Here is a 72,089-nt window from a genome sequence, read left to right on the forward strand (position 1 = left end):
TCATTCGAGTCGATATTTGAAGGTCTCGTCATGAACTCGACCATGTGCTATGTGGCAATTATCGGGTGGTATGGTCGAGTGCCTCCTTTTTCCATTTTGATGCTTCTGTGTAAACCCTATAAATGTAACCAGTTCCTTCCTTGTGATAGCTGCAACTTGTTAACCCTTCTTTTTGCTCTTTTTAGGCTCTAAAGTACATGTTTTCATCCAAAATGCACAAATGCAAGAATGCAACACCCTAAATGGCCTAAATGTGGATTCTTACAGTAAATGACCTAATAATGCTAAGGTTATGGTAAAAACAATGCAAAATAAGGACAAAAAGGGATGCTTAAAACATGTAAATTAGAGAGTTATCAGACCCCCAAACTTAAATCTTGCTAGTCCTCTAGCAAGGAAGTAGGAGGGTGCAGTTCTAAAATGAGACTCACAACCTTTTGAGCTAAGAGAAGGATACAAGCTATATTCCTTAAAGATAGTTTAACGGTGATAGGATCTATCAACATACTTAGAAATATTTTTCCTTGCTCATTGTCATGCATCGATCTAGTTCATCCTCCAGCTATCAGTAAAGACTTTCATGAACATCTCTTTCACATTCATTAAAGTGTTAGGCGAATTCTTGCGAATGGAAAGTGAATCAAGCTCAATCGGTTTCAAGAGTAAGGCTTTTTGGTAGGTAGGTTTCAAACAATATCTTTGGGTGGCTTACTCTCAAAAGAAGGAATGCTAGACAGTTGTGAAAACTATCTAAGATTGAGAACAGTTAGGATATACAAAGCTTAACTCTTGATAATCTACCCTTATGTCATTCACTCTCTCTTTTTTTTTTTTTTTTAATCAACCACCCTATAGTAAAATTGCCGACAACCTTGATTTAAACTCTCCCCTTTTTAAAAAAAAAATAATCCCTAAGGTTTTAACTTTAAATATCTAACTCTTTTTAAAATTTATTATTATTTTTTTTCCTTACTTTGCTAAACTCCCATTTTTTGTTTTCTCTTTTTTGTTTTTTTTTTCTAGGAGACTATAGCAAGATCTTTCTCTTTTTTTTCATAATAATTAGAGACTTAGAGATAATTAAACTCAATCTTAGGGACTCTCTTCTTTAGTTTCTATTTTATTCCTCAACCAACCCAAATAAACATGCTAACCACCTATCTTTCAAAACCGATTCTATTAGCTCGTCCAAATGATTCTAAACTTAGCTAAAACAAGAGCCAATTCTTTGTCGTTCTCAATACTCTCAAGGTTTCACAACCTATAGCACCATGAAAAGGCCTCACTCAACAATTCACAATAAGGCTTGAAAGAAAGGTTATGGTTCAAGGGTAGGGAAAACAATTCGGGTTAAATGAAAAGATTGGCAAAATTCGAGTGTTAACCCGAGTTTAGAGTTACCATGAGCAAGCATTCAAATTCCATAAGCAAGATAATTTAAGTTCAGGTTAAGTCCAATAATATAGAGATGATGCAATTGTCAAGCAAGTTTCACACAAGTGGAGGAAGCTTTCAAAAGACACAAGGTTTTAAAACAAAGATTTTTCATTATTTTTTTAAAGATATATCTAGCAACATTGAATTGTGATTAAGGGCTATAACTTCAATCCTAAGGTTGAACTTTAAAAAAGGTGGTTTTAATCATTGTCCCCTAAAATACATATGTAACAATCCTATATGAAGCAATCTAGACTCAATCCTAATATGTAAATGCAACTACACGAACAATCTTTTTTTTTATAAAAGTTTTCAAATTTTTTTGGGGTTTTTATGCAAATAGATGCAGTCTCAAATGAATAAAACTATTATGCAAAATTTTAAAATAAGAAAATAAGAAAATAAAACACAATGTTAAATACATTCTAGGGCCCTCCCCCAAACTTAAATTACACAGTCCCTGTGTAAATAAAAGTTTGAAAAAGAATCCAAGAATCACAAAATGGAACAAACTTTAATGTAATGTTATTTACAAAGGTTGGATGAATGTGGTACCTCTGGGTTGGTGAAGAAAGACGTCACAACAGCTTCCATGCTTCCCAATGTACAATCAAGCTTGTTCTCAGCTCCAGTGGTTGCTGGATTTGGCTCATCAGTGAGCTCGTTGATGTGTGTGGACATGTTGCTCGGACCAGCATCTGAGTCATGCATTGGGTTTAGCATCGGATAAGCTCTAGCTTATTCAAATATCCCCTTAACACTTAATGTCTTTTATTCCTAGAATTCAAAGACACTAAAGAAAATAAATCAAAACAACAAAAAACTTAAGCAATATTCAGAAGGATACCTTTGGGACTTCCTCCCAAGTGAGCTTGTTTAAAGTTACTAAGCTTGACTTTTCACCCTTCTCATGATTTGGAAGATTTATAGAGAGGAGATGAAGTCCTCTCTATTCCCTGAGATTTCATTTTTCTTCTTTTCCATGATCAATGCTAAAAGTGTTATTCCTCATCGTTATATGCAGCCCTTGCTTTGCTTTCTTTAAGGAAGAACCACTGACTTTCCCTTGAAGTTTCGTGATTTTCCCACTGATCTTCTTCACTGTAGTTGTCAACTCCCTCACAGAATCCTTGAGAATGTTAGTAGTTTGAAGTGCTGCCAACCCATCAGATGTGGGATTTCTTGACTCTAGCTGTTGGGGAAGCTTGGAGATCGAATATGGGCATTTTGGACGAGTTGGAGTATGACTCGACCATGGACCCGAACATGAACCCGACCATGGGGTCGAGTTATGGGGTCGTGCTCTCCTTGGAGCTTCCTCACATACTGCAAAAATCTCTGCTTTTGGCCTATTTACACCTTCAAAGATTTCATACTCAGTTTCATTACCTTTCTCCTTAATCCGGAAAGTCTTCCCATGAATAGTTGGCTTCTTCTGCTCAAGCTCTTTAACTTGTAGCTTATCCTTTATTTCATCATGTTCTAACAAAGGTTCATGACTAAAGACCATCAATGTATGCTTATTAATATAAGCCTTGTTCTTTTTCAGAATTTGCTCTTGAAACCGTCTTAGAAATGGCAAAGGTGGCTGATAAGGAGGAGGAATGAACCGAACTGGATTTTCAGTATCTTGAGCAATGATTCGATCAAGCACTCGAACATGTGTATGGTTGAGTGGTATCTCAAGCTCAGTATTCTTCTCATTCTGCACTTCTGTGTGGAGAAGATCCTCCCTATCTTGGTTGCCACTGTCCACGGTGAACTTCGAAGGTAGTTCTTTGAGAGATATAGCTTGGGCAGTGGCAAACTCTTTGAGATTGTTAATTGCAGTCCCATTGAATAGTCCAGAAGAATGAGATGCACTCTTGCTCTCTAGGTGAAGCATTCTGCAGGTTAAAGCTTCAATCTTGATATTAAGGGCACCATATGTGCAGTCTATCTTGTTATTCATCTATGTGAGCTTTTTACTTGTTTCCATAGCTCCATTAGCTTAACCTTGTAGGATTTGCTGAAGCATACTCTTCATCTCCTGATCTTGAGCAGGAGCCTGCTTGGGTTGTTGTGGAGGATATTTTGGGACCATAAACTGCTCATCTACACAAACAACATGTACTTTCTTCTGTTGGGTTAGAAGGATTTTATCTAGCTTCTAAAGCTTCTCATTTAAGGCTTTTAGTTCCTTTCTATGCCCTTCCTCATAATCAACACCGCCCCTAAAGCGGGAATCATATTCCTCACAATAATTTCCATTGCAAGGAGCAAGATTCTCTACTAATTCCCAACCTTCAGCGACATATCTATTCATGAAACTTCCATTGGAGGCTGTGTCTAGAAGTATTCTGATACTGGGAATAACACCTCTATACAAAGTACTCAACAAAGATGCATTGTTGAATCCATGATGTGGGCATTGTCTTTGGTAGCCTTTAAATCGCTCCCATGCTTCACTGAAAGACTCGCCACTCTGTTGGAGAAATCCTAAAATTTCGTTCCTCAAACGTGCAGTCCTTGAACTAGAGAAGAACTTTGCAAGGAAGACCTTCTTACAATCAATCCAAGAGGTGATTTTTCCAGGAGGTAGAGTCTTCTCCCACTAATGGGCTTTATCTCCTAGAGAAAAAGGAAACAATCTCAGCTTCAATGCATCCTCACTAACTCCATTTATATTGGTGAGGCTACAGAGCCTGTCAAACTCATCAAGATGTGCAAGGGGGTCTTCAGTGTACAGTCCATGAAATCTATTGCTCCGAAACATTGAGATCAGACTAGTCTTGATCGTGAAGGTTGTGTTGTGGACAGCAGGAGGCACTATCCCATATCTCTGAGTATGAGTAGTGGGAGCATCGCTATCACCAATCTTCCATCTCCTTTGAAGTTCAGTTTGATCATGTGGGTTTTCCATTCCACTTCTTCTTGTTCTACTCGGACACCATCCTTTGATGTCTTGGTTCTCTTGGCAAAGGATTGGTGTATACAAGTACCCGATCAAGAATCTGAAAAGTCACACAAGCCGATGCTCGGGTAGACAGGTTCGGTTAGGGGTTCAGGTGGGGGATCGGGTAAGGGTTCGGGTGGTGGATCGGGTAGGTGGTCGCGTAGGTTCACTAAAGATCCATAACACACAAGTAAATAATCAGTACCAAGAACAAATAATAATAAAAAGAACTTGATCTAGCAAGTGCTGAAATCCTAAATGTAACAAGAAACAACCAAATGACAACGACGCCAAATTGATAATATGATTTTCACCCAGGGTATCAATTCCCTATGCAGTTGTAGTACAAAGGGTTATCAATCCAAATGGTTGTTATGCTAGCAGATAGGATGTAATCAGAAACAAGCAAGTCAAGCCAAATAATAATGGGGGTTTTATCTATTAACCTAAGGTGAACAAAAATAAGAAAACAGAAAGAGCAAAAATCAAGAACAACTCGAAGTACCACACGATGCAGGTGATCGAGTACCAGATCGGGTTGGTGGTCGAGTTAATATAAAAACAGTAAACAATCAAGATGCGAAAGCTCCTAAGGATGGCGTAATTGGTTCATAAGTATTCCTAATCAACCTAGAATGTTTTACAAGCCTCAAGCAATCTATTCCCTAGACAATGAATCTCTAAACCTTGCTAAAACACTCTCTTAATAGAAACAATCAACCTTAGTCACTCCCCTACCCAACTCTCGTTGGAGAAACATGACTAAGCAGGCATTAAAATCCGATTCATTATTATCAATAAACTCCTTACACATCTAATCTCTTAGGCTAAGTGAGTAAATTTCTAGCATTAGCTAATTCAGGCATTTCATCGAACACCTCTCGGGCAGAAATGCCTAGAATCTAATATCAACCTCTCGTAATGTTGATAGCACTAAGAACACTAATCCAAAAGATAATTTTCATAATAACAATCAATCTAAAACATCCTAATCGATTAAGAACACTCACTAGCCTATCCCATCCCTAGAAACCTTGATTCAATACTCAGATCTCATGGCAAAGAACATAAACCCATAAATAAATAAAGATTGCATAAACACAAAGATGAAAAGGAGATAAATGTTTTATTAAAAAGAAGCAATAGCAAAATGTAAACATAATTCAAGTTGAAAGAATAACAAAAACTGGAAAAGAAATCCTAAGAAAAGTGTAGAAACGGCTCTCGCCTCTTGTCTATCAAAAATAGGGTTAAGAAGGGGTATTTATAATGAAGCAGGTTAACCTAGCCACGTCAGCAGGTATACGACCATGTTGCATGAGGTGTAACTCGAGCTCCACTTCGGGTGCATGACCGGATAGGTGATCGGGTGGTTCCATTCTTCGATCTGGATGTATATACGCTCACTAAAACAGAAATAATTCTTGAACCGCACATCCGATTGGTTTCAAATCACCGCCTATGGAAAGAGAACTCGATATCCTATAACTTTTATGAAGAAAATAGAAGCTGAATCCCAACGTAAAATCTTCATTTGAGTCGATATTTGAAGGTCTCGTCATGAGCTCGACCATGTGCTATGTGGCAATTATCGGGTGGTATGGTCGAGTGCCTCCTTTTTCCTTCTTGATGCTTCTGTGTAAACCCTATAAATGTAACTAGTTCCTTCCTTGTGATAGCTGCAACTTGTTAACCCTTTTTTTTGCTCTTTTTAGGCTCTAAAGTACATGTTTTCATCCAAAATGCACAAATGCAAGAATGCAACACCCTAAATGGCCTAAATGTGGATTCTTACAGTAAATGACGTAAAAAATGCTAAGGTTAGGGTAAAAACAATGCAAAATAAGGACAAAAATGGATGCTTAAAACATGTAAATTAGAGAGTTATAATTCCTTGATATGGATAAGGAACCATATGATCCACTGATCCTAGGAAGACTATTCTTGGCATTAATAGGAGCAGTGATTGATGTGAAGCATGGAAAGATCAGAATTGAGTAAGGAGAGCACTTCAAAATGGAATATGGCATCAATAGGTTGATTGTTTCTATCACGAGAGTGTTTAACAAGATTTTAGAGATTCATTGTCTAGGGAATATCTGCTTGAGGCATGTAGGACATCCGTACTGGTTAGGAACACTTAGGAGTCGAGTACCCCATCCTTAGGAGCTTTTGTATTTAGATTGTTTGCATTTTTATTCATAACTCGATCCCTTACACGAACAGGTACACTATCACCTGCTTCGAGTATACCTTCAAGCTGTTCATACTCATCTTGCTTACTCGATCAACCCACCCGATCTTGTACTTGAATGCTTGCATCGAGTGCTTAGATCGTGTGGTTCTTATTTATTCGCTTTCTTTTATTTATTTTAGGATTGTTAGATCAAACCCACTTATTGCTTGACTTGACTTGCATAGTTCTGATCATATCTCATCTGCTAGCATATCAACCATTTGGATTGATAACCCTTTGTACTACAACTGCATAGGGAATTGATACCCTGGGTGAAAATCCTATTATCACCTACTCATGATTTGGAGATGGTAGCAGTGATATTTGCTCTGAAGATTTGGAGGTCTTATCTGTATGACGGGAAGGTACAGGTATTTCTAGATCACAAGAGTTGGAAGTATATTTTTACTCAGCCAGAGCTGAATTTGAGGCAGAGGCGTTGGATGGAGTTAGTAGCGGATTATGATCTGGACATAGCTTACCATCCTAGCAAGGCTAAACTGGTTGCAGATGCCTTGAGTCGGAAGCGGGCGGCTTCGGCTCAGGAGCTGCATATGGAGGCGTTGGTAGGTGAGTGATGAGGGGCTGGTGAATGCCTCTAAGGCTGCTGGTTCGGAGTATCAGTTCTCTGCTAATGGTACTATCCTTGTGCATGGTCGGGTCTGTGTGCCCAAGGGTGAGGATTTGAGGAAGGAGATACTGAGAGAGGCTCATTCGAGAAAGTTCTCTATTCATCCAGGAGCGACAAGGGTGTACCGTGACCTCAAGCGGTATTATCACTAGGTCGGGATGAAGAAGGACGTAGCCGATTGGGTTGCGAAGTGTGACACTTGCCAGCTAGTGAAGGCGGAGCCTCAGGTTCCTGGTGGATTATTGCATAGTTTGCCCATTATAGAGTGGAAGTGGGATATGATCACGATGGACTTCGTGGTGGGATTGCCTGTGTCGAGGACGTTTAATGCAATTTGGGTCATTGTGGACCGTTTGACTAAGTCTGCGCACTTTCTAGCCATCAAGAAAACTGATGGAGCAGCGGCTTTGGCCAGAAAGTACGTGAAGGAGATAGTCAAATTGCTTGGTGTGCCTGCTAGTATTGTTTTTGATAGAGATTCCAAGTTCCCCTCGCTGTTATGGAAGATATTTCAGGCAGAGATGGTCACGAAAGTGCATATGAGTACAGACTACCATCCTCTGACGAACGGTCAGTCGGAGAGGACGATCCAGATTTTGGAGGATTTACTGAGGATGTGTGTGTTGGATTGGGGTGGTCATTGGGAAGATCATTTGAGCTTGGTAGAGTTTGCTTACAACAACAGCTACCAGGCGAGTATTGGATGGCTCCTTATGAGGCATTGTATGGGAGGTCATGTCGTACACTGTTATGCTGGACTCAGGTGGGGGAGAGGAGCATTTATGTTGCGGATTTTGTTCAGGAGACCTAGGAGAAGATTTGGGTTCTGAGGCTGAACATGAAGGAGGCTCAGGATCGGAAGAAGAGCTATGCTAATAAGAGGAGGAAGGATCTTGAGTTTCAGGTTGGTGACAGAGTGTACCTCAAGATGGCCATGTTGCAGGGTCTGAACAGGTCATTGACAAAGACTAAATTAAGTCTGAGGTACATGGGACCGTTCAGAGTGGTTGAGCCGGTGGGACCAACGGTGCGTTCCACAAGGTATTTCATGAGGTTATGTGTGCGTTCCACAAGGTATTTCATGTGTCGATGTTGAGGAAGTGTCTTCACGAGGGTGATCGGTTGTTGGCTAAGATTCCTGAGGATCTTCTGCCCAACATGACCTTGGAGGCGAGACCATTGAGGGTGCTCGAGAGGAGACTCAAGGAACTTCAGAAGAAGAAGATTCCTTTGATGAGAGTCCTTTGATGAGAGTCCTGTGGAACTGTGATGGAGTAGAGGAGCAGACTTGGGAGCCCGAGGCGAGGTGGAAGGCAAGGTTTAAGAAGTGGTTTGAGAAGCAGGCTGCGACTTGAGCTTGTCTAGTCGGGTCCAAGTTGTAGTCCGTGTCTGGAGCGGGTACGGAGTATTCCAGCCCATCTCTCTTGATACTTGGTCGCTTAGGGGTGATTGGTTGTGCGACTAAGTACCAAGATGAGGTGGTGCTCGGGATGCGGGTTGTGGATTGGATTGTGATATCTTATCTTTCGTATGTATTTTCGTTGAGGTTGTAACAATTATGACATTTTTGAGATTAATAAGATGAGTATTTTTCTTTATGTTTGACTCTTGTTGTCATGGGAAAAAGAGAAATAGCTCGGGTTTCTATTTTGGGAAGTTTCCATAAATAGAAAGTTTCCACAAAAAGGAGGTTTCCAGAGTTAGAAAGTTTCTATAAAGGGAAGTTTTTGTGGAAACTGTTGAGGTAGATCTACTCGGGCGATACTCGATGACATCAGACTTGTTTGCTCAAGGCCGTGAGGGCCCAACTCATGTGATACCGATAGCTCGATGAACTTTGTGGCCAGAGAGTGGGAGTGGTATATATGTTGCTTCGGATGACGATCCGAGAGGGCGCTTTAGGGTGACGACCCAAGAGCGGGATATTTGAAACTCCCAAGATACCGTAGTTGTGAGCCGCGGCTCAGCAGTGAGCCGGTATGTCTTGAGGGTTGCGACCCGAGATTGGGGGGGAGTGTGTGTGAGTGACTTCCAGGATGTCATAGCTTAAGGCGGTTGGCCTGATAGCGAGCTGGCACGATTCGTTGGTTGCGACCACTGACTGGGGAAGCACTGAGTTGTGAGCAAATAGTGTTTTGGATGTGAGTATATTGGCTAGAGGGAGACCTTGGGGTTCAGTCGGAGGTGTGCGGGCTGTTGCGACAGTCGCACGGGAAACCTTGGCTGTCGGTGTTCAGTCCGGTCGGAGGATGTGCGGGCCGTGTTGATGGTGGCACGGAGATCCTTGACGGATGGACGGTGCTGTGGGATTTGAAGATGAATCCTTGTTGGTGGGGGGAGAATTGTAACATCCGCGAACAATTTTTTTGTATTTTTAGAGTGAGTGTCGACCGACACCAGGGTGTGTCGATCGACACCACTAATTCTGAGTTCATCGGGTTTGGTTTTAATTCGCGATTTTTGGTTGGCTTGGTTTGGTTGGGTTATCTAAACCGTGTATTTAAAGGAAAGGACGACCCAGGTTGAGGGGTTTTGTTTGTTTTGTCGCCGTTGAGTGTGAGAAACGGAGAAAAAAGAGAGAAAGGGTTGGAGAGTGTTTCTGTAAGATTTTGGGTATGTTCTTGTTGTTTTTGGAGAGATCTGTGGCTGTAAAAGGGAGAGCTGCTTTGGGCTGTGGACCCCACTAGCCCCTACTAGCTGCCCCAACGAACCGTCCATGGACCCCGCTAGCCCACCGCTAGCTGTCCAAACGGACCCCAAGTTGGCCCTGCAGGGCATCGATCCTAACCCCTCACTGTGGACAAAAACTATTCATCCAAATTCACTAGTAGGTTATTGGTGCGCCAAGCGTTCCTCGAACCCTGGTCCCCTCCCTTTAACAACCTTCCCACATGACAAGCTGTCATCGGTTAAGATTGGTGTCGATCGACGCTAGCACAACATGGTGTCGACTGAGCCCACACTGGTGTCGATCGACACTGCTTCTGCAGACGCGAACTGCACAAACTAAAACAACCTGACCCGTTATTTTTTAAAATAATAATAATAATAATAATAATAATAAATATTCTAAAGCTAATGGTCTCATGCCCACTAGCCACCAATCCACAACACACAACAACGGATAACATAAACCATAATAATAATCCAATAAACATCCAATAATTAATTAACCAATAATCAAAGTGTAACAATTCCAATAACCAAACAACAGGAAACATAGAACCAGCAATCCTAACAACGTTCAAATGACCCAAATCTAGCAACCTAGCAGTATATGACAGCAATCAATCGAGTCCCTAGAACATCCTCCTCTTCATTGCCTTGATTCCCCGATCACACTTTACCTTTACCTGCACCACAAACACAAATTGAGATGCATGAGTATTTGATAAACACTCAGTGAGGCGATCCTCCCATTTACTGGGCTATACACACAAGCAACTGTGATACCAATGTTCCAAACAACCAACAAACAAAACATACAAACCAGGAAAGCAAACATCATCTCGCTGGAAGGGAGGTGTCTACCGACACCATCCAACTGTCGACCAACACTAGCTCTTGGTGTCGATCGACACTACCCCATAGTGTCAATCGATACCGCTTCACTGGTGTCGATCGACACTACCTCTGCAACTGTGATCCGCACAAAGCCGAGAGTCAAATCTGGCTCTCAAACTCCACCAAATCGCCCAATACTCAAAACCTAAGCCATAAACGTCCGTAGGAACCTATAGCATCCAATCCCGGCAAGAAAAACACACACAACAACAACAAACAAGCAAGAACAAGGAATCACAAGGTTAGATCAGCCATGGTCATGCACTCACCTTAAGAAGTGATTGACGAAAATAACAATAACCAAAAAAAAGGCTCGCAAATATCCAAGAACAACCAAACTCGCTCCTACAACCAATCACAACATCAAACAAACAATGAAAACAAACTGCTAGAAAGATAACAGAAAAGGACAACCTCACAACTTAAACCACGAAATCAAAACTAACCGTTAACTTTCTAATCGTTCCGGTAAAATGCAAGGTCTACACGCCTGAAGCTTCCCACAAAATTTCAGAACGATCAGAGCTCAGATGAAACCGTAATCGATCCCGAAACACCCCCTGATCTCAATCCATGACTGAGACGAGACGCCCCACTAAACTGCCAATATCTTCTAGAATATTAACCCAAATTAACTTCTGTAAAAAGGAGAGTGTACGAAAATCTTTTAGCTACAACTCTACCAAAAATAAGTACCTTTCGAAAGGATTTTATCCATCGGATACACTTTCTCCCAAACCCTGACAGTTCTGTTTCTCTCTTTACTCAAAGGAAAAGTTTGATCTCCTTCTCCTTCTCCTTTACACCAAATAACCAAGAGTTATCTCACAATCTCTCCCTCACTCTGATGACAATGTCGACAAAAACTCAAAAGAAGAGAGAGGAGGTGTAACACCCAGACCCGCTACACGGTTCGGTTAACGTGTTAACTTCTTGGTTTGGCTCAAAACCGCAATCTCTAAAATTCAAATAACGAACACAACTATCCTGAGAAAAAATAAATAGAAAGTAGGGGTGAGTAATTAATTACTCAGTGAGGGGGTCAACACTGCCCACTGAAATACAATGACAACAATCTACTCACATTCCACAATAATTGTATAACATAGAATCAGACTCCACATTCTTGATATACCTCTAGCAAGCATAACGGTTTCACATAATCTCAATCTAGTACATATCAATAATATTTAAACCATATTTCTCAAATCAATCATTTACGTGCATTCATCGACAAACAACGCTAAACCGAAATCTCATCAGCTTAGCATGGCACAAAACCAATCTCAGGCTCGTCCAATCACACGGCACAAAACAAATCTCATGTTCGTCCAATCACCAGGCACAAAACCAATCTCAGGTTTGCACATCTCGAGACACGAAACAAATTTCATGTTCGTGTCCCAACACACAATCTTATATCATCAATCATCATACATCAATATCATTTTATATATATCATTTCATTCTTTCATGCATCATATCATTGTACCATGTCATCACACTTTTTTATCATGGATCTAATCATCACATCATAACACACATTATCAAATAATAGACATACAAATCACATAGTTTCTAAGCCTATACAAGCAATTCATGAAAGTATGCTTACAAAGTAACAAGTGTATATCCGCAAATCCCGCCCTCACCTTTGCCTTAAATTGATTGAGAACTGTGACAAGCAAACTGCAATTGCGACTGCACTCCAGAAACTTAGCAGAAGAAACACATTAAAAATCCAGGTTAGGGTTTCTGTTTTGGACAGACAGTCATTTCTTGTGCAACAAGCAATCGTCGTGGTCATTAGGGTTTACCTTTTCGGGCGGCTTTGTCGGTTCAGGCGGCTTCCCTCACACCTCCCCTGTTAATAACCGTCGTAAATATTGTCTAAAATGCTTACATATGACCGTAAATCTTCACAATAAACCCCAACATGAATCTGGAATTTATCTGAAATAACAGTAATTTTTCTGAAACAAATCCAGTGACTTTTCATCAACTTGCGGGACACATAGCGAATGGAATATACCTTTCTATAGACTTCTTGCAGTAAGATATATCTAGGGAAGTTGAGATCTCTATCTATATCTTTCTGAGGTGCCGGGAAATTAATTCAGAAGACCCTTACTTGTAACAGTTTTCCTCCTCTCCTTAACAACCAGAAATATCAGAGTTAGACACTGATCCACAACAGAAACATACACTTGCAGAAGAAGAAGGCAGGATATCACTAGGTTCTCCTTACCCAACAAACCAGTGATGATGGAAGTCCAGCTCTGGTGAGCGACGGTGACTAACGGGGTAGCTACGGTGGTGGTAGATGCCTTTGCTTCGCACCAATTCTTCGTCTTCCTCTCTCTCTCTTTCTCTCTCTCTTTCTCTCTCTCTATTGGCGGCTTAGACTAGGTTTTACTCTTTTCTCAACGATGAGGGAGATGATTACGCTTATACATATATATGACCTCACTCCAACGACCAAACCTTGTCGCTTTAATGTTTTAAAAAAAAAAAAATTGGGCCGTTAATGGACCGCAATTCAAGTGGTCCACACATATAAAATTAGAGGATGTTACGGAGGTCAGGTATAGCTATAGACGATAGACTCACGTTTCATGCATTATTTGCTTTCGACTTTTGGACTTTCCTTTACTTACAGGCCTAAACCTTGAGTTTTTATTGGCTAGTCATCAGGCCAAAGCCTACATGCTATAATATTGGCTCCTCATCAGGCCGAAGTCTGCATGCCATAATATTGGCTCCTCATCATGCCGAAACATGCATGCCATAATATTGGCTCCTCATTGGGCCTAAGCCCGCATGCCGTAATGTAAGGAAGTCCAATACTCGTCTCTCGAGTTGCCACTCTACAGTGCGCTCCCGGATCGTCATCCGAAGTCGATATACCAACTATACGCTCAAGCCACAAAGTCTTAGAATATAACAGTACTAGGAGAACCGAAGTCCCCCAAGAGTCATGAGCAAACAATTCTGAACACGTCTAAGTCCTATCCCTAACCATGTTTTCTTCCCGTGGCTCACGTAGAACAACACAATGCCCTACCAACCACATATTCCCTCACCAAAATACCTCATGACCACACAAGAATCATCTCAATGCCACGAGGGCCGCCACGAAGGCCAACACTCTAGCTAAACAGCCCGCCACAAAGGCCACACAACGGTTAAACAGCCCGCCACAAAGGCCACACAATGGCTAAACAGCCCGCCACAAAGGCCACACACGGCTAAACAGCCCGCCACAAAGGTCACACACGGCTAAACAGCCTGCCACAAAGGCCACAAACGTATCTTAAGACCGCCGCACACGACACACAATGAACCCATGGTATGCCACTAAGGCCAAACTAGCCTCTCCAAGGCTCACAACCACTAAAAATGGACAAATCTAACTCACATAAAACTTTCCATTTTTAGAACTTTCCACTTCTAGAAATTTTCCTCTTTTAGCAACTACTAATCAGGAAACATTTCCCCTTTAAACAACAGGCTCGCGGACCTTCGTATCCCAAACCCGTCCCAACGGTGGGTTTGTGAAATGAACGATTAGTTTGTGTTTTAATCAAGTGTTTGTATTGTGGTCTGGTATAGACGGTTTTGTGGTAAAGTTGGGGTGTCTAGCGACACCAAGGTGGTGTTTGTCGACACCAGCATGTTGTTATTTGTTTGGCCCTTTGGAAGATAGTTGAAGTTAGATTAGGATGATAAGAGATTGACGGAAGTGATGTCATGGGTTTCAGGGGTACTAGAGGAGTTTAGTGAATTGGAGTATTTGTGGGGAAGTGTTGTCTGTGGCTGGACGGAATCAAATATTCCAGCCCACCTCTCTTGTTACTCGGTCGCTAGGGATGGTTGGTTGTGCGACTGAGTAACTAGATGAGGTGGTGTTTGGTGTATTGTGGAAGTTTTTGTAAGGAGCGATACTCAATTGGTGACAGCTTGTCTTGTGGGAAGGTTGTTAAAGGGTGGGGACCAGGGATCGAGGAACGCCTGGCGCACCAATAACCTACTGGTGGATTTGGATGAATAGTTCATGTCCACAGTGAGGGGTTAGGATCGATGCCCTGCAGGACCAGCTTGGGGTCCGTTTGGGCGGCTAGTGGTGGGCTAGTGGGTCCGTAGGACGGGTTGTCACACTTAACCTTTGTGGTAAGTTGAATCGTTCTTTCTTAGAGATTTTGAATTCAAATGAAGCCAATTTCTATGTGTACTACAATCGAATTGGATTAGGCTTAGCCATTGATGATTATGTTGTCTCCTTGTATTTTTTTCAGTGATGTTATCAAGGGAACAAAACTATCTAAGACGAGTTGGGTATGTTCTAGGATTATATGAAAGAGGTTCAATGTTAGGGTGAAGAGTTCGATCTTGATCGACCTACTAATAGATTTGTGTATTTCTCAAGCTATTGAGGATATTCGACAGGGCAAGGTTTGTAATATATAGTAGTGATGGTGTTAGCTTTTGTTGTCTTTGAAGGAGAGTATCTTATTTTTTTTTTGTTTGCAGATGGTAACTGTTGTAGATGATGAGGACAGAAAAACGATTGAGATTTGATAATGGTGGCATCGTTGGTAACACCTGAAGCTATGGGCTTTTGTGGTTAAGCACAAGAGTGAAATCGTGTGTGTGAGCATGAAAATTGGAGCTAAGATTTCAAAAGCGTAAATCAAGCTCAGATTCACAATGAAGGATGTGGTATGTTAAGGTTTCAATCGGCACAAATGGCTTAAAAGATGGAATACAAGGCAATCGAGACTTGAGAGTGTGCTTCAAGCCATTAATTATGTAGTTTTTCATCTACTCTTTTTTTTAAGAGTATGATGAATTCTTATTTTTAATTATGTTTCTAATTTTATTTTGTAATACAGTTTTTTTTTCTAAATCATGATTTTATAATAATAAATATACTATTATTAGTATCAATTTACTCCAAAGAAATATTATTCATAATTTAAATATATTTAAAATTATTAATAAAATATAATTATTATTATTAAAATACTATATATAATTTGTATAAATGATGTATAAATACATAAATCCTATAAAAATACGATTATAGTTGTTAAATAGTCGTCAATTAGTCACTAAAGTTGACAACTACATTACAACTACTCGTAAAATACTTCTGTTAACATTTTATTAATCGTAACATTGTCATTAAATAGTCGTAAATATTTACGATTAGGTTACGAATACGTTTACGACTACATGTTATAGTCGTAATATAGTCGCTATTTACCGACTATGCTACGACTGAATTTCCTTACTGAAAATCGATTTACGACAACAGTTATTAGTTGTAACTTAGTCCTTATTTATGAATTAGCGAATATTTAGTGACTATTTGTGCAGTCCTAAATCTCTTGTTTTCTTGTAGTGCAAACTCCTCCACAATTTGAATACCGCTAACCATAGACTTCCCTACTGACTCTGGCATAGATATAGTCACCAAATAAGCCTCACGACCCTTCTCGATCATCCTCCCAGCTTGCATTGCCGAGATCACGAGACTCTCCGAATTCGCTCTATAACTCCCTCAAAAACCAACTTCCCTCCTGGACGCTCAAACTCCACTCTACCTCGATGATAATCAAAATTTGCCTTATGCCGATGCAACCAATCCATCCTCAAGATGACGACATACAACTCCACAAGACTGATAAGCAAATCCGCTGGCCACGACTCTCCTGCGGTCTGAATATCAATACCCCTCGCCCGTCCAATAACTCTCAGAAATTTGACTCCAGCAACTCTGACCACTCCCGCACGCTCCCCGAGATCTCCTCTGATATCTGCATTCTCTGCACACTTCAGAGTAATGAAGCTATGAGTAGCTCCAGAATCAAACATGACATGGGACTTAAACCTGCCCACCAACAAGGCCCCTACACAAACCTCATGTGTTGAGAACCTAACACTTTATCATAGGCAAACATAATATCTGAACTTACTAAGAATTCACAAAGACAGAGTACGAGAAGTTATACCTATGATCGCCCCACACTGGTTCTACCAGTCTCTGCAGTCGTGTAAACTCGTGGCGCCTGCTCGATCTGTGCCACCTGTTGTCCTCCCAGCTGCACTTGCTGCAAAGCTGCCACTGCAATCGGCTGCAACTTGGGGCACTTGGGCCTGATGTGTCTTGGCTCCCTGCAATGATAGCATACATGAGCCGCTGCTGTCGGAGTACTCCTCTGGGAAGAGCTAGCAACCTTGTGATCCATGCTCCCATAACCGAAGCTAGCAACCTTGTGATCCATGCACAAATCGGCTTCTGCATTGCCTCCCACCTCCTCTTGGTTCCCTGCACAGGCTTGTCGCCCTTTCTAGAACCTCCATGATGTTGAGCCTTCCTAGGCTGAGCTGCTGGACTAACCACCACTGACTGTTCCTGGATGTTCTCCTTGATATCTACCACAGTCTTAACCAGCTATGCACGCGTAGCATAACTCCGCCCTCTACATTGAACCCTCAAATCATCACTTAGGGCCCTCATAAACCTCCTGATCTAAGCCTCCTCAGATTTCATATCCCGACCCCCATACCTCAGAAGACGACTGAACTCCAAGTTATGCTCCCGCACTGACCCAATCCCCTAAGCTAGCTGAAGGAACTGTACCTCCAACTTATCTAGTGCCTCTCTAGGAAAATATTTGCGGTTGAACTCCAAGACGAAATCAGCCCAAGAAATCTCCCTCTGCACCCTCCTAGCAGCCACATAACTCCACCACAACTGAGCATCCCTAGTAAGGTTGTGGACCGCTATATCAACCCAAAACTCCTCAGGACATCAGAGATTGGAAGTGACGTTCCACTCTCATCCTCCACGCATCAGCAATAGTATGATCAGTACCTCTCGAAAACCGCTCGGTACCAATGTAGTTCATCTCTCTCAGCATACTGACATAAAGAGAATGAATCCCTGCATCCGCAGCCACTGGCTGCTACACCCCCGCCGCAACTGTCAGCACTACCGGTGCCTGAGCCAGTACCACTCTTGGTAACCGCTCGAACAACTGTGCTAGCAAGACCGCAAAATCAACACCAGGGACTCTACCCGCTGGGACTCCCACACCCGGAACCCTAGCATCACCAGCCACTGGAGCATCAACACCGCCCCCTCCAGCCACACTCATGGAATCCCCCTAGGCACCCTACGAATCGCAAACATCCTCAGCTGTCACACTCTGGTCTGCAATCTCGCTAACCGCTGCGACTCTGCCCCTACCGCGACCACGTCCGCGTCCACGACCACGACCATTAACAGCATCCTCTCTAACTATCTGCACTACCATGAACAGAAGGCTAAGCACACAATTAAAATTAACACCAAAACATAAACCACTATGTAATCACACTGTAGGCTCGAAGAGGATGTTCTAGGACTCCATGCCACACACGATTGACTAACTCACATAGTCAATCAAGACATGTAATCCCCAAACATCTACAGCACAAAGCCTAGTGAACCGTAAGGGCTCTGATACAACTTGTAACGCCCCGTCCGCCACCTCCGGGAAATGGCTGTCGGAACTGTGCGAGTGAGGACAAAACACAGGGAAAGATCATGTGGTGATTTGTAGGGACGGTAACAAGTCTTTAAAAGCCTCTCGGATGTAGCAAACCGGTCGTCGGATATTGATGGGCTCACGGGCCTAGTGAAAGGACCTGAGGCCCATTAAGGAAGGTGAGCCCACAGACTGGGATTGGACATGGGGCCCACTAAGAGGTGGTGGTCGGGGCAATACAAGTGGTATCAGAGCCAAACCCAGACGAGTGTAGAGTCGAGTGGGCTCACACCGTCAGGGGGTGACGACCTTAGTGCGCAACGAGGACGTTGCGATCTGTTAGTGAGGGTGAATTGTGACCCCCTAGTTTCAGAGTCTTGTAGAGAGGTTTAAAAGAATTGATTTGGCCACCTATGTCACCAAAGTGAACTTATCTTTTCGGTCAAGGGTCCTGAGAGAACTCCAAAGTTAAGCGTGCATGAGCTGGAATAGTCCCTGGATGGGTGACCTTCTGGGAAGTGACTGTCGGAACTGTATGAGTGAGGACAAAAAATAGGGAAAGTTCATGTGGTGATTTTTAGGGAAGGTAACAAGTCTTTAAAGCCTCCGAGACGTAGCAAACCGACCGTCGGATATAGGTTGGCTCATGGGCCTAGTGAGAGGACGTGAGGCCCATTAAGGAAGGTGGGCCCATTGACTGGGATTAGACATGGGGCCCACTGAGAGGTGGCGGTCGAGGCGTTACTGTAACTCATCAGATTATGACACGTGTCAATTTTAACGATAAAAATCACAGTTTTCAAGCTTGGTAAAATGATGCATAAGATAATTGTAATCTTATTATATTAAAAAAAAAAACTTTGTTAATCCTAAAAAGAAAAGGATTGTAAATACACCCCTCTATATAAGGAAATAGATGATGACATATTTTTCACCTAACAAAATAATTTCGACTATCTTTGTTTTATTGGTAAAATTTTCTTCTTTGTTTTTTATTAACCTTTGTTTGACACATCATTATTTTTGAAGAAGTCTCGAAGGTAATTTCTTTGTTTTCTAGTCGAAGCAACTATATAAAAAGATTCCTAGATATAAACACATGTTTTTGTCGTCGTTTCTGTGAATTTTGTTTTGTTTCTCAATTTCATAATGCATACTACGCAGTCTTTGACTTTGAAGTGTTAATAAAGTTTCTTATGCATAATAACTAAGGTTTTTGGGATTAACAAATTTCTCATGGTGTTATTATTATTTCTATTAATACACAAATGCAAGATAACAACAAGGATTATATAACACTAGATCAACTAAACAGAAAGTGTTCTTATCGTCTAACGATAGTATTTCTTACAAGAAAGTGGGAAGCAAATTTTTTTTTTTAAAAACAATGAGCTCATTGGAATAAATTTTCTCATAAAATAGGAAAAGGATTAAGGAAAATATACATAAAATTATTAATTCTAGAAAATGCAAATGCTCACTTCTATTATAGCATAGATCGTCTCATATTATTCATCTAACAAAATAATTTAGTCAAAAATATTGCTTTCAACTTTGTTCTATTGGACAAATTTTCCTTATTTTTAAAAATCAAAACAAACTCCTACTTTCTACTTTTACAGTTTGGAATAGGTAATATTAATATGTTGACCCAAAAAAAAAATGAAAGATTAATATATGCATTTTCTTTTTCTAATACCGTATTTTAAATTTTATTGTAGCAGTTCTAGATTGTTTTATTTAATTTACATTTTTATCTTTGAATTATTTGAGATTCATATATTACCGAGCTTATAATTTTCAATTATTTCATTAATTATGTCAAATTAGTTTTCTTCTAATTTTTCAACCTTGATTGGTTGGTCATAGTCCTTTTTTTTAGGAGTAAACATAATTGTTATCATTCAATCAATCTCAGAAGGAGAAAAAGAGGAAAAGGTCATCAACCTAATGGTTAGATAAAATAGGCTAATCAAACACAAGCCTACAGATAGATTGGAAAAACATAAATCGTTGTTGATAGATCCATAGGAGCTTAAAGACAGAGAATACATCATGGTGTGTCAAAAAAACTTCCATAAATACATTGAGTAATTTAATTTTAGTTACTATCAAAAGATTTTGTGACGTTGGAAAAAGGTCTTTAGTTTCATTGGTTCCTGGAGGAAGCCATTGTGAGATAGCTAAAAGACGTGAACATGTTCTTTCCACATTGGAGGAGGGCAAAGCTTAGGTTCTCTCTATTGTTGAGGCACTTGGACGCAAGGTTATCTCCCCAAGGGAAGAAGGTGGGGGAGGTTGGACGCAAGTTTCTCTCCATAAGGCAGGAAGTCGGAGCGATGGTTCACTCCATGGTGGAGGAAATTGGACGCAAGTTTCTCTCCATAAGGGAGGAGGGCAGAACCGAGGTTCTCTTCATGGTTAGTCATACACTATTGTGATTAATTTATTTTTTATTCAAATGTTTTTTGAGCCAATAATTTTAGTGATTTAAGAAACTATGCAAAAGCGAAAGTAAAGAGACATATAATAGTTGGCTTAATGTGTTCATATAAAAATTTTCTAGGTGGTGGTAAATAATATATTTGTAACATACAGTATACCTAGGTATAAATAATACACTTTTAATGGTAACATACATAAAAAATTTGCATATGGATATACATAAATCAGTGCATTATAGCAAATGTTTTTTATAAATAATATACAATAAATTTTATTAAATTTTTATTAAATTTAATTTTATTTACAAAACTTTAAACTCGCACATCGTGCGGATCCTTATCTAGTTTATTATATTCTTTACCAAGATCAAATTAAACTAATTTAAGATATTTTAATAGTCTAATTTATTATATAATACAAAATATTATAAGAAACTGAATATAAATATTCAAAGAACACCTGCTACTCAATTGGAATTTTGTTTCATTTAAATATTTTATTCGTCTAAAAATTGAAACTATAGCATATGCGGGAAAATATATTTTTATTATTATATGGATGATATGATGATTTTCTTTTTCACAAAAATATAATCATATAAATATATTTATTATTAGGTGAAATATAATTAATGACAAATTGCTATGTTAAGTTAGATATCTAATCTATATATTTCTTTTGATTGGATATATATATATATATATATATATATATATATATATTTGTGTTTGTGTGTGTGTGTTTCGAAATTAAGAGTCAACTCAATCAGGCTCGACGACCGGAAGATGCAAAATGAAATTCGGGTTGGCCGAAATAATGTATTTTTTTTTTCTAAAATAATTAAATTAAATAAATTAATATTTGATATTTTGACCCTTAAAGACTATCGTTAATTTGTTTTTTAAAACTTATATTTGTAGTGGCATTATGATGTAATTATTTACATTTTTTTAAGGTTAAGTTTAAAAACTTAGTTTAATAAAAAAGAAATTCAATAGGCATAACTTTCATTTGATTGTAGAGGAGAGAGAGCCTACAATATATGTAAAGATCAATCCGGACATGATGTAACATAGATATAATGGTAAAAAGAGATGAAAATACCATTTATAACCATTAATCCAGAAAACACATACTCTCACAATGTATATAATATTTATGTTCTATTAACATAAAATTATAACAATAGAAATTTTATTTACCTCATAAAAGTTCAAGCAGTAAAAGTTATCATGCAGATAACATGTTATAAACTAGAAGGTAACAAACTAAATTATGAGAAAAGTAAGGAAGAAGAGATAAAAATTCTAGAAAGACTTATTTTTCTTATATTTTCATTCTTCTACAAAATTCTTATAATTATAGTGGCAAGGAAAATATGATAACTCATACTTAGAGAGACAAAGACAGGTGTAGAAGAGCTAATGATAAGTGGTGAACAATTATTACATCAAAAGAAAAAGATAAGTGTAGAGGAAAAATGACAAGTGTAAACCATAAGAATAGGACCAGTCCGAAACGGTGAGCTGTTTCAAGCAAAAGGAAAATTTGCTCTCCTTAAATATTAAAAGTATCACAAAGTTACAACATGGGGGGATTCGAACAAGAAACTTGAGTAACATATCATGGAAGCTTAACCGTTGGAGCACAAAAGAGAATTAATAATTTGATTCCATCAAAAATACTTATTTATTGTGATTTCTAAAACTCTTGTTTGTTGGGCTTTAGCTCTTGGGCCATGCATGCTTGTATGTAGGGTGTATATGTCAATGAGGTGGAAGACACTTGTTATCATAGATAATCATACCTATTTTGTAACAATCATAAAATTCAAAATTTTCTTCAAAATCTATCATTTCTCTTCATTTCATTTTGAAAAGACCGCACCCGAGACGATCTCACCGGAACCCCATAATTCCGACGAGACAACCGGCGTAAAAATCGCTCCATACAAAAACTTCCACAATACACAAAGTTACTAAGTCGCACAACCAACCACCCATAGCGACCAAGTAACAAGAGAGGTGGGCTGGAATATTTGATTTTGTCCAGCCACGGACAACACTTCCCCACAACTACTCTAATTCACTAAAAACTCCTCTAGTACCCCCGAAACGGATGACATCACTTCAGCCAATCTCTTATCATCCAAACCTAACTCCAGCTATCTTCCTATGACCCAAACACACAACAACATGTTGCCGACCGACACCACCTTGGTGTCGCTTGACAGCCCAACTTTACCACAAAATCGTCTATACCAGACCACAATACACACACTTGACTAAAACAAAAACCAACTGTTCATTTTACAATCCCACCGTTAGATATGAAGATTACAGCACCACGAAGCTACCTACCAAAATTCTACAAAATCGGACTCCGTTTCATCCTCCAAACATTGCCCCAAAGTAGCCCTCTCGAACTAGTTCGGTGTTGGTGTCGACCATCGATTCTCTAATCGATCAAAGCCATTCTTCAAGCTTCTTCTTGCCGCAAATCCCTAATCCACTATAACCATTGATTCTCTAATCGATCTAACACTAAAACAATAACACTTACCTGGATTATAGCCATGAGAAAGCTTCCTTGTGTCTCCCAATCCACCACCAATCTCCCATCCATCCCCTCACACATGAAGAAGACGGATCTCCCTTCTTCTCCTTAGTTCCCAGCACAGCTCTCCCTTCCACAGCCACAGATCTCACCAAAAACATCAAGAACAATCCTAAAAACTCTCAAGAACACTCTCAAACGCTTTCTCTCCTTTTCCTCTCTTTCTCTCACTAAAGGGCGACCAAAAGCACATAATCCCTCGACCTGGGTCGCTTCTCCACTTATATACTTGGTTTGGACAAACCAATTAATCCAAACCGGCCCAAAATCGCAAATTAAAACAATATGGTCGAACCATAAAAAGTTGGTGTTGATCGACACACCCCTGGTTTCGATCGACACACCCTTGGTGTCGATCGACACCCATCCTCAAATCACACTATTTGGTTCACGGATGTTACAATTCTCTCCCACCAACAAGGATTCGTCCTCCAATCCCGCAGAACCATCCATCCGCCAAGGACCTCCGTACAACTGTCAACACGGCCCGCACATCCTCCGACCGGACTGAACACCGTCAGCCAAGGTTTCCCCTGCAACTGTCGCTACAGCCCGCACCTCGGAGTTCAGTCGGAAGGTGTGGGCTGTTGCGACAGTTGCAGGGGAAATGAACTCCGAGGTCTCCCTCTAGCCAATATAGTCACATCATATACGTTATTTTCTCAACTCATCACTTCCCCCGCCCACGGGTCGCTACCCACGAGACATGCTGGCTCGCTTTCAGGCTCACTTCCTTCAGCTACGGCATCCAGGAAGTCACACACACTCCCCCCGCTCTCAGCTCGCAACCTTCGAGTCATACCGGCTCACTGCCAGGCCACAGCCTACAGCTAGGGTATCCAGGGAGTCTCACACACTCCCATCCCCCCAGTCTCAGGTTGCAACCTTCGAGTCATATCGACTCACTGCCAGGCCACAACCTACAGCTATGGTATCCAGGGAGTTGCTCACACCCACTCCCTCCGCTCTTGGATCGCAACCCTCGAGACATAACAGCTCACTGTCGAGTCGTGGGCCACAGCTACGATATCCAGGGAGTCTCAAAGTCCCGCACTTGGGTCCTCACCCTAAAGCATGTCGTGGCCCCAAATTTACCACAAAACTGTCTATACCAGACCATAATACAAACATTTGACTAAAACACAAACCAACCATTTATTTCACAATCCCACCGTTGGATATGAAGCTTACAGCACGACGAAGCTACCTACCAAAATTCAGACAAATCAGAGTCCGTTTAATACTCCAAAAATTGCCCCGAAGTAGCCTTCTCGAACGAGTTCGCGCTGTTTATCTGCAGGTGTTGGTGTCGACCGACACCATTGTGGTGTCGGACGACACACCCCTGGTATAGATTGACACCTATTTAGTTCACGGATATTACACATTTTCCTTTTTCCTTACACTTAGATTTAGATTGAAGATACAATCTTAACCACTCCCCATAGTGCATTATCCCTTTTGTGTGGAATGGTTAGTTAAAACTTAAAACCCTTGTATATATACCTAACAACATAATATATCTTTGAAGAGTAAGAGTATATAATAATACCTGTGATGGCCATATATATCTCAACGGCCCATATGTGCTAAGGAGCCAAATTCCCGTCTAAATAATTAAGTCGGTTAGTTTTTTGGTTTTCGTTTAGAATAGGTTATTTTAATTTTTTTGATTCATGTATATCTTCTATATTCTAGGATCTCGATCTCGAGCTCGACCCTTGACATGTATAAATACTTATAATCTTATGATGAAAGGTATGGAGAAACTTATATAAAGTTGAGTTTCTTAATAAACTCTTGAATGGGACCTTATCGATTTGGTATAAGAATCATCTTGCTTTTGATTCGGACCACTTCGTGGTATCAAGAACAATCTTCGATCCACCATCTATCTCTGTTTTGATTTGGACCACTTTTTGGTATCAAAACTTATTTTGATCATATTTTTCGGCCTTAACCCGGACCACCTTTGTGGTTGTAACATTCGTGAACCAGAATCTCGGTTTGGGAGTTGCATCGATCGATGCGATGCACTGTGTGCATCAGTTGTTGCAAGGTCGGTTTTCGCGGACGAGTTTAAGTTAAACGTAAAGTTTTGGGTTAGCGAAAATCCTGGAATCGTGTATAAAAGGAGGAACTTGTGGGTTTACCCGAGTTTGGCCGTTTTTTGAGAAAAATAAAAGAGAGGAAGAGGTTCTTAAGTGTTCTTGAGAGTTCTTGGCGATTTGTGGCTGGTCTTGTGGAGATCTGTAGTTGGGATCGTTATAGGAGCTTGCTAGGAGTGTAAATCTGTTGTTTTAGAGCCAGAATCTTATTTGGCAAAGGTGAGTGCATGACCATGGCTTATCTAAGCTTGAGATTCTCTGATTTTGCTTGGTTATGTGTTATATGGTTGATTCCTTGGCCTGCTATAAAGTTGTTGAGTCACAAGAGGCTCTGGGAGGCTTCTTTGTGGCATTAGTTTGTGTTTTGGTGGTTTAGGAATGGAGATCCGGCGAGGAACTTTGGGGAAGAAGATACTCGGCATGTGCGTCGATCGATGCACTTTGTGTTTGGTCGATGCAATGCGAGGATGATGCAATTTGACCTAGGAGCATCGGTCGATGTAGTGTTGGTGTTGGTCGATGCAGGTGAATCTTGCATCGGTCGATGGAAGTTGCATTGGTCGATGCAACCCCAGTTGGTGTCGGTCGATGCATGGGTTGGTGTCGGTTGATGCAGATGTCCTGGTTTGTTGTTTGTTTTGTTGATTGTTTTTTGATGGTTAGAGATATCTCAATTGCTTGTGTGTATAGTCCAGTAGATGGGAGGATTGCCTCACGCATCTCATATGTGTTGTTGTGCAGGTAAAGGCAAAGTGTGATCGTGGAATTGATAACTCTCTAATTTACATGTTTTAGACACCCATTTTTGTCTACATTTTGCATTATATATACCCTAACCTTAGCATTTTTAGGTCCTTTACTGTAGGAATTTGCATTTAGGCCACTTAGGGTGATGCATTGTTGCATTTGTGCATTTTGGATGAAAACATGTGCTTTAGAGCCTAAAATGGGGAAAAACAGGGTCAAACCCGAGCATGTACCCGAAGGAGCAATTGTGCAAGAAGAACATTCCGAACCTTAACCCGATCAAAGAGGATCTAAGAGCAGGAAGAACAACCCTTACACCTATCTGAGGACCTACCCGACTTGAACCTCGTGCACCGCCTCGAGCAGACCCTCGGGCAGGACTGAGTAGCTAGGTTAAAGGGCTTTCCATATATAAACCACCCTCTTCTTCCTCTTGCCCTAGCACGCCGCAGACAGTCAAACCAGAGAGCGAGAGCTTCTGAGAGATATCTTGAGCGACTCAAACACTTTTTCCACTTTGTTAGGATTCGATTTTATATCTTTGGCTATTCTTTTTAGTTTTGATTATGTACTCTTCTACTTTTACTCTATTATCAATACAATGCAATTTTCGTTTATTTGTGTTTGTATGCTTTCTACCATGAGATCTGAGTTATGAAATAAAGTTTCTAGGGATGGGATAGACAAATAAGTGTTCTTGATCGGATAGGATATCTTAGCTTGAATATTTATTTTATATAAATTTTCTTCTAGATTGATGTTCTTAATGCTATTTTTAGGAGCTTTCGCATCTTGATTGTTTACGTTTTTATTCATAACTCGACCCCATACCCAAACTGGTACTCGATCACCAGCTTCGTGTACACCTTCAAGCTGTTCATACTCGTCTTCTTTATTTGATCACTCCACCCGATCCTTTACTCGAATGCTTGCATCGAGTACTTAGGTCGTGTGGTTCTTGTTCTTTTATTTACCTTTGCTTATTTTAGGATTGTTAGATAAAACCCAATTATTGCTTGGCTTCACTTGCTTGTTTCTGATCATATCTTATGTGCTAGCATAACAACCATTTGGATTGATAACCCTTTGTACTACAACTGCATAGGGAATTGATACCCTGGGTGAAAATCCTCTTATCAATTTGGCGTTGTTGCCATTTGGTTGAATTTTATTTGCTACGTTTAAGATTTCAGCACTTGCTAGATCAAGTTCGTTTCTAAACTTTGGTTCGGAACTAACTTGTTTACTTTCGTGTTTGTTTGTTCGTCACCTTGATCAATCAGACCTTAGTGTACTCACTCGGTTAATTGATTGTGCATGCAAACGCAATCTAAGGGTAGCCAACACTTGAGCCCTTTCATCGACAACATCGACAGACCAAGGTTACTCCGTCAACAACAAGTACCACAACTGCAACCAACAACAATTGAGGAGATCATGAATAATCAGAATGGTCCACCAGCTCCTCAAGACATGGCATTGTGCCACCTGCTGTTCAAACCAATAACTTTGAGATCAAGAGTAGTCTCATCCAGATGATTCAAAGCAACAAGTTTCATAGACTACCAATGGAGGCCCCATTGGATCATCTAGATTAGTTTGATAGGCTCTGTAGCCTAACCAAGATCAATTGAGTCAGTGAATATCGATTCAAACTCCGGCTTTTCCCATTTTCTTTGGGTGACAAAGCACACATTTGGGAGAAATCACTCCCCAAGGAGTCCATCACCACTTGGGAGGCATGCAAAAAAGTGTTCCTTGCCAAATTCTTCTCCAACTCCAGAACTGTAAGGCTGCGAAATGACATCTCCAGCTTTGTTTAGAAAAGCAATGAGACGCTCGGGAAAGCTTGGGAACGTTTCAAGGGATACACAAGAAGATGTCCTCATCATGGCTTCAACAATGCTTCATTGCTAAGTACACACTACCGAGGTGTGGTCCCTAAGATACAGATGTTGCTGGACACTGCTAGTAATGGTAACTTCCTCAACAAGGGTGTTGATGAAAGTTGGGATCTAGTGGAGAACTTAGCTCAATCTGATGGGCATTACAATTAGGAGTATGATCGCACTATACGCTTTTCTGGAGAGGATGATGCCAAGTAAAAGAGAGATATGAAAGCACTCAACGAAAAATTGGACAAGCTCCTCAACCAGCAGCAGCATGTCCATGCCATCTCAGAGGGAGACCAGTTTCAGCAACAAGATGGGGAGAGTGCTCAAGTAGAGGATGTGAACTACATCAACAATCAAGGAGGTCACAACAACGGACGCAGCAACTACATCCTCAATCACCAGGCTCTCCATCCAACCACTTCATACGGAATTAACCAGGCTCCCCTTGACATGCTATCCATGATGCAACAAGTCCTGTCTACTTAGAAATCAGATGTCGTACACATAAATAAGCGATTCGATGATCTCGCCAGTCGCTTATCCACCAACTACCACAATCTGCATCTCAAGTTTGATGCATTGATTTCTCGAATTCAAACGCTTACAGATAAGTCGGCTTCAACTTCAAAAAGCCATGAGTCTGCGCTCGCCATAGCCCTACGGAGTGGACGACACCTACCGCCTAGAGAGGCACCACTGACCATTACTGCGGACAGCAATGACCTAGATGGGGAGGATCTCCGTGAGCCGCCAGCTTCTGCTCAACCACCAAACCATTCTCTCTTGAAATAAATGAGGATCATGAACCCACGTCTATATTAGAGTGCACTCAAGGAAAAGATTGGTTAAATTGGAAAGAAGCCATTGACGTGGAGTTAAATTCATTAAAGAAAATGAATGTGTTTGGTCCGATCTTAAGGACACCATTTGATATAAAGCCAGAGGGACACAAATGGGTCTTTGCAAGGAAGAGAAATGAGAATAATGAAATCGTAAGATATAAGGCACGGCTTGTAGCACAAGGATTTTCTCAAAGACCAGGAATAGATTATGAGGAGACATACTCCCCTGTGATGGATGCAACGACTTTTAGTTTTTTAATAAGTCTGGCTATAAGAGAAAAACTTGATTTGCGACTAATGGATGTAGTGACCGCATATTTATATGGTCCACTGGATAATGAGATTTATATGAGATTATCAGAGGGTATTGAGCTCAAAGATAAGAGTGGTTCTCGAGAACAATACTGCATAAGGCTAAACAAATCCCTTTATGGACTCAAACAAAGTGGGCGTATGTGGTACAATACACTAAGTGAGTACCTATCTAAAGAAGGCTATACGAATGATCCATTAGTCCATGTATTTTTATAAAGAAGTTTGCAAACAAAGGGTTTGTAATCATAGCAGTATATGTGGATGATTTAAATATCCTAGGAACCTCTGGGGAAATCCCCCAAACAGTTGAATATCTCAAGAAAGAATTTGAAATGAAAGACCTAGGTAAAACTAAGTTCTGTTTGGGATTGCAGCTTGAGTACATAAATGATGGAATCCTTGTGCATCGAATATCATATACTGAAAAGGTACTCAAGAGATTTAATATGGACCATGCTCACCCATTTCCTAGCCCAATGGTTGTGAGAAGATTAAATTTGGATAATGATCCATTTGGTCCAAGGAAGGATGATGAAGAGATTGTCCGTCCGGAAGTGTCATACCTAAGTGCTATAGGAGCTTTAATGTTTTTGGCTAACCACACTAGACCAGACATTTTTTTTGCCGTAAACCTCCTAGCAAAATTTAGTTCTTGTCCAACCCAAAGGCACTAGAACGGTATCAAACATGTGTTGCGTTACCTACAAGGAACGCTTGATTTGGGTTTATTTTATACTAACCATAACAAAGAAGGTTTAGTTGGTTTTGCTGATGCAGGTTATTTATCGGATCCACATAATGCTAGATCTCAAACCGGCTATGTGTTTACACACGGTGGTACAGCAATTTCATGGCGTTCAATGAAGCAGAACATTGCGGCCACTTCATCTATTCATGCAGAAATTTTGGCTATGCATGAGGCCAGCCGTGAGTGTGTGTGGTTGAGATAAATAACTCAACACATCATGACAGATTGTGGCATGTCCGAATACAAGGAACCAACCATCATATATGAGGAAAATACTGTTTGCATCGCACAGCTTAAGGAAAGTTACATCAAGGAAGATCGGACGAAGCACATTTTACCTAAGTTCTTCTTCACACATTAACTACAAAAGGCCGGAGAAGTTCAAGTGGTGCAAGTTCTATTTTGTGACAATTAAGTCGATCTCTTCACCAAATCATTACCGACATCGACATTCAAGAAGCTCACGCACCAGATTGGGATGCGGAGACTCAAGGACTTTTAGTGATGCTTAGAACAGGAGGAGTAATACGTGTTGTACTCTTTTTTCTTCACCATGGTTTTGTCCCAATGGGTTTCATGGTAAGGTTTTAATGAGGCAGTACAATGGGATTCTTAAACTTGTCCTCTCTCAGCTCCTCTTAGAAGCCGTCGCCGAAGTCACCAGTCTCCTTCTACTCTTTCTAGTTCTTTCAAACTTTCATTGCTTTTGGGATCAAGTTACTTTTGTGACATATAGAGACGTTTCCTTTGAACCCCTTTTGATTTTTGATTCGTTTTTGATGCTATACTTTATAATATCAATGTCGTTTCTTTGCACCATGAGCGAGTAGTTTTATTTGTTGGATTTTATGGGGTGATTTAAGGGGAATTCATGGTTCACTTCAATTAGGTTGTTAGATCTTATTTTCGGTTTATATTAGAGTTCTCTTGGGACATCTTTATCTTAATGCATGTGCTTGGATTGATCACCGAGTGCTGATCTAGAGAATGGGAGCATTAACCGCATTATCCCACTTCTCCTAACTAGTATTATACTGAAACCTCACGTCGTAACCTGCGTAAGTTGAGTTGCGGAGTTTGGTGAATGTATCGAACTGGTTTTACTAGCTGGTTAACATGCGTCGTTGCCTGCGAAATTTAAGTAACGGAGTATGAAGACTTTAGTCTTTCATTCTATGATAATACCTTGTTAGTTCATTAGTGTTTCGTAATTGAGAACCTAGATCGAAATTAGTATTTACTTGTTAGATCTTACACTTCATAATGTTTAGAACCATGAAAACCCTGAGATGACTCCCAAAACGTCCAACGCCTTAGTCTTGTATTTTTAAATCGCTTTTATTTACTTGAAATAGATATTAGGAAAACCAAAACCCCAATCTCTTATTTAGTCTTACCCATAGTTCCTTCTCTTTTAATTCAATTTTTGTTAGCTATTACTCTATGTGGGATCGATCCTAAAATACTATATTGATTAACTGTGCACTTTCAATCGTCGTGTGGTCTTTTCAGGTAAAAGATTTGGAGTGAAATTCCACACACATCACCGAACATTTACAACCATCGAAATTTTTTATGTATGTTGAATAGTTAAGCTAAAAGAATCAATATTAAGATAATGTATACAATCATCAATGGCCCTGTTCGTTTGGTGAACTAGACATAATATATGGATAAAGTATCAAGATGCAGTATGTGGACGCAATATCTAGATGACGTTTATTTGTGTTATTACTTGATGTGTCCATAAATTGTATCTGGATGCAATTACGTTTGTTTGGTAATTTAATATTTGTATCTAGATACAATTTATGTAAAAGACCAAAAAAACCTTTATTTTATGTTGAATATGTTTTAGTGGTTTTAATTTATTCATGTTTTTACTTCATTTTCATATTAAATATAAATAAACATTTAAAAATGAGATTTTGCTGGTCAAGTAATATTGACAACCAGATATTATGTTGACTATCAATTTTCTGGTCAAGTATTATGTTTCAATACTGGTCAAGTAATAATATTTAGAGATCTTTTTTAATACTGGTCAAATAATATTGACAACCATAGCATATTTAGTTAAACAATATTTCAAAACCTTAACTAAATATGCTAAAAAATATATATTTCATTATGTACAAAGTAATTAATATCACTTGACCAGTATTGAAACATAATAAGCTAATAAAATAATTTTTAATACATCTATAGGGAAATAAATCAAAATATTATACTATTTTGAATCTTTGACCAGGAAAAAAAAACATTAAACATATTTAGTGTTGTTATATATTTTATATATAATCAGTTTAGGTGAAGAACAACTCATTAGAAAAAGTTGACTGAATATCACTAAAATAATAGTTATCACTATGAAAACTTTAGTGGCATTTTGTTTTACGATCATCTTCATTATATCTTTTGTTCATTGTCTTCATACAACTGCTGAAAGTCCTGGTAATTTTTTATTGTTATTCATACTTTCATTTTGTAAATATCATTATGATGATTTCACTCTTTGTTAATGGCTATTGATTATTGTTAATACTGTATATAGGTTATCAACCTAGCCGATTTTTGCGACCAGCACTCAAATGCTACAACTATCACTTGTGTGACCGTGAATTCTGCAATGCATTTTGTATTGAGAAAAAGGGATATGATCATGGTTTCTGTCCTAATAGAGCAAAATGTTGTTGTGTTGAATTTTGATACTATAACTAACTAGTACATAATCACATGTATTGGTATCTTCTTAAAAAATAAATCTATAATTTTCACATGTTTTTGAATTTACAAAGAAGATCTAGAGAGGAGTACATAAACTTTACCAAATAAAAGTTAGATTCATTTTCAAGCCACATATTTTATGAAAGTTTAGTAAAAGCTAATATAAGTTAATAAGTGAAAATTGAAATGTAGAAAATTAAAAAATAAAGTATGTGTTGCATATATTGACTCTATTATTGTAACGCCAAGACCTCCATCTCATAGTGGGCCTTATGTCCACTCCCAGTCCATAGGTCCACTTTACTTAATGGGCCTCATGTCCTCTCACTAGGCCTGTGAGCCCATCCTCCCATCAGAAACACAATTAATGGGCCTCACATCCTCTCACGTCTTCCCTGAAGCTCCTCGCCAGATCTCCGTTCAATGGAAGAGGTTGTGGAATGGTTTGGTGGTTGAGCATAAGCTGGCGGATGACCAAGAATCTCTTCATCGTCCTTCCTTGGACCAAATATATCATTATCCAAATTTAATCTTCTCACAACCATTGGGCTAGGCAATGGGTGAGCTTGGTCCATATTAAATCTCTTGAGTACCTTTTCAGTATATGCCATTCGATGCACAAGGATTCCATCATTTATGTACTCAAGCTGCAATCCCAAACAGAATTTAGTTTTACCTAGGTCTTTCATTTCAAATTCTTTCTTGAGATATTCAATTGTTTGGGCGATTTCCCCAGAGGCTCCTAGGATATTTAAATCATCCATATATACTGCTATGATTACAAACCCTTTTTTTGCAAACTTCTTTATAGAAATACATAGACTAATGGGATCATTCTTATAGCCTTCTTTAGCTAGGTACTCACTTAGTCTATTGTACCACATACGCCGACTTTATTTCAGTCCATAAAGGGATTTGTTTAGCCTTTTCTTTGAGCTCAATACCCTCTGATAATCTCATATAAATCTCATTATCCAGTAGACCATATAAATATGCGGTCACTACATCCATTAGCCACAAATCAAGTTTTTCTCTTATACCCAAACTTATTAAAAAACTAAAAGTCGTTGCATCCATAACAGGGGAATATGTCTCCTCATAATCTATTCCTGGTCTTTGAGAGAATCCTTGTGATACAAGTCGTGCCTTATATCTCACGATTTCATTATTCTCATTTCTCTTCGTTACAAATACCCATTTGTTTCCCACTGGCTTTATATCGAATGGTGTCCTTAAGATCGAACCAAACACATTCCTTTTCTTTAATGAATTTAACTCCACGTCAATGGCTTCTTTTCATTTTAACCAATCTTTTCCTTGAGTGCACTCTAATATAGATGTGGGTTCATGATCCTCATTAATTTCAAGGTTGCCGAGAGGAGTTTTAGAAGACTTGCCAGTCAAGGTAGGATCAGTAGATGTATCAATCGACTTTGTGGTCTTGGAAATGGATGTAGAACCAAGGGACCCGCTAATCCTAGGACGACCAATGACAGATGTGAGGAACGAGAAGATCGATCTGATGCTCGGGGAAGACCTTACTATGCAGTTTGATATTCGAGAAACTATGAAAAAACCCACAATCGCAGGGCAAATCTTGTGGATAGAGGAGTAGAGAAATTGCGCGAGGAGGCATTTGAGGAGGTAACAATCGGAGATTACCTACTGACGGCACTAACAAAGGATGGTGAGGAGGGATTCGTATACCAGGAAACAAAAATCTTTAAGGAACAGCATGACACCTATAGAGCAGTCATTGAGCCAGAATTAAGTGAGGATCTAAAGGAGGCTGAGAATGATAGGATGATGCTCGACGAACAAAGCTTGAAAAAATCAGCTGTCACCTCCTGCGTTATGTCATGCAGCTGTTCAACACCAGCCCACTCGGCCACCAGCCCGATCACCAGCACGACCACTTTGTCGGATAGTATGATCGCGCACCACTCCGAGCCGCAAATCCAAACCACCAATGATTGGTCAGATTCAAGGGCACCTAAAGTAGAACTCAAACCTCTTCCATCCAGGCTAAGGTATGCTTTCTTGGGATCTAATACAACCTATCCAGTTATCGTCAATTCAAGTTTGCCAGAAAAATAGCTTAAATTGCTTTGCACTGAATTAAGAAATTATAGAAGAGCAATAGGTTACACTCCAGACGACATCAAGGGTATATCTCTTGATCTTTGTACCCATAGGATAAACCTAGAGGATGAATCGTACTCTAGTGTAGAACCTCAGCGTAGGCTAAATCCAAACCTGAAAGAAGTGCTGAAAAAGGAAATTTTGAATTTGCTCGATGTTGGAGTTATCTACCCTATCTCTGATAGTACTTGGGTGTCTCCGGTGCACTGCGTTCCGAAGAAAGGTGGAATCACCGTTGTCAAGAACGAGAAAGATGAGCTAATTCCCACAAGGACAATAACAGGTCATCGAATGTGTATTGACTATAGGAAGCTTAATGCGGCCTCTAGGAAGGATCACTTTTCTCTGCCTTTCATCGACCAGATGCTAGAGAGGCTGGCTAACCACCCCTATTATTATTTCCTTGACGGGTATAGTGGGTTTTTCTAAATCCCTATTCACCCTGCCGACCAGGAGAAAACAACATTTACCTGACCATATGGTACGTTTGCCTATAAGAGGATGTCCTTCGGTCTGTGCAACGCTCCTGCAACTTTCCAAAGATGCATGACGTCCATCTTCTCAGATTTGATAAAAGAGATGGTGGAGGTTTTCATGGACGACTTTTCAGTATATGGAGCTTCTTTCTCTTCCTGTCTTTCAAACCTCTACAAGGTGCTCAAAAGATGTGAAAAGACAAACCTAGTGTTAAATTGGGAGAAGTGCCACTTTATGGTTCAGGAGGGGATAGTCCTAGGCCACAAGATCTCAGAAAAGGGAATAGAGGTCGACAAAGCTAAGATTGAAGTGATGGTTCAACTGCAACCTCCCAAATCTGTTAAAGACGTCTGAAGCTTCCTAGGTCATGCATGATTCTGCAGACGAATTATTAAAGAATTCTCCATGATTGCGCGACCATTAGCGTGGCTCCTTTGCAAAGAAGCAGAATTTATTGTCGCAAAGGATTGTTTAGACGCTTTCAACAAGATAAAGGAGGCTTTGGTGAGGGCATTGATAGTTTAGGCACCTAACTGGGATCATCCTTTTAAGATTATGTGCAATGCATCGGATTACGCTGTAGGGGCAGTGTTAGGCCAGAGGATAGACAAAAAGCTCCATGTGATCTACTACGCCAGCAGAACCATGGACGATGCCCAGACGAGGTATGCGACGACCGAAAAGGAGCTCCTTGTTGTGGTTTTTTCATTTGAGAAATTCCAGAGTTACTTGGTCGGATCGAAAGTAATTATTTACACGGATCATATCGTCCTAAGGTACATTTACTCAAAAAAGGACACAAAACCCAGGCTTCTCAAATGGATCCTTCTTCTGCAAGAATTCGACATAGAAATTCTGGATAAGAAAGGAATTGAAAACAGGGTAGCCGACCATTTGTCTAGAATGAGAATTGAGGATCCACTTCCAATAGATGACTCAATGGCCGAAGAGAGACTAATGCATATCTATTTCCTGGAGGAAATGAGCCACACGATCGGACGCAAGATAGCTCACTCGACCACTGAGTCAACTGGGGCGAACGAGTTCATGGCGGTCGAGTCAGTTAAGCTACCTTGGTACTCAGATTTCGTGAACTACATGGTGTGCAGAGAAATTCCTAAGGAATATGATGCCCACAAGAAGAAGAAGTTCTTCTAGGACGTTAATAGCTATTATTGGGATGAACCCTATTTATACAAAAAAATGGACAGATGGTTTATTCAGACAATGCATAGCAGAGGAAGAAGTCCAAGGAGTACTCGAGCATTGTCATGGGTCTGCATATGGAGGACATTTTGCTACTTTCAAAACCGTCCAAAAGATCCTTCAAGCTGGTCTTTGGTGGCCAACAATGTTCAAAGACGCACAGCTCTTCATAACAAAGTGTGACCCATGCCAGAAAATGGGTAACATCGGTAGGAGAAATGAAATGCCCCAACAGCCCATTTAGAAGTTAAAGTTTTCGATGTTTGGGGAATAGATTTCATGGGACCTTTCAACCCACCCTCGAATGGGAACCTGTACATCCGTGTGGCCGCCGACTATGTCTCAGAATGGGTCGAGGCAATAGCCAGCCTGACAAATGATAACAGGTTCGTAGTAAAGATGTTCAAATATATCATTTTCCCGAGATTTGGAATCCCCAGAGTAGTGATCAGTGACGGAGGAACCCACTTCATAAACAGAATTTTTGATGGCTTGTTAAGAAAGCACGGAGTTAAGCATAAAGTCGCGACACCACCCACAAACCAGCGGACAAGTGGAAGTCAGTAATAAACAGATCAAGGCGATTTTAGCCAGAATCGTGGGAATCACAAAAACATATTGGTCGTTCAAGCTAGATAATGCGTTATGGGCTTACAGGACAGCCTACAAAACTCTGATTGGACGAACGCCCTTCCAGCTTCTTTATGGAAAAATTGTCACCTTCCGGTGGAGGTAGAGTATAAGGTGATCTAGGCAACAAAACTCCTAAATCTAGACCTAAAAACTGCTCAAGAAAAGAGAGCAATGGACCTCCACGAAGTGGATGAGATTCGCTTAGAGGCTTATGATAGTTCAAAGATCTACAAGGAACGAACTAAAGCCTTTCATGACAAAAAGATCCAAGACAAGGATTTAAGAGCTGGAGACAAAGTTCTTCTATTTAACTCACGGCTCTGACTGTTTCCCAGGAAAATCAAGTCGATATGGTCAGGACCCTTCGCAATTAAAGAAGTTACGCTCTATGGAGCAGTGACTTTGTTCGGAAAGGATGGGACTGAGTTTACTGTAAACGGGTAGAGAGTCAAGAAATAAATGGCAAATGAGAGCATAGAGGTGGGGACGTCTCTGTACCTCACCGACCCCGCCCCAGTTTGAAGAACATGAAGAGTCAAGCTCAGCGACTATAAACAAGCTCACTTAGGAGGAAATCCCAACGGCAGAGCAGTAAATATAGCTTACATTTTTAAGTCCTCCCTCTCCTCAGAATTTCTGCCTTACCCGATCAACCCCTCGGATGTTGGTCCGAGCAGGTCGTCCGTACACATAACTGAGCTCTCTGATGAACGAATCCCGGTACCTGCTGAAGCCGGTGACGATCATGGGTACACGTTGGCGAGCAGGGAGACTGCCACAACCTCCTTCTTCACCAACCCATGAGGTACCACTTTCATCCAAACCATTGTTTATACCATTGCATTTTATTTTGTTTCATTTTGGGTGATTCTCAAATTTCTTTTTCAGACTTTTCTTTACACAAGGGACTGTATAATTTAAGTTTGGGGAAAGGTCTGAGAATGTATTTAACATTGTATTTTATTTTCTTATTTCAAATTTTCGCATAGTTTTATTCATTTGAGTCTGCATCTATTTGCATAAAAACCCAAAAAAATTGAAAAAATTAAAAAAAAAAAAAAGAGTGTTCATGTAGTTGCATTTACATATTAGGATTGAGTCTAGATTGCTTCATATAGGATTGTTGAATATGCATTTTAGGGGACAATGATTAAAACCACCTTGTTTAAAGTCCAACCTTAGGATTTAAGTCATAGCCCTTAATCACAGTTCATTGTTGCTAGATCAATCTTTGGAAAAAAAAATGAAAAATCTCTGTTTTAAAACCTTGTGTTTTTTGAAAGCTTCTTCCACTTGTGTGAAACTTGCTTGAACATTGCATCATCTCTATATTATTGGAATTAACCTTAACTTAAATTATCTTGCTTATGGAATTTGAATATTTGCTCATGATAACTCTAAACTCGGGTTAACACTCCAATTTTGCCAACCTTTTCGTTTAACCTGAATTGTTTTCCCTACCCTTGAACCCAAACCTTTCTTTCAAGCCTTGTTGTGAATTTTTGAGTGAGGCCTTTTCATGGTGTTGTAGGTTGTGAAACTTTGAGACTATTGAGAACAACAGAGAACTGGCTCTTTTTTTAGCTAAGTTTAGAATCATTTGGACTAGCTAATAGAATCGGTTTTGAAAGATACGTGGTTGGTATGATTATTTGGGGTTGGGTTGGGGAATAAAAGAGAAATTAAAGAAGAAAGTCCCTAAGGTTCGGTTTAATTAGCTCTAAGTCTCTAAGTAAAAAAAAAAAGATAGAGAGAAAAAGTTCTTGTTATAATCTCCTAGAAAAAGAAAAAAATAATATAGGAATTTCAATAGGAGTTTAGAAAAGAAAGAAAAGGAAAAAAAAAAACTAGATGTTTAAAGTTTAAAAAAAAAAAAAAAAAAAAAAGAGTTAAAATCAAGGTTATGGGTAGTTTTACTATAGGGTGTTGGACATAAAGAAAGTGAATAATAAAAGGGTAGATTATCAAGAGTTAAGCTTTGTATGCCCTAATTGTTCTCAATCTTAGATAGTTTTCACAACTGTCTAGCATTCCATCTTTTGAGAGAAAACCACCCAAAGTCATTGTTTGAAAACACCCTACTAAAAACCTAATCTTTGAAACCGATTGAGCTTGATTCACTTTTCATTTGCAAGAATTCGCCAAACACTTTAATGAATGTGAAAGAGATGTTCTTTGGAATTGCAAGTCTTTACGGATAGTTGGAGAATGAACTAGATCGATGCATGGTAATGAGCAAGGAAAAATATTTTTAAGTATGTTGATTGATCTTAGCACCGTTAAACTATCTTTAAGGACTATAGTTTGAATCCTTCGCTTAGCACAAAAAGGTTATGAGTCCCCATTTTTAACCTTATCCTCCTGCTTCCTTGCTAAAGGGACTAGTAAGGTTAAAGTTTGGGGTCTGATAACTCTCTAATTTACATATTTTAGACACCCATTTTTTCCATATTTTTCATTATATATACCCTAACCTTAGAGAAATTGTGCAAGAAGAACAGTTCGAACCTCAACCCGATTAAAGAGGATCTAAGAGCAGGAAGAACAACCCGAAAACCTATCTGAGGAGCTACCCGACTTGAACCTCGTGCACCGCCTCGAGCAGACCCTCGGGCAGGACTGAGTAGCTAGGTTAAAAGGCTTTCCATATATAAACCCCCCCCTCTTCTTCCTCTTGCCCTAGCACGCCGGAGACACTCAAACCAGAGAGCGAGAGCTTCTGAGAGAGATCTTGAGCGACTCAAACACTTTTTCCACTTTGTTAGGATTTGATTTTGTATCGTTGGCTATTCTTTTTAGTTTTGATTATGTACTCTTCTACTTTTACTCTATTTTCAACACAATGCAATTTTCGTTTATTTGTGTTTGTATGCTTTCTACCATGAGATCTGAGTTGTGAAATAAAGTTTCTAGGGATGAGATAGACAAATAAGTGTTTTTGATCGGTTAGGATGTCTTAGCTTGAATGTTTATTTTATATAAATTTCCTTCTACATTGATGTTCTTAATGCTATTTTTAGACCGAGAGGTTGAGACTAGATCTAGGGTGTTTTGCCATCGAGAGATGTTGTTGAACGAGAGTTGGGTAGGGGAGTGACCAAGGTTGATTCTTTCTATCACGAGAGTGTTTAAGAAAGATTTAAGTGATTCATTGTCTAGGAAATATTTGCTTGAGGCATGTAGGACATCTCAAACTGGTCAGGAGCACTTAGGAGTCGATTACCCCATCCTTAGGAGCTTTCACATCTTGATTGTTTACGTTTTTATTCATAACTCGACCCCATACCCGAACTGGTACTCGATCACCAGCTTCGTGTACACCTTCGAGTTGTTCATACTCATCTTCTTTATTTGATCACTCCACCCGATCTTGTACTTGAATGTTTGCATCGAGTACTTAGGTCGTGTGGTTCTTGTTCTTTAATTTACATTTGCTTATTTTATGATTGTTAGATAAAACCCCAATTATTTCTTGGCTTGACTTGCTTGTTTCTGATCATATCTTATATGCTAGCATAACAAACATTTGGATTGATAACCCTTTGTACTATAATTGCATAGGGAATTGATACCTTGGGTGAAAATTCTCTTATCAGGAATCAAGGCGATGAAAAGGAGGATGTTCTAGTAGTTCATTGATTGTCTCTTGACTTCTGTTAGGTTGCTAGAGTTGAGTCATAGAATGTTGCTAGGACGCTGATGGTTGGTTTATGATTCTGCTGGATTGAGTTATTGAATTACTATTTTATTATTTTATTATTTACTGGTTAGTGGTATCTGTTGGTTATTTTCCGCTGTTTGATTTGGTTTGGTTATGGTTAGATGTCTAGTGGGTATGAGACTACTAGTCTAATTATTATTATTAAAAAAAAAAATTGGTGGGGACGTTTGAGTGGTATCAAAACCTTTTTTTATCATATTTCTCGGTTTTTATTCGTACCACTTTGTGGTATCAAAATCTCTATTTTTTATATATCTAGAAGAAAAAAGTTCACTTTCTCCATTCATGCCATACTAGAATCTAGAGTTGGCTTTACGCAACGTCGGGAACATAATAAGCTACACCGATCACTTCTCATCTGGTCGAGGATCCGAGTTTCATTTCATGTGCTGCTTGGTCGTGATAAGGAGTGGTTGTTAGGTAGCCACGGGAAGCGACCCTTTGAACGTGGACGAGCTGCGATGAAGACAACACAGACAAAGAAGATGGGAAGAAGCTATCAAAGAAGATGTAAGTCCTTTTCTCCAGAACTTTGAGGACGAAACTCTTTTGGAGGGTACGGTTGGGTTTGTTGGTTTTCGTTTAAGATAAATTTTTAAAAACCTTTGATTCATGTATATCTTCTATATTCCAGGATCGAGATTCTTGACATGTATAAATACTTATAATCTGAAAGACATGGAGAAAAATATTTAAAGTCATGTTTTCTTATATAAGTTCTTGAGTGAGACCTTATCAAACCTAACGTAAACCCCATATTTTTTCCTAAAATGTTGAGTCTCTGTTTAACTAGTTTAAAACGTTCTCATTTTTGTCTTCCTAAACATTGTCTTGACCGTTATACTGTGTTTGAATAGCTGTAGTAGGGGCAGATTTTTTTTTTTTTTTTTTGTGAATTGGGCTGCTTTTTATATATCACTAGGTAATAACCCGCACTATATGCGGGATAAATCGATTCAAATAAAATTATTACAAGAATTATTATTTGGAATTTAAGGTGTCATAATAATAATTTTACACATAATTTTTTTAATTCAAATTTACATATAATTATTTTGTGTAAAAATATATTTCACCCGTGAAATGTGAAATATAATGTTAAATATTGTGATAATTATGATAATGTTATTTATTTTTAAGATTATTGTAATAATTAATTTTTAATATATACCCTCTTTGTTTCATAAAGAATGTCATTTTAAAATTTTATTTTGTTTCACAAATAGTGTCATTATTCAATGCATCTTTTTCATTAGATTTTCTAGTTTTACCTTTAATCTATAACAAAATTAACCCATTAAACATTTATTAAATAAGGGCATATATGTATATGTTAATATTTTCTTAATTTGTGTGAAATGTGTCAAAATGACACTTATTGTGAAACAGAGAGAGTACTTGAATAGTCATCAAATTTTTTAAAATTGGAGAATAAGTTTTATATTTCAAAAAGTTAAATAGATGAATAAGTTTTTTGATAGTTTATGAAATGTAATTTACTTAAATCATTAAATATGTTATGAAAATGATAATTAAATTATTAACTATATATATTTTTTTTACTAGTTGATGAAGTCTTTCATTTTAAAAAACAAATAGAAAGAAACATTACCTTATATATTCTAATGACACATTTATGTAAATAATAATAAAATAAAGATTTCCTTATATATTTTAATGGCACATTTAATAAATCAAAAGATTTATTTTTAATGGCACATTTAATAAGTCTTATATATTTTAATGGCACAAAAATAAGTCTTTTTTTTTTTAATCTTGTATGTTGTTGTCAAAAAAAAAAACTTATTTTTGTAAATATGTTTATCTTGAGATGTTTAATTACAATTAAATCTTTAAATCGCTCTGGCGACGACACATCAGCATTTTGTTGAAAATGCTTCTTTATTAATATATAGGGGATTCTTCAATTATAGAAGTTATCTGCGGCAAATCAACAACACACCACTTTTACATAAAAATAAATTTGGTCTGTAAAGGATTTAGTAGTGTGTCCGAAAAATAGAGTGGTATTGAAATGTCCCAACCCGGCTTCTAAATGCTCGACCGTAGGACACAGAGAAAACACAGCCTCGCCGGAGAGTAAAATTCCGGTAAACTTCCTGCGACGATTCAACTTCGCAACAGAAACTTCTCAAAACAGTCAGATTTGAGCTAGCAACCTAATTCATCCCAAATATCCAGCAAAAACGCAATAACAAGGCTAAAGTGAGTAAATAGTAATACCTTAGCATTTCGCAAAAGCAGACTCGTTCGTCAATCGCTCCTGATGAACACTCGGATGCGCATGACTCCTCGAACGCCATCCCAATCCCATTTGAAGTCTCAGATCTTCCTTTGCACCATCTTCCGATCACAACATTCTCAATGTATTAGCTACCAATGATTCATCCAACATTTCTCCTTGGAGATTAGTGTAACGCCCCAAACGCCACCTCTCAATGGGTTCCATGTCCACTCTCATTCCATGGCCCTACCTTCCTTAATGGGCCTCACGTCCTCTCACTAGGCCCGTGAGTTCATCCATATCCGACAGTCGGTTTGCTACGTCCGAGAGGTTTTAAAGACTTGTTTACCGTCCCTACAAATCATCACATAATTTTTCCCTGTGTTTTGTCCTCACTCGCACATTTCCGACAATCACTTCCCAGAAGGTCACCCATCCTGAAACTACTCCACCATAAGAACGCTTAATTGTGGAGTTCTCTCGAGATCCTTGACCGAAAAGATAAGTGCACTTTGGCCAAATCAATTCTTTTAAACATCTCCGCATGTCCCTGAAACGAGAGTGTCACACTTAGTCACTCAGCTAACCATCCCCGTATGACTAAGTCCGAAGAGAGCTGTTCCGGAATACACATCACACCGAACATACTCACATACTACCCCACCAATAACCGCCCAGAAACCCATGATCCTTGATCATTAGAACATTCAGACACAACACCTGATCCTCGATAATCCATACCAGATAACTCGTTATCGCAAACAGAAGTGTTGATCATCGACAATTACTTGATCATTGACCAATGACTCTCCATAAGCGTCAGACCACCAATCGAATGCTCTTGATAACCGCTCGGCAAACTCGACCATCCATTGCCCACCATCGATAACAAACCCGACCGTCAATCAGGATTGATACAACTCAACAACCGCCTCGAACATGCACGACCATCACCCCCATTCCATGATACTGAACCAAACTCCAATCTCGATCTTCATCATCGATCCCCGAATACGCATAAACTCGATCGTCGATCTTGCTATCGATAACCGCTACTCAGAAACACGACAAATACCACCCAATCTTGACTCGTAGATCTTTAATTTTGACACGCCATCGCCATCGTCGATGCGTGACTGCACTTCTCGACACATATTCGCATTACCGCTGAATATCATCGCTCCAAGAACAACCAACCGATAAGACTCGACGATCCTCTCTTAATCCTTGATTTCTCTCTATAAATGTCAATAAATTCTCTTTTTCTCCCTTTCTCTCTAGTCCTAACTCGACCACATAACGTCTGTGACGAAGAAGAAAGCTCAAAATCCATTTTATACACTCTCTTCTCAGAAACCGTCCAATAACCGTCACTTAAGTCAGATCCGCGCATTTTATAACGCCAATAACCACTCCCGCCAGTTCCATCATACGCTTACACGCACATTATCAATAACTATCAATAACCGTTCACGCTCAAACAATTAAACGCGGATTAGCCAACACATCAATGACTACTCGACCATCTCCAACAGTTCATCATACCATCCACACGAGCCTCTCGGACACTCGATTAAATTCTCGAATCACAACTTATTCCATCGCAATTCCTTGAATCACAAGCTCGATTCAGATAGTGGGGTACGAGCGTTACAAATATAGTCTGTTGATGGTTAAATTTTTTTGCGTGTAATATCCATTCAAGGCTTAAGGCTATTTAAGTCGTCCCAACGAAAGGCCGTCAGAGACGCAATGCTCCATAAAATCACATGGAACGTGTCTTGGTTATTCCAGTTTATATCCGATCTATTCTCAATTGCTATTTTCAAACAACGTTTCTTTGAAGACCAAATTCAATTGTCGAATGATTTCAAACTCCGATCTGAACAAGAAAAAGAAAATACTTCTCACAAATTCAAATACAATAAGCTTAAAAAACTATAAATTATTTACAAATACTATAAACAATAACCAATAACATTACTATTTTTAAATAGTCACTGAAAATAAGAACTGAATAACACAGAATTCGCCAATCTTACACCATTTTAGATGTTGGCTAACTTTTTTATGTTTTTTTTGGCTCAACAATCAAACTTTTAATTGCCCAAATCGTTACATACATAAGTTTCTTACAATAAAAATTATCCAATTATTATTATTTAATTTGATGAGTTTCTTAGATAGTGTAATAACTCTCTCCAAAGATTTTAAAATCTCTTATTTAAGAAACTTTGAACCATATTTAAGAAACTCAAACAATTTTATATTAATAATTTTTCTCTTTCTACTCTAAGAAATTTATGGTTAGATACTTGAATGGAGAGGACATTAGGATCATAATTCACATTTGGAATAGATTTCTTCGCCATCCTGTCGAGATGTTGATGGGGTCATGCGACATGATCGGCCCATACGTACGAGAATGCCTAATCCTAGCTATAAGAGTTTAGGTGTTTTGTGTTTAGATATAGTCCATATTTTTTTGTGTATGTTGTCAGGTATTCTTTATTCTAGATAAATATAAATTTCTTATTATATTTTTCTATATATAAATCGATGTAAACGAAAAGGAGAATATGAAGAAAAATAGTTAAAGTATTGTGTTCATATAAAATATGATTGGGACCTTTAACAGATGTTGACTAACTTAATTTAGAGAAGACGTGAAGGTTCTCATTTTCATTTAATGAAATAATTAAAGAGAACAACCCATTTTCAAAAGCAGAAAAGAGAAAGAAGAAGACTCGCGTGCCTAAATAAACTGAGAAAAAAACAAATATTGTACTTACGAAATCAAATTTAGAAGAAAAATAAGAACTTCGGCGTGTAACGTCCGAGAGAACCTTCAAGGTTGTAAAATTTTCCACTGTTTTATGTTCAAAGTTCAAACACACTTAGATAATATTTTCTAAACTATGTGAAAGTATTAATTTTTTTTTTTTTTTTTCTTTATGGAATTTTAAAACTGTGATAAAACTGTGATAGCTTTGAGAAATGGGTTTCTCTGGGTTTTTTTACACGGAGAGCTGTTTCAGGGAACTGTCTTTTCGTTTTTGCTGGTTCACGAAGTTTCTTTCCAAGCACAATTTGATTTTGAAATCTCATTGCCTCAATTTAGTGAGTTTTGTTAGTTAAGGTTTTTGGGTGTTCTAAAACCCCAAAGCTATCAACTTTGTTGTATGTGATGAATTAGTCATGTCTATTTCTCAGATTCAACTTTAAACTGATCATAGCACCTGAAATTTGCAGTTTTTTTTTTTTACTTGATTTAGTGGGTTTTGTTTTAATTAGGGTCTTATGGTTCTTAAACCCCAAAGCATTCAACTTTGTTTGGTATGATGAATTATTCTTGTAAATTTCTCAGATTTATCTGATGGGTCAGTTTCAAATTGATCATAGCACTTGTAAAAATGAAGTTTTTTTGCTTGATTTAACGGGTTTGTTGATTAGGGTTTTAGGGTTCATAAACCCTCTCTCTAGCAAATTTCTCAGATTTAGTTAATGGGTCAACTAAAAACTGATCATAGCATCTGAATTTTTTTTCAGTTTGTGCTTGATTTTGTGGGTTTTGTTTATCAGTGATTTAAAACCCCTCTGTTTCTAACATAAAGCATTCAACTTTGAACTTTGTAATGAGTTTTTTCTTGTAAAAATCTTAGATTTAGCTAATGGGTCAACTTAAAATTGATCATAGCACCTGTAGTTTGCAGTCTTTGGTTATTCTTTAATTGCAAAGATAATAAATACAAATTAAAGGATAAAAAAAAAGATACAAAAGATGCTTCTTGTCTACCGTTGTGGTGGTTTACTTCTACTAATACCGAGATGCTGTTTTTAATTTTTTTTTTTTTTAAATTTGCAGGTTCCCAAACTTCTACGGTTGATTAAACTAATACCAGAAACATGTGCTTCAAAGTTGGAACTTGAAGACTTGAAGAAACACAACACAGTCACCACACAGGTTAATCCATTTTTTTAATCATCATCTTAAGCTGCATTTACATTAATTATAATTAATGAATGACACCAGAGGTGATTAAGGGTGTGGATCTTGATTCGATTTTGTGCTTGAGACATTTTGCTACGGTATTGTCCCCTTTGGTTGCTGCGTTTGGCCGTGCTTCACGGCATTTTGCTAGTGTATAAGGAAGCAATCTGCTTCTCTAATTGGCTTTTCTATTGAAATGAGAACCCTTTTTTTTATTTGATTATTCTACAAGTTAACAATTTAATAAAGAGGAAAGAAAGAAAAGTTTTGAATCATGTTGCTAATCTAATTGGTTTTAGAGTCAGTTTCTCTGTATTTGAGGCTTTGTTTTCTTCCTTTTGGTCCTTCTCTGTGTTTGTGCTTTTAGATCTCCAAGGGAAGAAGTTAAGTTAGTTGCATAAAAGTATCAATCTCTGGTCCCCACCCTCAGTTCTTGGAACATCCTCACTTTCTATTTAAGGGAATGGCTTTGGTTATGGTTAACTAATTTGGAAGAAGTGGAGGTTGTGATCCTTGAGGCTTTTTTTGGTGGTCTTCTTGCAAGTCATTTATCTTTACCTCTTCAAGAGTTCTTTTGCCTAGGGGAAGAAGATGAAGTTCATGAAAATTAGTTCGAAGCCAGATTCGTTCAAAACTGATGGGAATAATGCTAGGTAATAGCCAATCTTGATCAAGTTTAGCTTGTTATTGCAGCTGCTACAATGATCTTTCCTTTTATTTCCTCTTGTTGTTTGTTTGTTGCAGCTGTTAGTTTAATGTTTATATGTTCTGAAGTTTCTCTCATCTTGTAAAACATCTATAAAATTGAATCATGATGCGAAAGGCTATGATCAAGCTTTCATTATGAATTACTTTTTCTTTCAAAGCTTGTTCTTGATAGAGAAAATATCATAAACAGAGTATCTAATTGATGATAGCTGACTCTAGATGTTGATATTATCTCACGCAGGTACGTGGAAAATGAACTGGCTAGTGACATTAGTGTCAATGTTGATGGATCAAGATTTTGTTTGCATAAGGTATGTACCATACCATGGTTCTATAAATGACTTATGTCCTCACATTCTTATGTACATTACTTGGGTTTTTATTAGTCATGGTGCATCTTAAGGTGCAAATCTCTGTGTGGTAGTCCCACAGAAAAGACTTTAACAGGTTACCATTAGCGATGAATTTATTTAGATTTTTTCAGTTTTCAGTTCAGACATCAAGCATTAATTTTAGATTTATAGTTTCACATAATCCATTACTTTGATCTGATGAATTATCGGTATTAGCATTTTATACAAAGAGATTATCAGAGCTGATCCTCTAAACTGATTGCATATTTAATGATTCTGGTTTATCCTCTGCAGTTTCCTCTACTTTCGAAGTGTGCATGCCTACAAAAATTGCTCTCAAGCACGGACGAGGTTGATATCTCTGGTATTCCCGGCGGCCCAACTGCTTTTGAGACATGTGCAAAATTCTGTTATGGTATGACAGTAACGCTAAGTGCGTACAACGTTGTGGCCACCAGATGTGCAGCTGAGTATCTAGGTATGCATGAGGTAGTCGAGAAAGGTAACCTGATCTACAAGATTGATGTGTTCCTAAACTCAAGTCTCTTCCGTAGCTGGAAAGACTCCATCACTGTTCTTCAGACCACCAAACCGTTCTTACCGCTATCTGAGGATCTCAAATTGGTTAGCCTTTGCATTGATGCCATAGCCAGTAAGGTCTGTGTGGATGTTTCCCACGTCGAGTGGTCATATACTTATAACAGAAAGAAGCTTCCTGAAGAAATCAGCGGGGCGGATCAAATCAAGGCTAGAGAAGTTCCACATGATTGGTGGGTGGAGGATTTGTGCGAACTAGAGATTGATTATTACAAAAGGGTTATAATGAACATCAAAACCAAATACAGACTTGGTGGAAAAGTGATTGGAGAAGCTTTGAAAGCTTATGCTTATAGAAGATTATTGGGTTTTAACAAGGGTGTGATGGAGCAAGGAGATTTGTTGAAGCATAAGACAATCATAGAGACACTTGTTTGGTTGCTTCCAGCTGAGAAAGACAGTGTCTCCTGCGGTTTCATGCTTAAACTTCTCAAAGCAGTGACTATGGTTAACTCTGGAGAGCCGGTTAAGGAACAGCTTGTAAGAAGAATAGGACAGCAACTGGAGGAAGCTTCTATGGCTGAACTCTTGATAAAGTCGCATCAAGGAAGCGAAACATTGTACGATGTGGAGTTAGTGCAGAAGATAGTTATGGAGTTCATGAGAAGAGACCAAAACAGTGAGATAGAGGTTCAAGATGATGACGATGGGTTCGAAGTTCAGGAAGTAAGAAAACTACCCGGGATATTATCTGAAGCTTCAAAGCTGATGGTGGTTAAACTGATAGATAGCTACCTTACTGAAATTGCCAAAGATCCAAATCTTCCTGCATCTAAATTCATTGATCTTGCTGAGATTGTTACTAGCATCTCCAGACCCGCACATGATGGACTCTACCGTGCCATTGACATGTTTCTGAAGGTAGCTTCTCTTTTATGGCATACATTTTGAGAGGCAATCCAATTTATCTCTTGGTTTCAATTTGTGTTTTTTGGTCTTTTGGTTGTTCGTTTTGTGGTTTGGTTTACCTGATATTGGGTTATACATACAGGAGCATCCAGGAATCACAAAGGGAGAAAAGAAAAGGATATGCAAACTGATGGATTGCCGAAAACTATCGGTAGAAGCGTGTATGCATGCTGTGCAAAACGACAGGCTCCCATTACGAGTGGTTGTCCAAGTTCTCTTCTTTGAGCAAGTGAGAGCGGCTGCTTCATCTGGAAGCAGCACACCTGACTTGCCCAGAGGGATGGCAAGAGAGCTACGCAGCTGCGGGACCTACGTTAGCTCAAGATCAGTGCCAACGGTCATGGAAGACGAATGGGAAGCGGTTGCAACGGAAGAGGAGATGAGAGCATTGAAGAGCGAGATAGCCGCGCTGAAACTGCAGGAGGATAGTGGGAGGAAGAGCATGGACAAAGCAGGGGTCACAGCGATAAGCAAAATGAGAAGCTTGATAAAGTCCAAGATTTTTGGGAAGAAGCTGCAGTTGCAAAGCAAAGGAGGAGGAGAGAAGAACAATGGAGGAGGTGGGGGTGGGTCGGATTCGTCGGAGAGTCTTGGATCTATGAACGCTGGCGAAGAAGCTGCAAAAACCGCAACGAGAAGCTTGACTAGGAGGGTTTCTGTTTCTTGATGACCAAGGTTTTTTACAAACATGTTTTACTTAGGTTTATCTTCAGTATCACGTCAGATTATATGAAATCAACTGTAATTTCTTTGATGTTTTTTTGTTTTTGGATCTGTTTGATACAAAACAACCTTTATTATAAGAGATATTTAGAGTTATACAAGAAAAATGAAAAATTGTATCGTAGTTAAAGCATAATCACAATCTTTTTTTTTTTTTTGAAAAAAGAATAATCATAATCACAATCCTTATTCATCATTTTGAAACTTACGTTGAGCTTAAATCATTTGAGACATAAACAAAACTTACCTTCATGAGCTTTAAAACTAGCCATGGGGTTTCGGAATATTCGGTTTATTCGGGTCGGGTTAATCGGTTTTTGAGTTATTCGGATTTTGAGAAATGTTGCCGAATTGAACCAAAAATTTAATCGGAACTCGGCGTAATCGGGTCGGATATATGAATAATATAGTATTCTGAATGTTATCGAGAACAACACTACTTCGGATCTTTTTGCACCGAAGTAGGCAAACAAAATTGAGCTTAGCTCATCCGTATATGTGTATGACATCATTACAGACCATATGCACCCATACATTACAGACCATATGCGCCCATACATTACAGACCTAAATAACAGTTTTAGTAGAATTGAATCAATACCAACTCATTGTTTAGAAGGTAGAAGCTATTGAATCAATACCATATCAAGGTTGTGCATGGTGCATGCTGTTGCTAATCCTTCTCAAAAACCACAAAAGAGAGCAGCTACCACTTCCGATTTTCATAGTTATGTTAATGTTGCTTTACACATCAAAAAGTACAAAAAAACAGCCTATGATTACCTGTAAACATTGAAAACAAAGAAGCCTTAGAACTTGTAATCTTATCAAGTAACAAGCAAGAATACATAGATTGAAATACAAATACTCAACTTATATAAAGAAGATTCATTGAGTATGTGCATTCCGAGAATCTGAATTAGGAAATAAACAAGTGTTAGAAGTAAGATGGTATGAAGATATGTATATAAACAGAAATGTTATACTTACCAAGGGATTCGAAGAATGCAACATCCTCCATCATTTGTGTTATGTTTGCAACTTCATCATCAGCTTTGAAGTTGCACCTAAGCCATTGTTGAGTGAGAATCATAACCTCAACCATATAAGGAGTTAAAGAACTCCTATATGAATCCAAGACTCGACCATTAGTGCTAAAAACTGATTCTGAAGCAACAGAGGATACTTGAATAGCTAGAACATCCTTAGCCATTGCAGATAAGATAGGGAACTTCTGGTTGTTGCACTTCCACCATGAGAGGACATCATAAGGAAAACCTAAAGTACTCTCCACTCTAACCTCTGTCTTCTCAGTTAAGTAGATATCTAACTCATTGCAGCCTTCTACTGGTCTCTTAGATCTAACCAGCTTGTTGTACAAAGAATCAATACCCTCACAGTCATCATCATCAGATAAGTCAGCTATTATAGGTGATGGAAGTTCCTCTTCTGGTTGCTCAACAGGTTTGCGAAGTCTCAAACTGTATTCCGAGAACATTTGTTTCATCACACATGTAACTGAATTACTAAGCTTCCTAAACTCTATTGTATTCTTACCATAAAGTTGTTCAAAGCAAAGAGTAGCAAACTGCATCTTATTCTGGGGATCTAAAACACTAGCAACAATAACAATCAGATTCATATTCATCAACCCATCCCAATACTTCTCAAACTTATCCCTCATAATATGAGCCTGCTTTCTAACCTCTTCATTACTGTTTCCACATCTAGTGATAAGACTTCTCTCAATGTTCACTATGTGCTTATAAGCATCAGTTGAAATCACTGATGTATGTAGAGGCAGAAAACGTCAAAGTGCAGTTGTAAAAGATTTTCAGGAACTTGACTAACCTTGACACCTCTTCCCAATCAGAAAACATTGGTGGTCCATCACGTTTCTGTTTGGTTTTCTCATCCTCTTCATTGAAATAATCCTCATACAACTTGTCCTCAGTCAGCATCTTCTGAAAGGTTACTCTCAACTTCAAAGTTTGAGTCAGCATAAGGTAAGTTGAATTCCACCTGGTAATGACATCCAGAGGCAAGCTGCCTCTACACACCTTTCATGTGTCACACCTAATCAATAAACAGAGAAAACAGAGAAATTAGACTAAAAGCTAAAGTAGTATGTGCTTTCAATAAAATTCAGAAGTAAATGTTTGAAGTTATCACCTAAGTGTAAAGGACTTCAGTCTTGTATACGATGATCTCACATACTTGATTGAATTCCTGATAGCAGTAATACAAGGTTTAGCCTTCTTCACTCCATCTGACACAATCAGATTGAGGATGTGAGCACAGCATCTCATAAGCAAGAATTCACCATCTGTGACTAAAGCTTCTCCTCCTCTCAGCCTCAACTCGTCTCTAAAAACCCTCAAAGCATTGTCATTATCCTTAGCATTATCAACAGTCACTGAAAATACCTTCTTGATCCCCTATTCCTCTAAACAATCCAAAAGTTGTCCAGCAATCGTGTCTCCTTTGTGATCAGTGATTACCTTGAAGCTTAGTATCCTTTTCTGCATTGCCCAATTCTCATCATTCCAGTGAGCAGTCACCACCATGTAGTTGACATAGGTTGTTTGCGAAACCCATATATTCGTGGTAAGAGAAACTCTTTGTTGCTCAACACCAAACAAGTGCTTCAACTCTTCTTTCTCTTGCAGAAACATTCCAGATATGTCCTTAGAAGAGGTCCTTTTTGAGAAAGTCTTGTACATAGGCAGCAAGTTTAAACATAAACGTTTCCACCCTTCAGATTCAACAAAAGAAAAAGGCAACTCATTCATAACAACTATCTGATTAACAGATAACCTATAAAGCTTAGGATCATACTTAATGACCATCATATCCCCCCCCCTCTTATCAGCACCTAAAGCAGTCTGATTTTCCATCTCTTTGAACTCCTTAAACTTTTTGCATCTATCTATGTGACCCTTCATCCCGCTAGTCCCTGATTGCTTTGTATCACACCCAACCTGTTGCTGACAATACTTACAGAAGCTGAATTGATCATCCTCATTCCTTTGAATGAAATGTTGCCAGACCTAAGCCCTTTTAGGATACTTCTTCTTCGCCTTAGGTGGTAGACCAGAGTCTAGTTTTGCTCTTTTACTCCCAGTCGTAGCCTTCTCAGCCTGAGCAGTCCCATCCTGACCAATTCCTTCTATGATAACAGGTTCTTCACCATCCTTCTCGACGTTAGGGTTGTAATCTTCAGCCTCCATCTGCAAAGCATAACAGTCGATTAGCATTAGAGAAGTTTAAACAAGTAAACCATCAAGAAAAGTCTACTCAATTCAATCGACTAACAGAAACCTTAGGTTATGGTTAATTTCATCTTAAAACTTCAAAACTAAAAACAACAGGACTACATTTAACAACCTATAAGAAGAAATCAAGAAACTATAACAAAATTTTGAAAATAAATCGAATTGAAAAATTTAGGGTTAGGGTTTTTTGTTTTAAATCCGAGATTAACGAGATTATGCTACTACAAATTAACAGAAACCCAAGGGTTTTAAACCATTTCGATTATAAGAACAGAGATTGAAAGGAACCAGAGTCTACCTTTTCGATTTGGGGATTAGGGTTCACCAAATCTGATTTTCCACCGCCGATATACTTGTTAGAAGACGAAGAAGAGCAATAGAAGAAGAGATTACGAGAAGGAGAGAAGAAACGATGAAGAAAAGTCAGTGAGTCGGAGTTTGGTGTTCACAGCGAAAGAATCGCCTTTGAGTCGCACAAGGGTTTGAGAGAGTTGGCTCTGGAGTGAATGTGATTAGGTTTAGTGTTAATAAACTTTTATACCTTGGTTAACGAAAACCGATCGGAAATCAGATTCCGAACCTGATTAATCCGAAACCGAATTCCCAATTTAATTGCATCCGATCGGCTAACTCTCTATTCCTCTCTCGGAACCAAAATCCGAATTTGTCGATTTATTCGGTTCAATTCGAACAAACCAAACCGAAACCCTAGTATTTGTGATGTTTAAAGCACCAGCTTCATGAGCTTTTTTTAACCATAGGTGAAACATGAACAAAATAATAGTGTAGTTAATATTTTTGTTGATACACAAAAGGAGTCGGAACTTGGGGTAATTTCTTTACAAAATTCTCTTTTCTTAGCCTAAAAATCATCACCATTTTATAAACTCATTAAAAGTGAGTGGATTAAATTTACTCCTTGGTTCATTTATCAAAAAAAAAATAATAATAATAGTTGGTTGCCAAATTTTTTGTTTTGAAAACGTGAATTTGCTGATTTTGTGAAAACGTGAATTATTATTTATTTTACTAGTCTTATAAACAACCGAGTCAAAAAAAAAAAAAAGTCAAAATTGGTTTCTCACCGGCGATTCTATCAATGGCGAACAAATCAACGCCGTCCTCCTCCTCTTCTCCTCCCGTAACCTCAAAACCGTCCTCTCTTTTTCCGATATAGTCTCTCACCCCTGTCACTGTTTTCTTAATCAAGACTCTTGATCAGGTAGTTGCAGATGAAACGCAAGACTGGATGGTCGGAGCCGGGTCGGGTTGGGTCGAAGCTCGTACATCTTGTGATCACTTGAACTCTCTTTCTTCCGATTTGATTCACTTACCAACTCCTGATACTCCTTGTTCAAGGTAACGGAGACGCTTGATTTGGTGTTCTGGTTAGCGAGAATCAATTAGATTTCTAGGTCTTTCTCTCTACACGTTCCTGCTTGTTGTTTCTTGAAGATGTTAGAGTCTTCAAGAAGTAGCCCTGAACAAGTATTTGGATTGTTGTATTTGAGTTGTAGCCCTGAACGAGTAAGTAGTGTAACATTCAATTGCAAATAGGCCATGGAATCAAGTTTCTATGGGAGTTGAGCTAAGCTAAAGTCATAACTAAACTTAGAATCAGTTCCATATTCTGCAGTTGAAGACTAAAATGACTCTTCTGCTTTGTGATTTTTGATTAGTTATTTCTGAATATCTGAGGAAACAATCTAAAGCACTGCACCTCTTGTGCTTGTGGAGTGCCTGTGATTGTTTTTGTCATCATTCTTTTAGATTGATGCATTTTGAATTGTAGCCTGGAGCCCTGGACGACCACTTGCATACAGGGGAGAAAATTAATTATACATGAGCATTAGAGTTGAGGTCGTTGCACATGACATAAGTTGACTTAGAATTAGTTTTATCTTTGTGTCTCTCTCTACAGTTAAACGCTCAAATGTATGATTTGGCACTTTGTCTTTTTGATTTTTGTTGAAGTTGAAGATAGAATAATATACTTTTGTGCCGTAGAGAGTGTTTTAGGGATACAATCTCAAGCATTGTACCAAAGTTCTTATGATTGATTTGTTGGCAGTTTTGACATCATTGTTGTATTAACCCAATTATCAACAGTTCAAACAAAAGTTAACTTTGTATCAGTTCCATCGTTGTCTCTCTGAATTGACTTTTTCGCTTTGTGAGTTTTGTTGAAGTGTATGAAAAGATAGGGATGTTTAATACAATTTCAAGCACTATATTAAAGCTTTTGTTGTTTTTGTTGGCAGTATATTTGATTTTGGACATCATTCTTGTATGAACTCAATTATCTTACTTTCTAATGTGTATAAGGTGCCAAAATCCAGTAGAGAACTGGTTATGCCTTTGTTGTAAAGAGGTTCTATGCAGCCGTTTCGTGAACAGGCACATGCTTATGCATCATCAACAAACTGGTCACTGCCTCGCACTCAGTTATAGGTACATGTTTCTCATTACATTTGTTCTTTCTTCCTTAGTTATTTTAATGCCAACTGATATTTGATATCTATGTGGAAGCACAGTGACTTGTCGGTATGGTGCTTCTGCTGCGAGGCGTATCTTGATGCTCAGATCATATTGCAGCTGAGACCAATTCACCAGGCTGCTTACATTCTTAAATTTGGCGAGGCCCCTCCTTTACCCCAACTCTGAGCACCAATTACCTCTCTTTTTCTTCTTACCTGGTCTTTGCTTTTAGTCTCTCTGGATGTATTAGGGAAGATAATGTAATGTCGTATACTGAGCTCTTGTTGTGTTTTTTCTTGGTTCCATGATAGCCAATGAGGTTTATATTACGTTAATTATCATCTCACTTAAATTAGTGTGAGTTTAATAAAAGTTAAATTTCGAACAAATGTTTAAACAATAGCTTCATAATTCCAACGCAGAATTTACAAATTAATAAACAAATTCGAAAGTACGTTTTATGTGCCCCAAATAAAATAAATAACCGTCGATCCCACTTCCCCCACAATCATATGATTGAACCCCCACTCTCTCCTACAAACTCTCATATCCTCTGTTAACTCATTATGAGCAAATTCAATAGTTCATCTTTGAAGGCTTGAGACACAAACGAACAGAACACGATACAATAATGTTTTGTTTTTTGTTTGGATGGCGAAAGACATCCAAGTGTAAGAGTGTAGTGAAACAGCTTCAATGTCGTTTAAAGCTGCTCAAGAACAAGAAATACGCTATTTCAACACACTATCGACACGACATAGCTCAGTTGCTTCGCATTGGTGAACGAGACCGTGCTCTTCATAGGGCTCAACAGCTCTACCTTGATGAGAATCTCATGTCTCTCTACCACTTGTTGCTTCACTTCTCCGGCATAATCCTCCTCAACCTCTCCTACATTCGGAGACGTAAAGACCTTCCTGATGGCATCAACGAAGCCGTCTCAACACTTGTCTTTGCCTCTGCGAGATGTGGAGACTTGCATGAGCTACGAGCCTTGAGGATTCTTTTTGGTGCGCGTTATGGGCAACACTTTGTGGATACGGCTCTTAATCTTCTGCCTGGCAATTGTGTCAACCCTCAGGTTCATTGATGTTTCTCGCTTATCTTCTTCGCTTCTCTTTATGTGTCAATTAACACCGAACTCGTATAAAACTCGTTATGATTCAAGAAACTTCTAGTGTTATTTCGTCTTGCTTAAGGTTCAAGAAAGACTACATCTCTGACCTCAAAAACCTAACAGAGCATGTATATACTCAAATGCAGGTTATAGAGAAACTCTCCATGACCACAGTATCGTATGATGCCAAGTCCAAACTGTTGGGTGAGATAGCAGCGGAGCACGGCCTTCGTCTAGAAGTTTTGGCACTGCAATACACTCCGGAATTTCACAAACAGGTGACTCTTTGAATCACTATAGAAAATCTTATTTGCTTCTTAATGTTGTTGGAGTTGCGACTTGCGAGTACGTAATATGGTACATTGGTACTTCTTGGTGTGTGTAGGTACTAAAAAGCGAGGAGGCAGAAGAAGAGAAAGAAGTCATGGGTTCGGATTCTTATCAGCCAGAGTGTGCATCACAAAAGGCTGATAGCGAGGCAGACGTGTATAAGTTCACTCTCACGGATGGGGATGTAAATGAAAAGCAAGAAAATAGTGGTGGTAAAGCACCAAGGGATCAGAGAAAAGCATGTGATGATGAGGATTATTTCATAGAGGAAGAAGTGGTGGAAAAAGATCAGAGCGTGTTCAGATTCAAAGAGACTGACGAAGAAAGAAAAGAGAGAAGGAGGTCAAGGAGAAAAGCAAGATCATCAGCATCAAGCAGTCCAATAGCCAAAGACATGGAGTGTTGGAGGTACTACTACAAGGGAAAGAGAAGTCGTCAAAGGAGAGCATGTGGTCACTGTTACCATATAGTGTACAACGTGTTTACAATGTTGCCGGATCAAAAGGGTAATGGAGGAGATAGAGAAATAAGTTTAAAGGAAGCTAAGCATGTTCATCCTAAGCTTCCAGACTATGATCAGATTGTTGCTCACTTTACTGCTCTTAGGAAACAACAAAAACATATGCGTTCACCATAATTCGTCACTCTCATTCTTTCACATGAACATTAAAAGTATGATCCATTTATTGTTATGTTATTTTAAACTATGTGATTCAGTCCCTATTAAGAGGAAGAGGTAGCCCCGGGCCGAACCCAACCGACCACAATTCGGGGTTTCGGTTCCTATTCGGTTATAACCGGAAATGTAAATGTCATTCCGTTAATGGTTTGGTTCGGTTTGGTTCGGTTCGGTTCGGTTCCACGGCTTTTAACCCATCGGTTCCTATAAAAGTCTAAAAACTAAAAGAACATGGGAAGACATAGTTATGTTATGCTTTCTACTCCGATCAAAGTGAAGTCTGAAGACTATAAGATTCTGGTTTTTTATTAAAATCTTCCGTTATTCAATTCGTGATTTTTAAATCATTATCCAAATCCAGTGTTATTGAATTTGAAATTTACTTAAAATCAGTCAAAGTAACTTAGAATATATTGTTATTCAATTAGAAATTTATAAAAATCTTATAAAATCCAGTGTTATTCAAATTTGACAATTTTTTTTGTAAAAGTGTTTAACATTGATTTTAAAAGATTTTGGATAGTTCTTTAGTTGAAAACTAGTGAGAAATAAGAAGAAAACAATTTCACCTCTATATGTGTTATTCTGAAGGATTTCAAAAAAAAAAACAGTTCTCAAGAGCTATTCGACTCTATGACGGGGTCAGCGCAAAGTGTATACGTTCCATTAGTGGTGCACATGGAAAATCAGAGGTCACAAACGCAGTGTTCACTAAAGATCAAAGGTAGGAAGAAGATTCAATAGATTTTTTTGCAGAACAATTGATTAATCATATGGCTTTTGTTAGGTTTGTACTCTCATCTGGTAAGGATTTTGCGGTTAAGTTATGGGAAATAGGTTCAGGTCGAATGGTAAAGGAATGTCTCGGAGCAAAGCGAATAAAACTGCGGTCTCAGGTAGTCAATTCTCTAGACCTTTTGAGACGAAAATATTCACTGGGTCCGATTAATTCTAAACGATCGTCACTGTTGTGTTATGCAGGCAATCTTTAACGAAAGTGAAGAGTTTGTAATCTCCATAGATGAAGCAAGCAATGAGGTTGTAAGATGGGATGCCAGAACTGCAGAAAAAAGTGGCAAAATGGCCTTCAAACCATAACGGTACACCGCAGTGGATTGAGCACTCGCCGGTTGAATCAGTCTTTGTTACTTGTGAAACAGACAGATCCATTCGGTTCTGGAAGGAATCCGTCTAGTCTAGAAGAGAATCCAATGAATCAAAGTAGTATTTTTTATTTTCTTAAAAACATAAAGCATACATGAGAGTACAAAACAATAGAAATTCTGGAGATAGATTTGCTTATATAAGATACTTTCTTTGGAGAGTTCTGTTGTTTCATGTTGCCTTGTGAAAAATGCAAGTAATGTTCCAGGTCACTGCATAAGAAAAAAAAACAAAGCAGGTGAGTTTCAAAATCAGAATTACTTCTCTAATGAGTTTTCTTCCAATATATTGACCTCATCATAAGATTCAACACCAGTACACCACCGTCTTCTCTAATGCATTTTCTTTATTCATCCCTTGAAACTTATTGTGTCCACTCAAGGTTTCCAAATAATTATTTCTGCAGTTTTCCTCTGCAATATTGAATATGTTTGAAAAATCATATTCCAAACATATTGTGCTGTCCATTGAAACCATAATTATAAGACATGACTTTTGTGTTTGAGAAGTCGATGAACCTTATTTGCCTTTGTGTGTGTAAATCTCTTAAAATCTTCCAATAAATCTTACCAAATCACAAACTTTCTTTCTTTTCTAAAATAAAAATAATAACAAATCCACCAAAGTATCATACAATCTCATTGAAATCTCTCAAAATCCAAAATTTCCTAAATTCGACAAAATCTTTTAAAATTCTAATTTCAATATTCCCCTCTAAATTACGAACTATAAAATATGTGATACTATAAGGGAGGGAATATGTACCTTATTATTTTTATTTGAATTATTTAGATGAAATTATATACAATTGATAGTTATAAAATATTATGTTAAATCGAACCCATCAAATCGAACCATCAAACTCATATCGGATCGAACCATCAAATCCAAACCGGACATTCTTCTCCAAGTTTCATATCTCTTGCTCATCACGTATCGTATCTCATGTGAATATTCTGTATATCTTTAGTCGATCTTCTTTCTTGTAAGTCATAGCCTATATATTGTAAACTTCACAAGGTCAATAAACAACACAAAATTCTCCACAGGCTTTCACTTTTGTTCATTTTATATTACAAAAACTTTAAATTACTATTAAAACAATAATTTTATATCAAATACTTAATTTAAAAAAAAAATCAATTGTGTTTAAAAATCAAATCTGATCAAAAGAATCATGAACAAATTCTGTTTTTCATACTCAATTGAACGCTTATGTCTTTGTATTTTTCATTTAAACTTTATATTTTTTCTCTTCATCTTCATTGTCAATTTTGTATGGTAGTTTTCATCGTTACTATCACTATATGTTTCTTCGTTATACTTGTATTATTCTTCTTCCTTGTCTAATTCCTCACTTTCTTCCGTTGAATAATTGAGAACCTTTTTGTTTAAAAGTACCACACAATTTACTTTTTGTTTTAAAATACACATAACTTATCTTTGGGTTCGATTGATACCACTTGTAATGCTCCAACCACTTCTCTATGGGCTCCATGTCCATTCCCAGCCCATGGACCCATTTTTTTTAATGGGCCTCATGTCCTCTCACTAAACCCATGAGCTCATCCATATCCGACGGTCAGTTTGCTACATCTGGGAGGCTTTAAAGACTTGTTTACCGTCCCTACAAATCAACAAATGATTTTTCCCTATCTTTTGTCCTCACTCGCACCGTTCCGACAATCACTTCCTCGAAGGTCACCCATCTTGAAACTACTCAAACTCAAATACGCTTAACTTTGGAGTTTTCTCAGGACCTTTGACCGAAAAGATAATTGCACTTTGGTGACATAGGTGGATAAATTAATTCTTTTAAGTCTCTCCGCATATTCCTGAAACCGGAGTGTCACTTTTTCTAAAAAATATTAATAATATAGAAAATTATTATATTTTTTTTTTAAATCTTAAATAGTGAAGTGGTTATTCCTAATTTGTTATTGTAAATCCTATGTGGATAACCTTAGAAGCTGGTAGCTCCTACTTTTTAATAGTATAAATTATTAATATTATTATTATTATTACTATGACTCATACCCCCGCGATATTGCAGAGGAATTATTTCAAAGAAAGTTACATTAAATTTAGAATTATATAATTATATATTATAAAATTATTTGGAAGTAATAACATAGTTTAAAAATATATGCGAAGAATAAAATTAAAAATTATAATTAATAGTGCTAAAACTACATAAATATCAAACATATATAATTGCTAGCTAAAAACCACAACCGTTAAAATGAAAACTTATACTAAAAATATTATGCGAAAAAGACTCAACTTTAAGTTAAAAAATATTAAATGAAAAGTCATAATGAACAGAGGCAACTTTGTAATTTTTTTGTATGTATTAGTAGTATAAGTTATGAAAAATTATAGTATTAAATAACAAGAATCATATTATTTATGATATTTATATTATTAGTTAATAAACAAATGTTATGATGAAGTGATCTAAGTGAAAATATCAAACAAAAAATTATAATAAGTAAATGTGATACATAAAAGGGGTAAATTGTCAGATTATTATTATTATCAAACGATAATACATTATACATAAAAGGGGTAAATGATCATATTAACTCTTGTATGGGTGAACGAGAAAGCACACAAAAGTGAAGCTTCGACTCATAAGGATCCCAATACATTCCAATCACATCGCCTATCTTCAAATCTTTTCTCACGACGAATTCCCTACGCCATGCACTGCCGAGAATATAGCTTTGACACCTGGGCCGTTTCTTAAGAACCAGAGTGTGCATAGTATCAGTGTCTTCATCATACACGTCGACTGCTAATCCAGGGCCTTCTTCGACTACCCTTTTATCAGATATAGGGAGATATCTCAGAATGTCGCTAAGCACGATGCTTCCATTCAGAAAAAGATGGTTTAGATAGCCAATACTGCTTTTGTTCAATGTCTTCTTGATGGTCCATGGATCGGTGTAGAGAGTTAGTTTTGTTGAGACATTGTGGCGCACCTCTTCTCTTTGTTCTTCATCCGTCATAAACCTCAACGGCGCCAGGTTTATGTTTTCTTCGGTTTGCTTATTGTCTGACGCATCTTCCGGATCATCATCTGTCTTGTCATTCGGAAACAGATCCAGGGTGACCAAAGTCTTATTTGACGCTGAAATGGGAGCCATATCCATATCCTTGATCGAAAAAAAACTGTAAAACCTGACCAAAGCATTGGATCAAAACTCTTTTTTTTTTTTTTTTTTTTTTTTTCTTTCTTTAAAATCACAGTCAATTTAAAAGAAGCCTCTTTCTAAAGTTAGTTTTTTTTAAGTCATCTATCTACTTAAATCATTTGTTACTGGATCTGAAATTTAAAATGAAATCTGAGAAGCTTAGTACAGATTTCAAAGAATTTTCAAATATATTGAAAATATATGAAAATTCAAAACGAAATAATTTAAAATTATGTTCAAGATCCCTTCTCATAGGTGCGAGTTACTTTCAGAATAACCTTAATATTACAGTTTAAAATGTTGATGAAAATCAAATTTAAAACTATTTCTGTGATAAAAATTATATATAATTTAAGTGTATATTTTTTTTAATGATATCTTACAAATCTTGATACTAATAATTACGGCAAACCTCATATTCATAGTTGCTTTCAGATCTAGATATATTAAACTTCTAGTGTATCTTATATGCAACTCTATATGAATATTACTAAGATCTCATATGCGGCACACTACGGGACAAATATATGATATATGAAAATTTGTTAATGTATAGAACTCACAATTCTCAATTTAAAACCAAAAAACAATCGTAAAATTAGTAAATAAATAAAAAATGGATGAGAGGCCAACCTCTACCACGAAGACCCGATGCGTTTATAAGGAGGCGCTCATCGTTTGTATATGGTAAAAAAATTCTGAAGTGTTTTTTTTTGTCGGAATTCATGTTTATATAGACATGGAGCGTTGAACAATAATAAATAAAAAGACATATTGAGTATAGATTCATTACCTAAAAATAGTTTCCATCAATTATACTTCCTAAGTGATTTTTTGACTAAAGATTATAATGTAACGGTAATTATAGCAATATAATATAAATTATGTTGACACGTGTAAATTAATAATTACCATATTGTGCAGTTTTAAGGCTTTCTATCAACAAGGATTACTTGCTTTTTTCAATTTTGTGGGGGAAAGTGAAGTTGAAATCTAGTCTTTTATTTAAAATTCGGCAAACATGTAAAAAGAAAATCCTCACCTTTTTCAAAAACATGTAAACTCTCAACTTCTAATAGATGGTAAAATAACTCATGATGTTCAAACCCAAATAAACTCTGAGCATTATATTGAAACAGAGATATAAAAAACTATATATATTAAGCTCTAGTTTTTCTAAATTCGAGTTTCCAAGTATTCTTTAGAAATTTGATTTTTAAATTTTAAACTGATTCAACATTATTATTTTATTAGGATCATGTAATAAGTTTTTATTACTATCTTATTATATAAAGTTTGATGTCAAAGTTACTCATTAACAAGATCGTGACACATATCAAATATATTGACTAGATGTTGACACGTGTCAAATTTTTTATATTTTTTTATACACGTAGTAGCAGAGCTAATTATATTTACAAAATTTTACATGTTTATATTCTAAAAAAATTATTTTTCTAAATCAAAAAGGAAAACTAACAAAATCAGTATTATAGAAAGTTTGATGTCAAAGTTAATCATTAACAAGATCGTGACACATGTCAAATATATTGACTAGATGTTGACACGTGTCAATTTTTTTTTTAAACGTAATTGGACAGCTAATTATATTTACAAAATTTTACATGTTTATATTCTAAAAAATTTATTTTTCTAAATTAAAAAAAAAGAAAACTATCAAAATCAATATATTTTCCATTGTCTGCTAATTATATTATATGTGTGTTCTTAATAAAATTTGACATGTGTAAGCAATAATTTAATTTATTAAGCATGTATATTAATCAATAAATAATGAATAACAAAGTTAAAAAAGAGTAACAAATGTTATTTAACATAATTTAAGTTAGATATAAATTGTATTTATCGTTGTATATAATTTTTTTATTGTAAGAAATTACACAAAACCTTGAAAGAATAATAAACATAAAAAGAAAAAATTTCAATACATGATGTGTATAGAAATGCGTGTAGTAATATGAGAAACCTGAAAAAAAAATATAGAAAATGAGTTTGTATGAATAAATTTTTGGTTAATTGATTAAAATTGACAAAATTATTACTTATGAAGTTGTGGCATATAGAAGAATAATATTTAGGATATTTTTGGATTTTCAAAAATTTTGTGGATGTTAACTGATTATTTTTCTTGTTAAATTTTAAATACTAACCAATATACATATTATCTCATATGATGCTCATATTATTTTTTTAATTAAATTTTTAACTCTAATCCATGAAGAAGTGAAATATATAGTTAAGTGTGATTACTAAATTAAATATCTAACGATGAAATTTATTTTAGATTATTTTTTCAAATATTAATATGTATCATTTTTAAAAACTTCATTTAAGAATATTAGTAATTTTTTATGTTTGATTTTATAATTTCAACACGTGTATTTTTGTAAGGCATATGTTAAAACATAAGATCATTCGAAATACATTATAATTTAAAGGAATGACTCTTCAGTTATTTGATGAGAATGTCTCAATATCTTTATATATGTTTTTATTTTATAAATTCCACTCATTTAAAATTAAGTACTTATGAGAGAACAACATAACAAATATATGTTAAATAATATTGATTCAGTTATTTGTGAATTATATTTTGTTAACTTTTATTTGTATTTTCAATTATTACTAAGATTTAGATTTGATATGATGTATTAGTTGTGTTTGATATAAAATATTTAGTTCTATGCATTAAGATGAAATCATATATGTAAAGTAAGGTTTTGGTCTCTCCTTATTGGTTGATTTTCATTTAATGTTTTCTAATTTTTTTTATTTTTTATTTGCTTTCTAATTGCTTTAAACAATATTTAAGACCCACTAAACACAATACATTTAACTCACACATTAAAATAAAATTATAACTGAAAATAAAATAAATTATGCATTAATCATATTTCACCACTCAATTTTATTCAAATACAATAAATTACTATTGTAACTCCATAATTCTAAATGTAACTTTCATTATTTCTTATCATATAAATAAGCATTCTCTCAATCTCTCATTCTCTCATTGACATTCTTTTACTATCTCATTTTCACATTCTCTCATTCTCTTCTACAATACCTCAAATCATTTTTCGTTTTTATTTTATTTTTGATTTCTTATTTTTGTTGTATGGTTGTAAAAAACAAATGAAATACAATTGAAAATTTTTTATGCTAAATCTTAATTTTAGAGACTATATGATATATATTTTACATTTTTCTTATTTTAAAAGATTCATCTCCATTATCTAATTTGGATTATTATCTTATAAGTAATCATTCTCTCCTTCTCTCCCACCAATAAAATTATAACTGAAAATAAAATAAATTATGCATTAATCATATTCCACCACTCAATTTCATTCAAACACAATAAATTACTATTGTAACTCCATAATTTTAAATGTAACTTCCATCATTTATTATCATATAAATAAGCATTCTCTCAATCTCTCATTCTCTCGTATTGGCATTCTTTTACTATCTCATTTTCACATTCTCTCCTTCTCTTTCTACAATACCTCAAATCATTTTTTGTTTTTTTATTTTATTTTGATTTCTTATTTTTGTTGTATGGTTGTAAAAAACAAATGAAATATCATTGAAAAATTTTTATGCTAAATTTTAATTTTAGAGACTACATGTCATTTATTTACGTTGTTCTTGTTTTAAAAGATTCATCTCCATTATCTAATTTGTATTATTATCTTATAAGTAATCATTCTCTCCTCCTCTCCCACCAATATCAAATGTTGTTATATCTCATATATGTTGTAAGAGTTTGATTCTATATTTTAATTTAGAAAGTATTATATATATTTAACATTTTTTCAATTTTTATTTTATTTATATATAAATAATTTTTTTTATATTTCTTGCCTTTCTAATCTATTCATATTTATTTTTAAAATTTGCATAGTTAAATTTAAATTCACATATGTTGGTTTTAACAAAAAAAAGTCAACTTTATTTGAGAGTTCCTATTCATTTTTAAACGAGCAATGTGTAACATAATATATATAAGCATTGCTTAACTCTATGGTTAAACTATAATATATGTTGCCCTATTGGTAGGAACAACACCATACTTATTTGATATATTTAAAAGAAGAGATGATTAATTGAAATAAACATTTCTCCAAATTTTATAATTCAATCAGTGTGAGTGTACTTATTACTTTGAAAAACCTTTACATTGAAGTTCATAAAATCATATAAGAAAACTAAAATACTATGTCACTTCAAATTTGGAAGGAAACACTTGGTATTCCTTTTTAAAAAAGTCAAGACACATATAAAAATTTATTAATATTTAACTCACTTTAAAGGCATAAAAGGTCATTTAACTCAAAAATAACTTCTATCCAATAATTCCATACATTCCTCCCACAAATATATATATATATATATATATATGTTCAAGATTATATTTAAATATTACAGAATTTTTTAGTTATCTAAACTTATAGTCACATATATACAATATGTATACATAAAAATTTATATTACTTATTAACACCATAATTCGACCCATTATTTGCTTAACTCAAAATTGGTTTCAAAGCCAACTAAAGAAAAACAGAAATGATTTTATTGATATTAGACCAAAACATGGGCATACAAACATAATCACTTACACGGAAGATTATTATTTTTAAAAAATAACTTATTATTGCAACATCAACGTATGAAGGGTTTACATAAGCAGTTAATTAGAAAATCTAAAATACAATAAATTTATTGGGAAAAATATCAGTCAATGATAAGATTGGATCCTCAAAAGCAAAAAACAACATTCTCATAATTCATAAAAAATAAACGCTACAATTGTACACACATCTAAATGAAATGGTATAAAGATATAGTGTATAAATACAAATGAATGCGAACCCCGTATATGCCTAATTAAAACAAAATAATACAACTCACGCGTTGCGTGGGAAGCACATAGTGTGTAATAAAACTTGAAATATGGTTTATTATGATGGTATAGATATTTAAATGGTACTTCCTGTACTATAAGAGTTTTTGGGTAAAAGCACAAAGATTAATAAACAATAAATATTATGTCATTTATAAAACTTCAACTGATAGGAAAATATATTGTATAGTTCAAATAGTCATAAATCTCTTATATAATGGAACTGAGATAGTATTAAAAAGAAATATGATAAGTTCATATTCAATATTAACATGTTACAAGATAAAATCTAAAAATATATATATATTACTACTAAATTATTCAATAATATTTTTTTTTATTTTTATCCGCATAATAACGTCGGTCTTATCTAGTTAAAATTATATTATTTTAACTATAAAATTTTATAAGTAGCATGTTCGGTCAATTTGGTTCAAATTTCATCTAGTTTTCCAAGTCTTGGATTTAAGAAACGGGTCAAACTTATAACAAAAGTAAGACTCAGTTGGATTTGGTTCAGTTCTGAATAAAAAAATTATTTAAAATGGTTAATGACATTAACTTAATATTGTATTTCTTGCATATCTTAATATATATTTTAAAAATTTAAAAATAATATTTAGTTAATGTTAATGTTAACTTAGTTTAATGAATATTAATTTTTAAAATTCTTTATTAATGAATTTGAGTGATCAAGCCAAATAAACATTTATAAACGGAAATTAATATTTGCTTTGGTAAAACGTAATAGGGCGAAAAATTACTGTGGGAGGAAGCGCAGTTCTTGCTAGTGGTTTTTTCGGCTCCTTCTGATTTCTTGGCAACCCATGGTCAGTCACTTCGATGTCAGATAGATGGCTCTTAAAAACCTACAGACGTTAATTCAAGTTTGGGTTGGTGGGGTTGTAACAGGATGAAACAACCCCGATCCGTTTTTTTTTAATATATAATAAATAATAGTAAATACTTTACAACTAGTGGTCTCGTATCCACTAGTCACCTATCCACAATCACACCAAACAGCGGAAAATAACAATACCAATAGATAACCAATAACCCAATAACCAATAACAAATAACCAGTATTAATTTTAATCTTAATCTAAAGATCCAATCAACATAAATCAGAGAACCATCAATCCTAAACAACATTCTATAAATCAATTCTAGCAACCTAACAGAAGTCAGACAACCAAGCGAGCCTCTAGAACATCCTTCTCTTCATTGTCTTGATTCTACGATCACACTTTGCCTTTACCTGCACCACAAACACAAATTGCAATGCATGAGTATTTAATAAACACTCAGTAAGGTAATCCTCCCATCTACTGGGCTATACACAAGCAATAGAGACATCTCTAACCATCAACCAACAATCAATAACCAAACAACAACAAACCAGGACTCTTCATCGACCGACACCAACCATGCATCAACCGACACCAACTGGGGTTGCATCGACCGACATAAGCTTGCTTTGACCGATGCAAGGTTCACTTGCATCCACCAACACTCACAATGCATCGACCGACACATGCTCGACATTACGCGAAATCCCTAATTGCATCGACCGACGCCTCCACATGGCATTGACCGATCCTCCTAGGTCAAAACGCGCCGTCCTGGCATTGCATCGACCGACACCCAAAGTGTATCGATCGACGCACATGCCGAGCATCGTTTTCTCCAAAACTTCTCGCCAGATCTTCGTTCCTACAAACATCATACTCGATCCCACGCCACAAGAAAGCCTCACAAAGTCCAAAATATCATTCTAACAAGCCACACAACACATAAACAAGCAGATCAGATAAATCTCCAGCTTAGATAAGCCATGGTCATGCACTCACAGAAGATTCTGAACCACAAACAAGCAAAAATACGCTCCTAGGAAGCTCCTACGACGATCTCAGCTATAGATCTCTACAGAATACTCCTCAAGAAAATTCTCTCTTTCTTTTCTCTCAAAAGCGGCTAAAACACGACTAATGAGACAGAAACTCGACTTTAGGGTTTTTTCCCTAACCTAAAATGCAGTGTTTTACTTAAGTCGAACCACACAAACAGGACCTTGCATCGACCGATGCACCACCAGCATTGACCGATGCACATCCCAAACCGTGATTCCGGTTCGTGGATGTTACACAGGAGAACCTTACTGTTGGGAGCAAAATGTGTTCGGCGGATTTCTTCCCCACTTCATTTGGAATTAGAAGCACTTCTTTGGGCCATGGAGAGTATCCTATCCAGAAGTGTTGTTTGTCAGAAACTCGACACGGATTGTGCTGAATTAGTCATGATAGTGCAGGTCCCCGAAGATTGGCCAGCGTTTTCCAACCAGCTCGATGATTTCTTCTTGCTATGTGTTTCCTTCCCGCTCTTCCTGCCGAAGATCCCTCGATCATCCAAGTTGAGGGCAGATTGCCTCGCTCGGTCTTCTAGAACGTTATTGTTTGAAGTCTCCTTTGTAAACTTTTTTCCTCTGGTTTGGTCTTGGAGTTCGGTTCTAAATAGTGATTGGTTGTTTAAAAAATAAACATTTAGATAACGATCTATGTATTATTAAATTTGTTTGATTTCATTAAGGATTTTTTGTAATTAACCCTAATAAACCTTCGATATTTTTAATTTTCAATCTTCATTATTATTGATCTCGTGATCGGTTTCTGTTGGCCGGATGGTCAGGAGTGGGGCGATTTGTTGTGACAGTTGCTGGAGGACTGTTTTATGAGATCCGAGGACGATATATGTTAGTGAAAGAGAATTTTAACCCTCCGAACCCAAAATTGGTGGGTGTTGATCAACACCAAGGGGTGGTGTCGATTGATTTTTAGGTTTGGTCGGTTTAGCTTTTAACAGGCTGGTTAAGCGGATTTTTGGAAAACCTTAAACTTGTCTCTTTAAAAGTCTACGCCCTAATTGTTTTGTGGTAGAGAGTTGTGTTTGTCATTCCTTAGAGAAGAGAGAAAGAGTTTGGGTTGGTGAGATCAAGTGAGAGATCAAAGGAGAAGAGCTTTGCTTGGTTTGGTGTGTGAACCTGTGTGTGAGGCAGAAGAGAAGGACATAAGAATGTTGTTGTGCTATGTTAGGGTTTTTGTTGGTTGTGTCGCATCGGTCTTGTCAGATCAATATTTTTTTGTTTTGAGGTGTGTTGGACCATGACTTTTCTGTGCGTTTAGATTTTGTGTTTTCGTTGTTTTGTGATGTGCAGATTAATTTCTTATTTTCTGTATTGTGTTGTGGTTGATGGTCTTGAATGGTTGTAGTTGTGTGTGTTGGTATTGTGAGAACGGCTTGGTGGATTGGATTGTCGAGAAGGAAGATAAACAGAGATGTGGTTACAGGGGTTGATGTCGATTGACACTAGGCCATGTTCGCGATGGAGGATAAGGCGGTGTTGAACAACACCAAGGGAGGGTGTCGTTCGGCACTAGTGCAGTGTTGAGGGAAGTTGTGGAGTAGTGTGAAAGACAAGGTGTCGGTCGACATTTATAGACAGTTTCTTGCAAGTCATTTCCTGATTTCCCTGGTTTGATTGTTTCATTGTTTATTTATATACCTTAATTACTTGTGTGTTTAGCCTAGTATATTGAAGAATCATCTCACTAAGTATTTGTGATAATACTTACGCATCTCTTTTTGTGGTACAGGTGTTGGTCGATAATTGAGTTTGGTCAACAGTTGCAACGTTTTAGTCTTGACGCTGCAGTTTGTGTCGTTCATTAAAGAGGCACAAGTGTGAAGAGATACAAGTCATTATGTTGTTGTGTCTATTTGTTTTCTATATAAACTATTTTTTTTTTATGTAAATAACAAATTTCAAATAAAGAAAAGTTTTAGTTTTGATTCTTGTCTTCTCTAAAAGAATAAAGACAAATGTCTCTTACTCTATTTCTTCTTCTTCTCAATATTATAACATGGTATCAGAGCTTTTGTTGGTCTTTGAGCCTGATCCAAGCAAAACAAAAATAAGAAGAATTCCACTCCAAGAAGAGAAAGATGGAGACAACAAATCAAGGGTGAGATGAAGAAGAAGAAAATCAAAATAGGAAAAGATGGTGGTGACAAAAGAGAGTATTGTCAACCTTCACAAAATTTACCAACAGTACCTTCAAGTAGAAGGCTCCAAAAGGATGAAGAAGATAGAAAATCTTCTCAAAAGGCAATGGAGAAAAGGGATGTGGAGATGCAGTTGTGGAAGGATAATTCTGAAACATTGTTCAACAATGTCAACAATTTCTTGGTAAATCACAAGGTTGGAAAGAAGGCATCACTTGATGAAGTTGAGAATCAGAAGAGTTCTTCAATTGAACAAGACGGAGAACCCGCTGTTGGAAGAACAGAGCAAGACTACTCAGCAAAAAAGGTTCCAAGGGAATGCTTGATACGTCAAGGAGACGTGATGGTGATCAAAAGAGAGTCACCAAGCAAGAA

At 37.3% G+C, this 72,089-nt stretch overlaps 3 protein-coding genes, 1 long non-coding RNA gene, 2 other non-coding genes and 1 pseudogene across 14 annotated transcripts; 5 read left to right on the forward strand and 2 right to left on the reverse strand.

The window, feature by feature from the left end:
* The first annotated feature begins 3,830 nt into the window (after window positions 1-3,830).
* On the forward strand, window positions 3,831-3,937 carry LOC147949991 (small nucleolar RNA R71). Its single transcript, XR_015565491.1, has one exon. It is a non-coding gene; the product is annotated as a small nucleolar RNA R71 (small nucleolar RNA).
* A 24,107-nt stretch (window positions 3,938-28,044) lies between these two features.
* Window positions 28,045-28,151, reverse strand: LOC147949992 (small nucleolar RNA R71). Its single transcript, XR_015565490.1, has one exon. It is a non-coding gene; the product is annotated as a small nucleolar RNA R71 (small nucleolar RNA).
* Window positions 28,152-32,357: 4,206 nt separating this feature from the next.
* Window positions 32,358-32,833, forward strand: LOC147949993 (uncharacterized). Its single transcript, XR_015562585.1, has 2 exons — window positions 32,358-32,508; window positions 32,609-32,833. It is a non-coding gene; the product is annotated as an uncharacterized LOC147949993 (long non-coding RNA).
* Window positions 32,834-45,919: 13,086 nt separating this feature from the next.
* On the forward strand, window positions 45,920-50,600 carry LOC104793149 (phototropic-responsive NPH3 family protein NPY2-like). 6 transcript variants are annotated; one of them, XM_010519475.2, is made up of 6 exons: window positions 45,920-46,058; window positions 47,071-47,169; window positions 47,657-47,849; window positions 48,146-48,215; window positions 48,552-49,715; window positions 49,846-50,600. In XM_010519475.2, exons 3-6 carry the CDS (start codon window positions 47,788-47,790, stop codon window positions 50,428-50,430), a joined length of 1,881 nt encoding a protein of 626 aa, XP_010517777.1. In that variant the 5' UTR covers window positions 45,920-46,058; window positions 47,071-47,169; window positions 47,657-47,787; the 3' UTR covers window positions 50,431-50,600. The 6 variants fall into 6 exon arrangements, with proteins under 6 accessions (XP_010517777.1, XP_010517752.1, XP_010517783.1 ...); XM_010519450.2 differs by having other exon boundaries at window positions 45,946-46,058; window positions 47,564-47,849; XM_010519481.2 differs by having other exon boundaries at window positions 45,946-46,058; window positions 47,779-47,849.
* Window positions 50,601-54,766: 4,166 nt separating this feature from the next.
* On the forward strand, window positions 54,767-56,628 carry LOC104793191 (uncharacterized). Of its 2 annotated transcripts, none has more exons than XM_087459890.1 (4): window positions 54,767-54,902; window positions 54,984-55,120; window positions 56,087-56,212; window positions 56,296-56,628. In XM_087459890.1, exons 1-4 carry the CDS (start codon window positions 54,861-54,863, stop codon window positions 56,423-56,425), a joined length of 435 nt encoding a protein of 144 aa, XP_087316016.1. In that variant the 5' UTR covers window positions 54,767-54,860; the 3' UTR covers window positions 56,426-56,628. The 2 variants fall into 2 exon arrangements, with proteins under 2 accessions (XP_087316016.1, XP_087316018.1); XM_087459892.1 differs by having other exon boundaries at window positions 54,771-54,916.
* Window positions 56,629-56,870: 242 nt separating this feature from the next.
* LOC104709183 (uncharacterized) lies at window positions 56,871-58,323 on the forward strand. The gene is made up of 3 exons (XM_019232931.1): window positions 56,871-57,320; window positions 57,503-57,634; window positions 57,742-58,323. The coding sequence occupies exons 1-3, from the start codon at window positions 56,871-56,873 to the stop codon at window positions 58,321-58,323; spliced, it is 1,164 nt and encodes a 387-aa protein (XP_019088476.1).
* A 3,668-nt stretch (window positions 58,324-61,991) lies between these two features.
* On the reverse strand, window positions 61,992-63,414 carry LOC104793198 (B3 domain-containing protein At2g33720 pseudogene; annotated as a pseudogene). 2 transcript variants are annotated; one of them, XR_015562600.1, is made up of 2 exons: window positions 63,360-63,414; window positions 61,992-62,712 (listed from the first exon to the last, which is right to left on the reverse strand). The product of XR_015562600.1 is annotated as a B3 domain-containing protein At2g33720 pseudogene, transcript variant X1 (transcript). The 2 variants fall into 2 exon arrangements; XR_015562601.1 differs by having other exon boundaries at window positions 61,992-62,703; window positions 63,360-63,407.
* Between the last annotated feature and the right edge of the window lie 8,675 nt (window positions 63,415-72,089).

The sequence above is a fragment of the Camelina sativa genome, chromosome 1 (assembly GCF_030686135.1).
Source record: "Camelina sativa cultivar CO46 ecotype springtype chromosome 1, ASM3068613v1".
NCBI classification, from domain to species: domain Eukaryota; kingdom Viridiplantae; phylum Streptophyta; class Magnoliopsida; order Brassicales; family Brassicaceae; genus Camelina; species Camelina sativa.

What these genes read in the sequence shown, in the direction of transcription:
- LOC104793149 (XM_087459833.1), top strand. Translation starts at nt 46,203, where the DNA reads ATGGGTTTCTCTGGGTTTTTTTACACGGAGAGCTGTTTCAGGGAACTG. An exon ending in AATCTCATTGCCTCAATTTA is followed by an intron (nt 46,326 to 47,070) that starts GTGAGTTTTGTT and finishes TTAAATTTGCAG; the next exon opens with GTTCCCAAACTTCTACGGTT. An exon ending in ACTGATGGGAATAATGCTAG is followed by an intron (nt 47,850 to 48,145) that starts GTAATAGCCAAT and finishes TATCTCACGCAG; the next exon opens with GTACGTGGAAAATGAACTGG.
- LOC104793191 (XM_087459890.1), top strand. Translation starts at nt 54,861, where the DNA reads ATGGCGAACAAATCAACGCCGTCCTCCTCCTCTTCTCCTCCC. An exon ending in CCTGATACTCCTTGTTCAAG is followed by an intron (nt 55,121 to 56,086) that starts GTAACGGAGACG and finishes AATGTGTATAAG; the next exon opens with GTGCCAAAATCCAGTAGAGA. An exon ending in TGCCTCGCACTCAGTTATAG is followed by an intron (nt 56,213 to 56,295) that starts GTACATGTTTCT and finishes GTGGAAGCACAG; the next exon opens with TGACTTGTCGGTATGGTGCT.
- LOC104709183 (XM_019232931.1), top strand. Translation starts at nt 56,871, where the DNA reads ATGTTTTGTTTTTTGTTTGGATGGCGAAAGACATCCAAGTGTAAGAGT. An exon ending in GCAATTGTGTCAACCCTCAG is followed by an intron (nt 57,321 to 57,502) that starts GTTCATTGATGT and finishes ACTCAAATGCAG; the next exon opens with GTTATAGAGAAACTCTCCAT. An exon ending in CTCCGGAATTTCACAAACAG is followed by an intron (nt 57,635 to 57,741) that starts GTGACTCTTTGA and finishes TGGTGTGTGTAG; the next exon opens with GTACTAAAAAGCGAGGAGGC.